Genomic DNA, 72,089 nt, shown 5'->3' with positions numbered 1-72,089 from the left:
CAGATCTGGGGGCCTCTGCCCAAGGCCCGGTCCCCCGCAGGAAGGAGCTCTCCTGGAGAATACCAACCTGTCCAGGTCGCAGTTCCCTCCAGGCCACCGGGGATGACAGCAGTACCGCCCCCCCCTACACACACACCCCACCCCACCGGGCCAGGACGCTCAGTGAAGACGAGGCCAGCATCGTAAGGCATCTGTGTTAAGGGCGATGGACTCGTCCTCTAAAGGACTATAAAGGCAGCAGGGCCACGTGACGCTGAGGACTCGGGGCGATCCCAAGAAGCGGGGAGTCACTAAGTGGATTTCAGCAGAGGGTGGTCACAGAGCAGATCCCAGTGGTGCAGCGCGGAGGCCACATTGGGAGGGACACAGCCGCGAGCAACTCCAGGAGCCACAGCATTAGCCAGCGGCTGCAGCTCTGCAGGAGCCAAGGCCTTTACGCATTTTTCCTGGGCTATTTCATTTAACCTCCCAAATGAGTCTATTCTGCTGTTCTCCCCTTTAACTGATGACAGGACTGCTCCCAGGCGGCATGGCCTTAGCGGAGCTCACGTTTGCGCCCAAGCACACTTAGCTGCTGCTGCTTTCCTTCCGTTTCTATTATTTCAGTTAACTGAACTCCATCTACGTACATGGCCGACAACAGAACGCAGCCGTGCAGTGGAGGGACCACCTGCAACCCAGCACAGTCTGCAGGTATCTGCTGGGGTTCCAGGCTTAGCGCAGGAGACCCTGCGCCTGCACTCAAACCCAGGGGCGCAGGCATCCATGCTGAGGAGGCAGTGAAGAAGACGGGGCACCTGCACATTTGAGAGCTGCTCCCCGATTTCACTTCTCCAGTGTGGGCCCGCTGGATCCAGGGGTGTCACTGTCATGACAGCTCACGTGCACCCCACCAAAAACAATGGCCGTTAAAAATAATGCTGAACTCACATAAACCCAACTGTTTTCTTTATGTCTGTTTAAAATTCTGTATGGATTGGGCCAGCCAAGTGGCTCGGTAGTTAAGAGTTGGCTTCAGATGCCAGCTCTGAGCAGCAGGACCCCAGTTCGGTTCCCACATGCGGGCCAGTGACGCTGCACCCTCTACAGCTAAGATGCTGCACCCTCTACAGCCCTCGACCTGGAGCTGGGCTGCTGTGAGTCGCAGGCAATGGGGTAGGCTGCAGGGGGGCTGGCGGGCAGTGGACATGAGCGTCCATGAGCTGCCATGAGCCACGTGAGTGGTCATCCAATGGTGGGTGAGCTAATGCCTCACCCGGGAAGGGCACAATAATACCAACATGGGCCAGTGAAGTGACATCCTCCACAACTGGACTGAGGAACAAAAGGACAGCAACTTGTCTGTTTCCCCTCCCCCAATTCCCTCATAAAATCTTAAAAAAAAAATCTGCATGGATAACTGATACAAAGTGCATAGAAATGTCCCTTTAGAAACTTGGTGTGAGAAAAATTCAGTAGATGTTTTTTCCTTTAATATGTGATATATCAGAAAAATAGTCAATAAGTTTCCTCAGCGTTCATTTTAAACTGAGACCTCACTGGGTTATACTTAATCCCCATGTGAAAAACCACTGCTTTTATTATTATTTCAGCAAAATTTTCTGGACTTGGGGTTGGGGCTGATTTAACAAAGATCCCCAATCTTTGGCTGATATGTCAGGATGTACTGGCTGGAAATGACACTTTCAAAGGCTGACCCACCTCTCACCTGCTGGTGACACTTGGAGAGACCGCTCCTCGGCCATTTGTAAGCACTGCAGACAGCTGACTTTGTCTATTTCATTGTTCACGTGAATGCAATGCAAATAATGGAAACATTGACACATGGATACTTCAGGGAGTGATCGATTGCGTCTGTCTACTGAGTATTAATCAAATCATTCTTTTACAAAACCAACAGGGTGACTAAACCTGAAACATGTCTCCTCCAGGAGCAACATTTTAGTGATTTAAAAGAAATGAAAGTAGCTATAATGTTTATATTTCTAATTTGCAAACCACTCAACTCTTTTAGAACAACAAAACATCAGCAATATACGAGGTCAGACAACTAAGTTCGTGAACTCATCCTAGAAAAAGTGCTACATGCCTAATTGCTGAATGTCACTATGGTCACCTTTGAAGTCCTCCCCTTGGGAAGCTATGCTCTGACGCCAGCACCCAGTCCACCCTTCAAAGCAATTTTGGAACTCTTTTTCTGGAATGGCCATCAGAGCTGTCATTGTATTACCCTTGATGCCCTGAATGTCATCAAAGTGTCTTCCTTTCAATATTTCCTTGATCTTTGGGTAAAGAAATAAGTCATTGGGGTCCAGATCAGGTGAGTAGGGAGGGTGTTCCAATACAGTTATTTGTTTACTGGCTAAAATCTCCCTCACAGACAGTGCCGTGTGAGCTGGTGCATTGTCGTGATGCAAGAGCCATGAATTGTTGGTGAAAAGTTCAGGTCGTTTTCATCTAACTTTTTCACGCAGCCTTTTCAGCACTTCCAAATAGTAAGCTTGGTGAACTGTTTGTCCAGTTGGTACAAATCCATAATGAATCATCCCTCTGATATCAAAAAAGGTTAGCAACATCGGTGCAATGAGTTCATGAGCTTAATTGTCCGGCCTGGTATATACCATCCACAGAACTTGTCAGCACTTAGATTAACCTTGATCACCTGGCTGGATGGTGGTTGTCAGCACACTCCACTGGCACCAGGTTACACAGTAACCAAAGTGACTGAGCCCCGTAACAACCCACAGGTAAGCACTGAGGAACCATGGGCCACCCCCTGGGCGTCTTTAAGATACCTCCATTTTTAGAAATCTGTATGGGAGACCTGTCTCTTCTCTCCATGTACTTACTTATTCAAGTATTTCATTATGTCAGCATGTTCTCATGGATATTTAATGGATGCTCTGCATTATTATCCAATAGTATGTTATTTATTTTGTCTGTGAATCATCCCAGTTGGCCACTGGGAGGTCCGTCAGTTGTCTTTGTATATTGTTGACCTAGCCCCCTCATAGCTGTCTTTGCTGTTGCTTTTTGAACACTCCCTTAGTTTCTGGCACTCTATGCTCCAGGCTCATCTTGTATTCTTAAAGATCCAGTTTTGGAATGAGCCACTTCTCCAAGGAGCCCTGGTCCCTTATATTGGAGAATGGGCCAGAACAGAAGGCCTGGGTGCTGGCGGGGCTTGTGACTGCTGGGACAGAATCTGTGTTCACTTTGTTTTTGAGTATATTGCTTAACCTCTCTAAGTTCCATTGTATTCATTTTTAAAAATGAGGGTTTATTCCAATACAAATACCTCTCCTCACCAATTCTGACTTAACCAACTAGCCAAATGAACCTGTCTTCTCCTCCTTTCTTCCTTGAAATCAACTGACTAATGACCCACAGAGGAAAACTTTGATTAAGACATGTTATGCTTTAAAAATCCTATAAAACAAAGTACTCAGACAACTCACTTAAAAGACAAAGCAAGAAAATTGGACGTTTTCTATATTCCACTTACTTCACAATGTATTTGTAAGTTTTCACTCCCTTATAAACACACACACACACAAATTAGAGACTAAGCTATGTATGAAAAAATTTCAAGAAGAATTGGGAATTCAATTCCAACAGACCATAATCAAATAAATGATCTCTTCCTTTTTCTAAACATTGACAAATAAATGGACATTAATAATTTTCATTATATGTGTGTGTGTGTGTATATATATGTGTGTGTGTATATATATATGCATATATATGTTTCCTAAGTGTGGCGTTGAGAATATTTAACATCTGGTGGTAGGGAGTGGCCATACCATTCAGATGGCTTCTGTGAGAGCACTTTGGGGAGAGGAACCAGGGTCTGGGGGTGTTATGTACAGTGAGTGCAAGGCCAGGTGTTAACCCTTTCCTTGCTGTAACAGGTAGTTCCAGGGATCCACAGGCGAGGGCAGCAGCGACGGACCTGAGAGAGTATGGGGGTGTCAGGCAGTGGCTGGCTACCAGCCAGCACAGGCGTACTTAGTATCTAGTCCTCTAAGAGCCATCCTGCTGTGCGCTGACCGGCTCTCCACTGAGCGGAGGCTCGCTGACGAGTCCAGGCCTTAACTGACCCTTTGAGTAATGGATGAGTTAACTGGCCAAGGGGACTTTACTGGTTGTATTTCACAGGGCTGGTGTGAGGACAGTACCTGGCAGGTAGAAAGGGCCTCCCCACACATGCTCTGGTGATACCCTCACTGTCATTGTCCCCTGGCCATCGTCATTTGCCTTGTCTTCTGGACACCCCACCAGAGCCTGTGCTCTGTAGTTTGTCTACTGTGTGTGTGTACATTGAATGCACACAGATCTTGGGGAGGCTTTACAAACATCATACCACCTCGCTAATTCTCGGCTTCTTTACGTGTAGTTTCCTCTTGTATATAAAGGGAAGCAGAATGAAGAATTTATATGGCAAGGATCAACTTCAGGATGAAATGCTATAAAATGTTTGTAAGGAGCACTCAGTCAGTAACTATAGCCAGTGCAGTTTTATGGAGATAAATAAAGATGCAAATAGTGGGCGAGGTAGGCTAGTGGAGACTGAAGTGCAGCGTGGTGAGCATTTTAACTAAAGGGTGCGAATGGTGCTCTGGGAGCAAAATGCAAACGTTATGTAATTAATCACTTTCCACTGGCCAAAAATGGGTCTAAACGCTTTGCAGGTGGACCTCAGCACAGCTCAGTACAGCAGTCTCATTCGTGGTAAAAACTGCAGCACAAAACGGAACGCCCTGTGCCCCGGGCCCATCAACTCCTTACAAATGGCTGAAATCAGAGCCCAGGCACAGACTCCAGGCCCACAGTTTGTCCGGCCAGTTTGTGTCAGGGGGTTAAATGTGAAAACAGCGCTCTTTGACACACAGGTAACAGCTGACTTTGTGGGGAGAGGAGAGAATCGGTCAGTGGATGGAAGGAGAACCCCCAGGAGGACCGAGTAGCCCCTGCAACGGCTGGTGCCTCACGTGGCCACACCGCCCTCCAGCCAGGCCAACTGCCTCTGAGGGTTGGTTTGTTTGTTTGTTTATGTGCCCGAGGGAAACAAACAGTGTCAGGTTTCTGGTTATGAAACATTAACAAATCAATGTATATGTTATAAAATATCTTCCTCTTGGGTAAAAATAAACTCACCAGGGACTGCAAATCATGGTTCTCCTGAAGACCTGAGAGAGTAGAGGGAGAAGGATTAATGGGCATATAATTGAGCACCTAATTATTTATTGTAGAAAACACGAAAAGAGCACAAACCAAAGATAACATGGATGCGCTAAAGGAGGTGAAACGGACAGTTGATGCACGATGGTGACAGTGAGGGTCTTCTTCTTCTAAGGCTCCGGCAGCAAGATACCGCAGACTTGGTGGCTTAATTAGCAGAAATGTATTCTCTTGTGGTTCTGGAGGCCGGAAGCCAAGAGCAAGGTGGCATCAAGGTTGGTTCCTTCTGAGGGTGTGAGGAGAACCTGCTGCATACCTGTTCCTTGGCTTCTGGGGGTTTGCTGGCAACCGTTGGCTTTCATTGGCTTGTAGAAGCATCACGCCAACCTCTGCCTTCGTGTTCACATGGCATTCTCCCCGTGTTGGCCTGTGTACACTAAAAATATCTTCTTTTTACAAAGACACCAGTCTTACTGGGTTAGGGCCCATCCCAGTGATCCCATTTAACTTGATGACATTTATAAAGACCCTATCTCCAAATACAGTCACATTCTGAGATACTGGGGGTTAGGAATTCAACATAGGAATTTCAGGGGACACAATTCAACCCATAACATTGGGAATAGTTAATATCATATAGTGTGTATAAATTAAAGCAGTAAAATAGTTCTTATCTTTTTATTTAAAACACGTGAAAGTTATCTACAAAAATAAATCTAAGGCGAGTAGTCCAAGCTTCAAATACTTACATTCTTTTAAATGTTATTTCTCTCTTACAGGCTGTCATAAACATCACCTGAGTAAATTTTTATATTAATCAGAGAATAACAGCATTTAAATCTGTCCTCATCATCCAGAGTGTGCACACAGCATGTTAGAGTTGTTTCATATGATCTTTTTATTCAGGGGCTGGTGAATACAGTTTTGGTATGATATGATCAATGTATGCAAGAAATAAGGTCATATCTAAAAATATATTTCCCTTTTGTTGGCAATGTTAGGAATGAAGTTCATTCTTATGTTAAAACAATTTTTGCACAGCTCTTCACTGTAGGGTTCTGAGTAAAATTATGTTTATTTTGGATAACTTAAAAATCATGATTTTTATTTAACACATTTGTGATGAAAAAGTTCTATTTCATAGGCCAGAAGAACAAAGAAATGTTGTTAAAATAAACTTTTAAAAATGGATATATTTGCCTCCAAATAGAAACTATTCTAAATCCACCAGTGGGTGTCATATCGAGCAACTGTTCACAAATTGTTCTGGGACGTGTGTTGGTCCCCGAGGTCCCTCCAGGTGACCCCCAGGCTAATCTCATGTAGTATTGATGCTTATAATATGAAAATGTCTATATTTTAGTTTCTAGAATGGATGGCTTATGAATAATGTATAATATTTAATAAAAGCAGACATTGCCTCATTAATGTCTCATCAAAAGTAGGCTGGATTGCTCCCTTAAATCTGGCATTTTTGGGTCATGTACTGGATACGATTGGGGAGGTGACATACATCTTTTTATCCTGCTAAACACATTTATAATTCAGCAAATCTGGGGATTATTTTATTGAAGGTTTTAATCACTAACCATATTAAACTCAAAAATTTAAAAAATCTTATGTGTTTGTTAATTTATTCTTTTTGTAATGAGTATTTTTACTTATTTGTTACATAAAATGCTTATATGGAAAACAAAGCCTAGACATATGAAAGGACTTTGGCAGAAAGCACTGTCCTTAAATCAGATAAAGATCACAGATCTGTCATTTAATACATATTTGTTAAATTGCGCTGTTTAAGGCTCATCCCAACATTTGTTTGGGGACAGTGACCAATGAAGAAAACCACTGTTCGCCTGTGATACTGAGCTGCCAGCCTACACTCAAACTTCAAATTGCCTAAGAAATGAATGACTCCCATTAGTCACCCAGTATATGACCTGGTGAATTATTTCTAGTCTCAACAATTACAAAAAAAAAAAAAGGGAATTTATAACTTTTCTAACTGATGGTAGTAAATCATAGTTTTGTCTAGTCTTGGTATTGTATTCCTGCAGAATTCACATCGACCTTAAAATTTTATCACTGACTTTTAAAAACGATAATGACTTGTTCTTTTCACAAGCTCGTATACCTACCTTTCTAGACCTGAATATGTCTTGCGTTTCTCATATACGCATGATATGCTTTTCGTCACTCCCCACTCCTCTCCTCTTTCTTCCTTCTGCATTTATTGTAGGATATGATGGGATTGGGGTGGGAAGAATGGAAGCACCTGGGTAGAGCGGGCATGCAGAGGACAGGGGGCGGGGGCTTGTCCTAGATATGTGGACTGCTTCAGGGAGGCTGATGAAGCACCCCTTCAGACCATGTCTCCGCAAAATGGGGACAGCAGGCCACCTGAGTCAAATGAACTGACCCCAGGAATTATGGTAACTGAAGCCTTGGCTCTCTGCAAAGTAATGGTCTGGAGGCTGCAAGGGCCCCCCGATGATTTTGCAGCCTCCCACCATTCACAGTCTCATGGGACAATTGGTTGCATTCAGTTGAGATAAACAAGAGACCATGATGCCGGCTCCCTCTCCACCACAGCGATCCTAACTCTGACCTGCAACCCCCTTTCATGGTCTGACCTGCCGATCTGTGCAACGTTAACCCTCGCCATCCCCCAGCTCCCGACTCAGACTCCCCCTTGAGGTTCCCTGACGAGTCCTGGCTCTCAAGGCCACCCACGCTTTGCACACACTACCCTCTCTGTCCTCTGTGCTAAGGCCAGTTCAGCCTTCCTTCCACTCCAGGATAAAGGCTCCCGCATCGTCTGTGGATTTTTTCAGGACAGCCCAGGTGAACCCCTTCCCACCTGGCACTTATCACACTCTCCCATAGTTGTCTTGGGGTTTGTCCCATTAGCTGGGGAGCTCCTTGAGGTCAGAGGATTCATGATCAATTTCATCTAAATTTCTGTTGCCTGGAATGGTGCACAGTGTATGGCAGATGCTGTAGGAGAAACCAATGACTGGATGAATGAGAGAAGGCAGGAAGAAAGGAGAGCAGTTAGCACTGATCAGGCAAAGGCGGTGAAGGCCCGAGTGCCCTGCTAGAAGTTCACTCATTCAGGAAGTATTTATTTTCTGGGCATGATGCTTCAAAGACAAAAAAAAGCATATTACTTACTTTCAAGGGACACACCGCGTTGTAAAGGAGATTATGAGCCTTATAGTCATCATAGAATTCTTGGTGATATTTATATTTATGTAGTTTTTTTAAATCAGGGTAATGGCATCATTTAATCTTTTATTAAGGAGATAACTCTGATAACAAGGTGGAGAAAAATGGGCTGGGGTGGATATCTGTGATGAAGAGGGTGAGGAACGTTATAAATTGTCTTCAGCAGTCCTGGCTGGTGATAGCTAACAGGATGGTAGAGAGGCCAATGACAGATGTGAGCATTTTCAGGAAAAATCCTAACTAAGCCCCTTACTGCATGTCATAAGGACCCCGCTGCTCCCAATGCATCTTTGTTTTATAATAAAAATCATGAAGGACTCTTGTATACACACCTAGAAGACATCGACTCCCTTAATTAAGGTGTACCGATACCAGAGTTATTTTTGACTCTCTCCTAATTTGCTGATTCTCTTTTCCCCGACTCTGATTTCCCTCTGGCTCATTTTCTCCTACTGCATATTTCCACCAAATTCTATTTGTGAATCAATTTGTCCCCAAGAATAGAGCAGCCCTTGCAAAAATGTTTTTAGTACACAAAGAACGGAGAGTACAAGCAAGTAAATCAAAGGTGATCCAATTAGTGATTTTTTTTCTAGGACAGAGCTATTGAGTCTTCACTTATTGTGGGAAAAAAATAGCACCAAAATAAAATAAAAATAAAAAAGTTCAGTATCTGTTTTAAATAAAGAAAAGTGCAAATGCACTTAGAAAGTTATTTTTTAATCAGCTAGCAGTGAGGAGCATGGCACCAGGTGTCTACTGAGGAAGGTATTTACTGCAGGCCTAATGCTGAGGACTCTGCAGTGCTTTCTCTGTAACCGAGTCCATGGAGCAGAGCATGGCTGAACACTACCAGAGCCATGAAAACACCACCATTGGCCTGGAGGCCATGTGAATAACGGGGTGGTTTGATCCTGCTCTGTGGTCTACCACCCTTCAAGTCCCTATCAGTAAGATCCCTTTAGTTATAAAGAGCAAGGGGATCGCTGCCCCATTCTCCCACCGTGCGGACTTCCCCATCACTCAGCATTTATCCTTGATGCACAATGCAGAGCGCAGAGCTTTAGAGACATGAAGCGATGGAGGCTCTTCCTTTTCATTTCCATTGATCATCGTGTCTCACTGAGGCGATTCCACCCCCTCCTCTCCTGGTAACCCATCCGGAAGCCACCACAGCCCCACCCATCCTCACAGTCAGCCTGCACCAAGTGTACTCAGCTTTGGGTGGAAGATGTTCAATTTCGTTTTGAAATGGACCCTAGACATTGGTGGATTAAATGATTAATGTGTCAGTAAGTCTCAAAAGACACAAAAAGACATTTGCTCATTGATTAAATAAAACCATCTTTGAGTTGAAGCAGAATAGACCCTGAAATGGGGTTCTTCCAGTACCGTGTTATGTGGCATGAGTGAGTCCCTTTGGGGAAATAACTTGAGCCACTGCTATGATTCACACAATAGGACAGGATGTGACTTCTCCTGGCTTGCCACCCAATACAGGTTTTTCCAGATAAATGGGCAATTTTTTTTGGTTTAGCATAGTGATTTACATGATTTCTGTGAAAGATTCTGGGGTACCAGGTAGCACCTAGGACAGAAGAAATTGATTTATTGTCCCTTCTGTGTCATGAGGATGGTTGAGCCCTTGAAGTCTGTGGTGATGAGGAAGGCAGAGGTTCACACAGAGAATCCAAAGAAAAATCAACAGTGATTATATGGTCCTCGAAAATACTTTTACAAAGCTATAAATGAGTATACATATCTAGGATCATTGATGCTTTTATAGCAATATTCAGAAAGAAAAAAGGAAATGTATAATCAGTCCTCCATTACAGTTGAGTTTATATTTTTGTTACAGTTAAAAAAAACAACTTACTGAGTGAGTAAATTTTGTCATGTGTCATGAATATAGTGCAAGGCAATAGCAAAATATCTATTGAACTCCAAAACTTTATTGCAACATGTATAGATTAAGATTATAAAATAATTAAAATTAAAATTGATACTTTGATCATGAATTTGGTCTTAATTCTATATTTTCTTCTTCACACATCCAACAAGGAAATTGCCAGTGAGTAAAGGAAAATAGGTGATAAATATTCACTTGCCTGTTTTATTCGCATCGTCCTTCCTAAATTTTTGTTTATTTATTTATTTTCTGTATCCCAAGCAGCCCCAGTGCTATGAGTAGGTGTGGAAATACTAACTTGCTATGTACCAGAGTGGTTATCTAGAAGTAAAACAAGTTGGTACTGATATGTATGTGAAAACAAGAGAGTCACATGAAACAATAGTTGGAGAAGAGAGAAATGAGATTAAGTTTGAAATATGATGTTGATGTCCAGAGAATAGTTAAGACAAATAACAAAAAGCAAGCCATTTGGGGATGGAGAACAGTGGGGTGACTGTGGAAGACTGAAAGGGGATAGGCACTCTATGGGGTTGGCATAGGGAGAAGGATCAGTTACCCACATTGATCAATGCCACCATCAAAGTGCCTGGTTTCCCCATTGGTAGAAACAAAACCACTACTTTCAGCATGAAGAAAATTGCATGATGGGAATTCTATACCTTTAACACTGCTGTGAATTTAAAGACACAAAATCATAATGATATTTTTAGAATCCCTTTAGTTAAATATGACTTTAAAAACATTAGCAGAATTGCAATTTACTGATCCCTGTAAACATGGAGATTACGACAAAGTAATTTTGGCCATTTTTATGCAAGTTTATGTTCCATGTAGGATATTCAGCATTTCATAGTGTGTGGTTTCCAATATTTGAAAACCACAGTCTGTAAGAACCACATGTCTCATGTCTGAAACCCTCATTAGAGCACATCTATATCACCGAGTACAATAATTATTATTTAGATGGAAGTTTAAAGAAAAAAGAGAGACATTGTGATGACAATGAAAATTATGAATCTGACATTTCTCTAACTCTGTGATTTATACACTGAGATTCCTGTCTATGTAGCAAGAGTGATTTTGTGAAAGCGATTTATTGAGTATGATTCTTAATCGAGTGATTCCACAAAAATAAAGTAACAAAAAATCATGGAAAGATAATAGAGGGACTGAGTGTATTCTTTATTGCTGCATAAGACATTACACCAACATGTTAGAAGTGAAAACATAATCACCATGTATTGTCTCACATAGTTTCTGTGTATCGAGACTTCGGGTGGTTCTGATTCAGATCTATGATCTGCAGTCAAGACGTTGGGTGGGTTACCGCCATCTGAAGGCTTGATGGGGCTAAGAATCCACTTTGGACACGGTTGCCCCCTCATGGCTGGCAAACTGCACTGTCTTCGGGCAGGGATCCTCAACTCCTCACCACACAGGTCTCTTGAGTGTCCTCACGCCATGTCAGCTGACTTCCCCAAAACTATCTGACTCAAGAGAGAGCAAGGCCAAAGCCACAATGTCTCATATGACCTGTCCTCAAAAGGTACACTCTGTCATACCTTCCATTTACCGGTGAATACAGACATCAGGCCTTTGTGCTAAAAGTGACCCACTGTGACCCTACAATCTGACACAGAGGTCCTCTAACCAACAGCAGACCACTAAAATATTTCATACAACAGTGTAGAACCATTCAAACAGAACTGCCCACGCTCCCCATGTTCTCTTCTCAAGCCCACTGAAGTCTGCTTCCTGTCACCACTGCTTTCTGGGAGTGGAGGTAACATTCTCACAAAGGGTTTTTGTGACTTTGATGCAAAGTCAGTCTCCTGACTTTCCAATGACCGTCCAAATGCAGGATCCACAGACTCTGGACCTCCTACCATAATACCTGGGTGGGCTGCACATCTGTTAGCTTCCCTCAATGTCTCCTGTCTCTTTCTCAGGACTTTTAGGGGTCTCTATTATTCTGCCTTTCCTTGAGATGCCCTTGAATTTCCCTTCAAGAGCTGTTAAACCCACACTGATCCTCAGTGATTTTCTCTGGCAATAGGGTCTGTGTGAGCGATCACCTCTGTTCTTGTGGAGTCACCAGTGGCTCCTACTGAAATAAACTCAGGGTCTTCACCTCTCGCGTAGAGCTCTGGGGCCAGGCGGCGCTCCAGGCCCACATCTCCGAGTGCTTATGGCACACCTCCATTTACTCGTCTCCCAACTCCTCCAAGTCACAGTGTCCTCAGGGGACCTCAGTTTCTCCCCCGTCACCCCCATGAACTCCTTTCCCCCTCCGCTTGAACCTGACATCTAGGCGTCTGTGACTTCTAGATGGCTTGGCTTCAGGTATTCCCCTCAGAAATCCAGTTTGTAGTTTGTTTTAATTCAAAACCCACTTGAAATCTGTCTCCTCTTTTCAGTTCCATTGATCAAAATGTCTTTCCAAGATAATGCCAGTAGCCCCGTAGCGACAACCAACCTAGGGATCCTCCACATGTGAATTCATCTTTTAAAGTGCTACCAGAAGTCTTCTTTCCTCCAAAAATGTTTCATGGGCATTACCTCCATAAAATTTGTCAACATTTCACACTGCAATTGGGATAATATTCCAACCTATTGCCAGGACTCCTATTTTCCATTATCAAGGTCCTGATTACCAAATTACCTTTCCAAACTTACATTCTTACCTGCCTTCACAGCATTCACATCTCCTAAACTCAAACACAGGTGCGCGCGTGCGCGGTCCACACACACACACACACACACATACACACACACACACACACCCTATAATATAGATAGAGATATGGATAAATGATAGATAGATAGATAGATAGATAGATAGATAGATAGATAAATAGATGTGTATGGGGGAGAGAGAGAGAGAGAGAGAGAGAGAGAGAGAGAGAAACCAGCTAAAGCTAAAGCCACTGGAGCCCAGGAGAGGTCTGGTCCTGCCCTGAACACCTAGAGACCCCAGCTCAGATGGGATGGGTCACAGAAACAGGCGTCAAGGAAGATGACGGGATCCTGTCCCTGATAAAAGGGTGATGGCATGTCTTTCGTTTATGATTCTAAAGCAACTCCTCCGATCTTGGGGACTTTTTGTTTTAAAGAGTGCCTACACTGTGTCATAATTGAAACAGTCTGGCCATTTTGCTTTCAAATACGCGCGTGTTCTGCTCCACTCTGCGCCTTTCCTTCAGTTCTCCTTGTGTGTGTGTTAGACGGCTTGACGCTGCCCAAGGAGCACTGAGCCTCTCTCCTTATTTCCTTTTCCCAATTTGCTTATGCTGTGCTCTTTAAATGGAATAATTTCTGTTTATCTAACTTCAGTTTTACTATTTTTTCTGATATTTTTATGCTGCTGTAAGATATCTAGTGATTTTTAAAATTTTTTCAAGTGCTCTATTATTCAATTTATGCATTTGTATTTGATTTGATTTGTTTGGTTCTATTTCTCTGCTGACATAGGGTGGCTTTCTATTCATTCTGACCTAGTTTCTTTTACATCTTTGAGGATAGTTATAGCCGATGCATTACAATGATCTTTCTGCTAATTCTCACGTCTAAGTTGTCTTGAGTTATTACGCACTGATTGAGTTTTGTGTGTGTGTGTGTGTGTGTGTGTGTGTGTGTGTGTGTGTGTGTGTGGAAATGGGTCACATTTCCACACACCCAGTCCATAGTTTCCGAACAGGGAAGAGCCAGGAGAGAGGGGGTAGGAAAGGTCCCAGGATGTGACAAGGACACAGAAGACTCACTCTGAGACCGACTAGGACCCCGGGATGCCGTTCTAGCAACCTGCACCCAGGAGTGCAGAGCTCTTGTTGTCACTGGTTCTGCTCCCCAGGCTTGTCCATCACATCGAAGTCTGAGGAAAATCCCAGCTTACACGGAATTTCCTTCTAGGGCCACGCAAAAGACACGAGCTCAGCACTGCTTCATGTTACATAAGGAGACACCTTTAAGGCTATTTTGTCTGAATTATGTCAACCAGGACGAAAGTATTTTTATTCATAACAAAATTTGTACTAAAAAGGTATATGCTCTCCCTCCAGACAGCATTATTTATAATGGCCGTGTTTGTCTTTTTCCCCCAAAGACTTAAATCAACCACAGAGGGAATTTCTACCCATGTGAAAACACGCTTCGTCTTTTTCATATCGCATCCTCTCTGTCTCACTCGTTGCCCCAAAGCCAAGCCCTTCTCAGCCTCACCATTACCAAGAGGCCTGCAAACCTTGTTGAATTTTTTCCTCTTAGAGGAAAACATAAAACTCACTCAGTCCACTTATTTTCTATTTTATTTTGGCATGTGAAGAGTTAAGCATCAGATAGCTTCAGAAAGTCAATTAAAAAGGGATAGTGTAGCTTAATCACGGGGCTTTTCCTATCTATTTTTTCCAGTAGTTGCTTTAAAACTGCTAACTTGAAATCACAGTCCTGTGCTGTCTTCAGAAGTTCACTCAATCAAAAGCCAAGTGCTGAGTAATCAAAGATCTTAAATGACTGGAAGCTCCAACCCTAACCACAAGAGGATTAAAAATCCAGTAGCCAGGACTCAGTTCTTCGATCCCGCCAGCGCCCGTGCATAATGAGACGCCCCCAAAGCCGCAGATCACAGCCCTGTCCTTGCCCACCTTAGAACTAAGTGGAAAACCTCTTTAATTCCTTAAGAGATCCTATCTGCCTGATGAAAATAGATATTGGCTTCTGTGTAGCTTGATTAGAAGAATGGGAGAGGATTAGCTCAGATGCAGGGAGAAGGCCCAGGCGGGCTCATTTACATGGCGTCTCTGCTGACAGGTGATGTTCGCAAGAGGGAGGAACCGAACGGCGCACTGCTGGGAATTAAAGCCTCCTTTATTTACTCACGTGAGAGACGGATTCAAACGCATTTATTTTGCCATATCCAATTTTTTAAATCCATTAAGCACTTTGATGCTTATTTATCTTATGCTCTGTACAGACAGCCACGTTGTTTGAAGAAGTGTTTATTTTCATTCAAAGTAACCTGCCAACTGATTGTAACTGAAATGTAAGCGGTTGTAGCAATATTCTCTTCCTACATGTTGGGATGAATGAAAATGATTCCTCTTTATTTAGAGTGTAAATATTTAAAAGCCACACATTCTTTAACAGTAAGTCATTGCTTACTTATTGTCCCATAATGTGTATATACAGTATAACATAGGATACACACATGTGATTTATGTTTGCTACATGTATGTGCTATGTGTCTTGTAACATAGCAATAGTTGATAACAGACTCTATTGAAATGCTTGCCTCATTTGGGCATATCATGTCTTGAGTAAGTCTAAAAACTTTCTGTAATATAAGTACTAAATGTATGTTTATTTATATGCTTAGCATTCAAATCGAAGATAAAATTTTCCAGAGATAATATACCTTCAGAAAGACCTTAGGTTGTCTTCTGCAGAACTTAGAATTTTATAGTATTTTGCCACCTCCAGTCCTCTCAAAGTTTGCTCTTTTTGAAAAAGTAAAAAAATATATATAAACAATAAAAACTCAATGGCAACTATGTGAGTGATTGTAAAATGCAAAATCAATTTAGACAATCATATCTCCTAGCTGAAATATTGCTTAATTGCTGAACATTACTATACAAGCAACATGCATATAGATTTGGAATTTCATTTTCAATTCTATTATTTTCAAACAAAATTAATTTTTCTACTCGTACTGTTTCCTTTAAATTCAGAGTGTTTCGATATAGTATAAGAATATCACTCTATAGAAAGGTTTTAAGGTATAGTGTATTCGGGACCACTACTTTAAAAAAACCTTTGCTAAAGCATGATCACAAAGATTTTCTCCTGTGTTTTCTGCTGTACATTTGATAGTTTTACATTTTGCATTTAAATCTGTGATTCAACTTGAATTAATTTTTGTGTATGGTTTGAGGTATGAATTGAAGGATGTTTGCTTGTTTTCTGTTTTGATTTCTGCCTATTAATCTCTGTAGTAGTTTGTTAGGGCTACCATAGCAAAATCCCACAGACTGATTTATTTTCTCATGGTTCTGGAGGCCAGAATTCCAAGGTCAAGGTGCCGTCAGGGCTGGTTCCTCCTGAGGCCCCTCTCCTGGGCATGTAGATGGCCGCCTCCTCCCCGTGTCCGCATCCAGTCGCCCCTTGGTCTGTGCGGTCTGTGTCCTGTCTCCTCTTATAATGACCTCAGTCACAGGATTTAAGACCCCCTAGGGGCCGGCCGAGTGGCTCAGTTGGTTAAGAGCTCACTCAAGAGTTTGAGCTCTGAGCAACAGTGGTTCGAGTCCAGCCCAAGCTGAGCAGCCACTGAGCTGCCAACAGGTAGCAGGATGGCTCAGCTAGAAAAAAAAAAAAAAAGACCCCCTCATAGGAGCACATCTTACCTCAAATGTCTATTTAGACCCCTGTCTCCAAATGTAGTCGCATTCTGAGGTACTGGGAGTTATGACTTCAAAACCTGAATTTTGGGGAGGATATAATATGTCCCATAATAATAGTTAATATTTTCAGCATCATTTGCTGAGACTGTCTTTCTTTATTGAATTAACTATACACGTTTCTGAAAATCAGCTGTCTGTATATGCGTGGTCTTATTTCTGAGTTCTCCAGTCTGCTCCTTTAAAATATGGTCTATAATTACACCAATACAACGTTGTCTTAATTACTGTCACTCTACCATGGGCTATGAAACAAGGTGGTATGTGTTCTGACACTTTTCTTTTTCAAAGTTTCTTTGACTAATTTGTATATGAATTTTAGAAGACACTTGCCAATGTATACAAAAGTGCATGCTGGATTGTAAACTGGATTTCATTCAGTCGACACATGACTGTGGAGAAAACTGACGTTTCCATTAGACCCATGACATTTTAACAATATTAAATATGGATCTCCCAAATCCATGAGCAAGGCAGTCCTTGCATCTATTTAGGTCTTCTATAATTCCTCTCAGTATAGTTTTATAGTTTTTAGTATACAGGACTTACACATCCTCGGTCACTTTTAGCCCTAAGTATTTCATATTTTTGTGATGTCATAAAAACTATTTAATTTTTAAAATTTCTGACTAGAAATTTGTGACTAGAATACAGAAATATAATCTGCATTTGTATATTGGTCTTGTGTGCTATTACCTTGATAAGTTCACCAAATATTTCTATTAATTTTTGTAGACTCCATCAGATTTCTATATTGACAATCATTACACCTGAGAATAAAGATGATTTACTTTTTCTTTCCAATCTGGATGCCTTTCGTTTATTGATTCTTTTTTTTTTTTAATTGCACTGGCTAAAACTTTCAGTACAACTTTCAATAGAGGGAGTGAGAGCAGGCATCTTATTCCTGATATTAGAAAGAGCGTGTGAATGGTTTTTGTTTTGTTTTGTTTTGTTTTGTTTTCAATAAATACACAGTCGGCCATTGTATCTCCAGGTTTCACAAGCAAAGATTCAGAGGGCTGACTACATATTGACCCACGCCATTTAAATAAGGGACTTGAGCATCTATGGATTTTGGTATCTGCAGGGTCCTGGAAAAAATCCCCCACGGATACCAAAGGATAAATGTAAAGGATAAATGTAAAAAGTTCAGTTTGGGGTGAGTCAAAAGTTATATACATGGATTTTCAACTGCCTGGGTGTCAGCGCCCCTGACCCCAGGTGGTTCAAGGGTCAACTGTATTGTTGATTTGAGTTACAATAATATATTGATTTTTGTGTCAGACTTCATGAGAGATACTGGTCTGTAATTTTTCATTCTTTTTTTTTTTAAGATTTTTTTTTTAATTGGGGAATTGGGGAAGGGGAACAGACAAGTTGCTGTCATTTTGTTCGTCAGGTCTAGTTGTGGAGGACGTTGCTTCACTGGCCCAAGTTGGCACCATCATTGCACTCTTCCCGGGTGAGGCAGATCAGCCTCCAGCTTCTGGACAGCTGCTCACTGTGGCTGCTGGCCGCTCACGCTGGCTGCTGGCTACACACGGTAGCCCATGGCAACCCACTGCCACAGGGGCTGCAGCCTACGCCGTCGCCAGCGACTCTCGGCAGCCCAGCTCCAGGTTGAGCTGTTGTTCAGCATCTTAGCTGTGGAGGGCAGTGTCACTGGCCCTCATATGTGGGATCCGAACCCGGGCCCTCTGGCCTCCCAAGCCAGTTCTTAACCATCGCGCCACTCGGCCGGCCCTGTAATTTTCCATTCTTAAGCTGATGCTGTTTTTGTCTACTTTTATAACCAGAGTAATACTGGCTCTATGGAATAAATTGAGAAATATTTACTCATCTTCATTTTAGGGAAGACTTTGCATTAAATTAATATTATTTCTTCCTTAAATATGTGGTACTTAAAGAAGACTAATACTCACCAATGAAGCCATCTGGTTCTGTAATATTCTTCATAGAAAGTTTTTTAAGTGTAAATTCAATTTCTTCAATAGGGATATTTGGGTTATCTATTATATTACACCTGGAGTGAGGTTTGGTGGTTTGTGTCTTTCAAGAAATGTTTTCACTCCATCTATTTTGTGATATTTAATGGCATAAAGTTGTTTCTGCTATATTTTTATCCTGTAGATATTTGTGATATCTATTTATTATCTACAGATACTTTAAATATCTACAGACATTAAATATATCTGTAGATATTTTCAATATGTGTTGAAGCTATAATGATGTCCTCTCATTCTGATAATGGTATTGCATGTCTTTTTCTTTTAAAATAAAAGTCTGGCTAGATATTGATTTATTTCATTGATCTTCTCAAAGAACTAGCTTTCAGTTTCATAGATCTATTTGACCATATATCTGTTTTTTGTTTCATTGTTTGCCATTCTGATATTTAGTATTTCTATTCACCTGCTAACTTTGGGTTTATCTGTATTTCTAGAGTCATAAAGTAGAATTGGAAGTCACTTTTTTGAAAACACTTCTTTTTTCATACAGATGTTCGCTGCCTTAAAGTTCTTCATGGGCATTGTTTCTACAGAAACAAGTTTTGATATATTTTTCATTTTGATAGTTTTCATTTGATATTTTTTTTCATTTTGATACAATTTAAAGTGCAGTCTCATCCCCATTTAAAATTAAATTTAATTTTCAATTACAATTGACTTACAATGTTATATTAGTTTCAGGTGATTGGACAGTTATATAACTTATACCCCAACAATTCTAGTTCCCATCTAACACCATACATAGTTATCACAACATGTAATAGCCTATAGGTCCATCAACGTTGTCGCAAATGGCAAGATTTCATCCTTTTTATGCTTGCAGTATGTCTGCACATACCTCATTCTGTGATGCAGTGGAATAACCCAACCCCATACTCAGTGAGATCTGAAATACAAAAAGCTGGGTCATGTCTGTGGGCCATGGACATAGCTAAACAGTTCCAAGAATTGTGTACCTGCCCAGTGCAGAGGGAGCAGCGAGGTGCTGGCTGTGCTCTGAGCTCTCTGCATGTGATGTGATCTGTGAGCTTTCAGCACATCCTGTACCCAACACAAGGTTCTCCCTGGGAAACAGAGGAGGAGTCAGCTGCACGTGGACCTGGTCCGCACACTTCATGTTTTAGGATGCTATTAGCTGACTAAACATTTAAAATTATATGTCTCCTTAAGAAATTGACCCCTTTGAACTTTTAAAATGTTATTTCATTATATATATATATATATATATATATATATATATATGCAAAATTAACATTGTTTCAGATTAATATAGTCAAATCATCATTTTTAGAAGAGTGTTAACCTGGAATATATTTTTTTCTTTTCTTACTTTTTACATATTTGTGTCTTTATATTTAAAGTCCTTGTTGTGCAGGCTGCAAATACTTGAATCTTAACATTTCAAATCCAATATCACAATCTCTGCCTTTCAATAGGAGATTTAGACCATTTATATTTAATGTGATTATTGATATGCTTTGGATTAAGTCTACAATCTACTGTTTGCTTTCTATGTACCCCATTTTTTTTTGTTATTTTTTTTTCTTGGACTATGGTGTATGATTATGAGTCCACTTATCTTTTTGTTCTCTTAATAGTAATAACACTTTATTTTGTTATTTTAGTGGTTATTTTTAGTGGTATATAGTTTATATCTTAGACTTATCACAGTCAATCTTCAAGTAATACCATATGACTCTGTGAAGAATGCAACAATGTTACTTACAGTATGTTTCAATTTCTCCTCTACTGGCCTTCATGTTATTTGGTCACACATTTAATTTTACATATGTTAGAAACACTTTCAACATCATTATTACTTTTATTTAAACAATCAATTAAGTTAAATGAAAAAAAATCTCATGGATTTACTCATGTAGTTATAATTTCCAGAACTCACCTTCCTCGGTGAAATTTGTATTTCACCAGATGTCACTTTTTTTCTGCCTGAAGGACTTCTTTTAATATATTTTTATAGTGCACTTTTACAGGTGATTAATTCTTTCATACGTATATGTCTGAAACATCTGTATTTATTATTTTATATAATATCTCCTTAACTATATTTGTTTCGTTTTTGTACTTTAAAGTTCTAGCTTTGTTGTCTTCTTGCTGGCATTGTGTCTGATCAGCAAATTGCCCTAATATTTCTTTGTGCCTATGAATGTAACATTTCCCCTGGCTGTTATAAGATTTTTCTCTTTATCACTGGTTTGGTTTATGCAATTTGATTATGATGTGACTTGGTATAGCTTTTCTCATGTTTCTTGCACTTAATATTCACTGAGATTCTTGAATCTGTTGGTTTATAGTTTGCGTCAAATTTCAAAAAAAAATAGCCATTAGAGTTAGAATCTTTTGTTCTGTCTTCCATTTCTCCTCTGCCTTTTGAGGATGCAAATTACAAAGCCACCTGGTGTTGTCACACACATCACTGATTCTCTTCATATTTTATGATTCTCTTTATCTCTGTGCTTAAGTTTTTATTGCTCTTTCTTTGAGTTTATTTATCCCTTATTCTGCAATGTTAAATCTTCTATTCATTCCACTCTCAGTATTTTTGTCTCACCTAATGCAGTTTGGATCTTCAGAAGTTTGATTAAGATCCTTATTATGTCTTCCATTAAACAGGATCATAGGATCATTTAAAAATATATATCATTGTGAAAATAGTACAGTGAAGTTCCGTACATACACACAAATTTCCCCTTTTGTTATATTATGTTAGTATAATGTGGTTTTTACAATTAATGAACACATATTGATGCATTATTATTAACTAGAATCCATGCTGTATTCAGATTTCCTTGGTTTTAGTGTCCGTTTTCTGTTCCAGGATGTCATGCAGGACCCCACATTACACTTAACCATCATGTTCTCATGTCATCATAGGTTCCTTGTGACTCTGACAGTTTGTTAGCATTCTTGTTTCTCTATGTTCTTGACAGCTTTGAGGAATACAGGTCAAGTATTGTGTGTAATATCCCTCAAATAGAATTTATCTGATGTGTTCTTCATGGTTATACTTGGGTTATGCATTTTAGGAGGAAAACCACAGGGGTGAAGTGCCATTTACCATCACATCATACCAAAGGTATGCACTATCAATGTGACTTATAACTGTTGGCATTAATAATGACCTTCTTATGGTGTCAGCACTTGTCAGGTCTCTCCACTGTAAAGTTACTCTCACAGCCCATACCTAGGAGTGTCGGGAGAGTAAATATATAAATTATTTGGAATTCTATCCCAATTACATATATATATATATATATGTGTGTGTGTGTGTGTGTGTGTGTGTGTGTGTGTGTGTGTGTGTGTGTGCAGGCACACACACAAGGCCATGTGGTTCTTTTCCCATCTCTGTGCAGAGTCCTCACACACAAGCACTGATAACTGACCTCCTGAATACCTGAGGGCACCATTTGCAGATCACCAACATTCTTGTTCTGGAAGCTGCCACGTCTCCTAGAGTCTGAAATGCAAATTCTATCTGTCTTGGCTTTCTTAGATTTTTAGGTCCATCATCTCAGGGAGTCCACCAGGTTCCTGCTCAGTCCCCCTTCCCTGCACTATCATCTGCAAAGTATTTTGGGGCCGTCACTGAGCCAATTTATAAGACTCATTTTGTTTGTTTCCCGGCTCTCAGGAGTCATTATTTTTTGTTGCCTCTTGTTCAATATCTTTAAAAAATCATTGTTTTATAAACTTTGTCCACTTTTTGTTTTTATTTTGGGAGAAGGTAAATCCAATTTCTATTGCTCCATCTTGAATAGAAGCATAAGTCTCCATTTATATAAATTTTGATCTAATTTTGGATGCTTTATAAAAGTCCCCTTTACTTATAATTTAACAATAAGTACTAAGGGAGAAATAAGTGTTGTTTGTTCTGCTTCAGAGTTTTAGCATTAAGTTCAGTGGTGTTCAGGAAAGATTTGCTGAATAGTTTAGCATTTGAAGTTGGTGATGGTTTAATAATACCCCAATATTTCTCATTAAGGCCGTCACAAGGTATGATCAATTTTATGCATCTTAACATGATGGTGAAGAGGCTACTTTCACTAGGCATGTAGTTAAGGAAAATTTGAGTAATTTAATAGAAACAATTTCATAACCCAGCTTCAGCACTTACTCTCTGTTAGGCCTGACATGGAAAGAAACAGAGAAAGAAAGAGAGAACAAATAGGAAAGAGAGGGGACATCACTAACCCTGGCTTACTGTACTTGTGTCACAGCCACATTTTTAAGGCAGGTGACATTTTTCTTCAACTTTTCCTTCTTACTATAAGCCATAATAGTTTATATGGTCCATAAAAACTCTACATAGCAAAATACCTAAATGTTATTTTTTTTCTCCATGAATCTTATCTTTAAATGTGATCAGCTGTCAGAGATGCCAGCCTGGGTACCTATTGATGTTGGAGTTAAAGTTAATTACTTTTTGCTATGGATTGAATTTTGTCCCCTCAAAATTCATATGTTGAAGCTTTAACCCTCAACGTGATGGTATTTGGAGATGGGGCCTGTGGAAGGTAATGAAGATTAGATGACATCATGAAAATGGGGTCATCAAGATGGGATTAGCCCTCATGAGAAATAAACCAGAGACCTTGACCTCTCAGCTACGTGAGGGCTCAGTGAGAAAGGGGGCCTTCTACAAGCTGGGAAGAGAGTTCTCACCAGAACCTGACAATGCTGGCACCAGGATCTGGCATTTTCAGAAGTAAATGTCTGTTGCTTAAGCATCCCAGTCTACGATAGTTAATCTTGGCAGCTCAAGCTGACTCATGCACTTCACAACCCTGCGTGCTTCCACTATGAAAAGAATTAGACAGCCTCTTAAGTGATCTGTAACCTGTTAGAGGATGCTATCCTGCGCCAGGCTGAGGAAAGGAGCACCAGCAAAGGTGAATTTTGATACTCCTGAGAGTAGCCCCTGTGCGATGTTCTCAGGGCAGAAAACGTTAGAGGGAAATAGTGGTGGAAAGGGAGGCACCATCTTTAGACTTGCTTCGGAAAGGATGGGAGGAGCACCATGTGCTATGTGGACCGGGGGCCTGGGGGGCAGCAGGCTGGATGAAGCAGCTGCTTTTCAGTCCCATCTCCCATGGCACAAATGATTTTAGATGAAGCATGAATGTGTGGACGGGAGAAGGTGGAATCGTCCATTCTGTAGTGAACCTCGTCTGCATGGACCACAGTGACCTTGAGACTACCACGTCCTCAGCATCCATCATGTCCTTCCTCCTACACCTGGGAACACGGACTTCTATTCAACCAGGTCTGACCGCATGTTGCTTCTCCTTGCCATCCTGGCCATTCTCTGTCTTCTAACAATGTCTGCACTGTTCTCTGCTTCACCTTGCCACAACTCAAGGTTTAATGTGCTGAGAAGTACTCACAGCTGTGGTGTTTTAATTTCCAGGTTACAAACTTTCCAACATTATCATAGACAAATATTGCTTCTAAAAATGCTGTTAAATATTCATTTACGTGACTGAAAAAATCTTCCTGCCCACATATGAATTATAGAGAGAATTTTTGTTGTTTTTTTTTCCCCACAAAGCCTAATGTTAACAAACAAATAAACAAACCGACATCTCAGCTGTCTGGGAAAAGAGACTGCAGGAGTCACCATCCCCCTTCCCCCCACCCCTAGTCTGAGGCCCGTCTCTGGTTGGGGCACAAGGCCTGGGTATCTTCCCTGTAATTAAGGTGGCATGAGAGTTCTGGGGTGCTGCAGTGTCTCAGCATTTGTGAGTCGGGGTGGGGAGGAAGGTGTTAGGGGGCTTCCCTTGCAAACAAAACCCACATTGATATCTAGTACATCACTCCTCTGAGGGGGGCGTGAGCCATCTGTTGATAACAGAGCACGAGAACTGGATTGATAGCCTTGGGGGAGAAGCCATGACTTTTGAGTATCTGGGCTTCTATTTATATTATTCTTTTCCTTATACAGTTTTCAGTAGTATGGTAGTGTTTTTATTATTCTTTTACTGAGATACAGGCATGACTGAGACACACTTCCTACCTGACGGCATTAACTTGGTGTGTGCAGGTAGGCAGATGGACCCAAATCCTTGTATGTGCTCTACAAGCATACCGTTTGCCTGCTGGTATAATGACTGTGCAGCAGACAGGTGGGAAGATCAGAAACGCCTTCCCTAGAGAGAGGTGTGGGCAGGGTCTCAAAGCAGGCTCCAGGGAGATAGGGGGAGAGTCTTCAATGCAGAGGGGCAGCAGATGCAAGCAAACCGCTGTCTGAAATATAACTTCCGGTAAGGCCTGTGGTCAGACCCTAGATTCTGTTTGGGGCGGTGGTGGAAAAGGGGTCTAAAGAGAGAGTTCATAAACTCAGTGACTGTTATAGTAGATTTTATTTAGTGATTCATTGGGTTTCCAAACATTCCTTATTTTCCTTATTTTGTTAAGCAATGGAACTTTATAAAAGATTTATTTTTTTTAATTTTAAAGCAGTTTGAGGTTCACAGAAAAATTAAGAAGATACAGATATTTCTTCTATACCCCCAGATGTGCACAGCCTGCCCCGCCAGCAACGTCCCCACCAGACGGCACATTTGTTACAACTGTTGAACCTACACTCAGACGTGATCATCACCCACGTCCATAGTTTACATTTCGCTCTTGGTGTTGCATATTATCAGGGTTTGGGAAAATGTATAATGAGATATATCTAACATGGTATCCTGCAGGGTCTTTTCACTGCCATCAACATCTTCTGCTCTGCCTATTTCTCTCCCATTACCCTACCCTGAGAGCGACTGATCTTACTGTCTCCATAGTATTGCATTTTCCAGAAGGTCCTGTAGTTGGAATCATACAGTGTGTAGCCTCTTCAGATTGGCTTCTTTCACTTCATAACATGCATGTAAGTTTCCTCCATGTCTTTCCATGGCTTGATAGCTCATTACTTCTAGCACTGAATAACATTCCACTGTCTGGATGGACCACAGTTTATTTATCCATCACCTACGGAAGGGCACCTTGGTTGCTTCCGAGTTGTGGCAATTATGAATAAAACTGCTCTAACCCTCTATGTTCAGGTTTCTGTTTGCACATAAGTTTTCAGCTCCTCTGGGTAAACACCAAGGAGTATGATTGCTGGAGCATGTGTAAGAAGCCACTCTACTGTCTTTCGAAGTGACTGCCCCAGTTTGCATTCCCACCAGCAAGGAGCTAGAGGCCCAGCACCTCCACACCTCCGTCAGCATGTGGCGGCATTGCTGTTCCGGAGTTTGGTCATTCTGATACTTGTGTAATAGCATCTCATTGTTGCTTTAATTTTCACTTCCCTGATGACACCTGATATGGGGTATCTTTTCATATGCTTATCTGCCTTCTGTATGTTTTCTTTGGTGAGTCTATTAAGATATTTGGTCCATTTTTTAATCAAGTGTTTATGTTCTTATTGAAGAGATTTAACAGATTTTTTTTGTATATTATGGATAGCCGTGCTTTTTCAGATGTGTCTTCTGCAAACATTTTCTTCCAGTTTCTGGCTTGTCTTTTCATTCTCTTGACATTGTCATTTGCAAAGCAAAAGTGCTGTGATCTATAATGGTTCTGAATGATGTTAGCTTAAAATTGCTATCTTTGCTTCATCAAGAGGGCCTTTGCATAAGTAAGCTCCACAAGATCACACTTCAAACCATGTGGCAGATTTGAAGTTGGGGCACTTTCTGTCAGGCACTAGATGTTTCCTGAGACTCTTCTCCCTCCAGGACAGCTCGGGGCAGTGGATGGAAGGACAAATACTTCCGGGCCCTCATTGGAACATTACTGATTCAGGTGGTAGAGAGCCCTTAAAGAGTTTTAAACAAGGTCTGGAGAAGATAATAATGCTTTCCAGGTCAAAAAATTAAGATCAAGGGGAGACTCATAAGACTGCCAGGAGGAAATGGTGAAGTGATAAGGGGAAGCCAAGGACAGGAGCTGCGGGACAGTTCAGAGGCCTCACAGACTCAAACAATTGAAACCTGTAATTTCTAGCTTTGGGACGAAATGCCACTAACTAATAAAAACTCACGAGGATGAACAGGCTGGGTTTAGAGAGGTGGGGCCTGCCATGCTGGTGGGTGGCCCAGGATGGGTGCCCAGTGAGGAATAGCGCTCTGCATGCCAGCCAAGGAGGGGGCCGCAGTCAGGACCACTACCCACAGCTCATGCAGACCCCAGAAAGGGAAGGAAGAAAGCCCTTCTCTCTGGAGTGTAGCTCACTGAATAGCAAGCCTCCAGCACCAATGCTGCTCACCAGAGGAGACGGACAACATATTTGAACTAGTCAAAGGTCCATGACGACTCACTGTTTCCAGGCCTTCTTCATCCTCAGTCCAGGGCACTCCTATATGACAGGTGGGCTTGAGGAAACAAGCCAGAACCTCCCTGACCTGACAAGAAGACTGGTTGCCGCACCCTCACCCGATGCAGGCAGCAGCTACTCTGTAAGGTGACCTTGACATGTGCACCTCAGGTTTTAAATTTAGGTGCCGTAAAAAGCAGCGATAGCATTACATTTTCAAAACCAAAGTACGGGTTTTATTCTCGTTCCTATTAACCAGATCCCAGGGTTGTCAGTTTGCACTATCTGCTTGTAGGTACTGCTGTCTGTGTATTTTCATTCTCCAAATGACGTTCATGACCCACAGACTCCCCGTGTCACAAGCTTCCACTGGGCACCCTCACATATAAATCTCTTCATTGAGCAAAATTCTGTGCTTAGTTATTTGTCAGTTACAGGAAAAGAAAACAATAGTTTCACTACCTGCAGTGGGGCTCACAGTGGAGCAGAGCAGGTGTTTCATACCTGATCCAGGTGTCTAGGCTCACCTGGGACACCTGAGCTACTAATTGCTTCAGTGAATTAGCAAATTAAGGCCAAACACGATCTCCTACTTGTCTGAACTTCAAGAAGTTTAATGTTTAAAAACAGGTGTGGAAAAAACAAACTTTTCATAAAGGAAAAGTCAATTGTATTTGATTCTTTCAATTCAAGGCATCAAAACAATCAGATTCTTCCAACGGAAAAAGAGTAAAGGTGCTGTGATCTCTAACAGTTCTGAATGATGTTAGTTTAAAATTGCTATAAGAAATATAAACAAATGAATACACTACAGGAAAATATGCAAATATGATGAGATACTAAAGCCAGTCCTTTGCCTTTTCCATATCCCATAACCTGTGGCAACCTCTCCACCCCTCCCTTTTTGACTGCCAAATGAAGGCGCCAAGAGTGAGACACAAAGTCTTTGCTTTATCAACTGGAGGAAGTGCTGTGCTGGAAACGCAATGGTCACCAAACAGCCAGAGACCACAGTTTGCTTCCACTGGAGATTCAAACAGAGATGATCTGTGAGTTTCATCATTCTTAAAATCAGCCCACCATGTTTTGTTTATCATGTTGTTCTTTCTTCTTTTTAAGCATTGAAAAAACTAATTATAAAAAAGACCTGGCTTCCACAGCTGAAGACCCACCTTTTTCCAAGAGCAAAACCCAACAGTTGAACAGCACCACAAATCCAAGCCTTGGAAACCATTTTCCTTAACTTTGCTCCCAGAAGGAAGTGGTCACAGCCTGACCTTCTGGCCACTTCCACCTACAGTCATTTTACCCTCGTGATAAACAGCCTCACTTTTAGCACAAACCCCATTCCTCTACCCCATCTCCCCCACATGTGAACTCTCTTCACCAAGTACCTCAAAAAGTATGTGTTAAGTGACACCATCTGAATAATCCACATTTTAAAATTACTTATCTCTAGGATAATAATATACTTTATCATCAAAGCTGTACACTTGAGAGTGCATGGCCATGACATTAATATTTTTCCAGGACAACAGGCGCAATCCAAATTTTGGGTCACAAAATCTGTGACCCAACTGGGAGTGCTCTACACATAAGGACGTTAAGTAGAACATCCGGGAGCATATTTCTGTTCGTGCTGCATTATGCGCTTGTATGAATGTAGCACCGAGTAGATACTTAATATTAGTTCATTACTGTGGTGACGTTGCACACCAAGAAATGCAAACAGGCGGGACGATACAGATGAGTTACGGTCAGCTGACAGGACCCACAAACAGCACTTGCACGAATGGCTCCGTAGCAAATAGCAAGTGGATCATTCACATTTAATTCTTTACTTGATTCCAGGGTAATCTCCCCATCATCAGTAGAAGGTGTAGAAGAAAAACCTCTCGCTCAACAGTTCATGCTCCTCTTGTCTTCGTATTGATATTAATGCCAACAAAATTAGTAATTTGACAATTAGTTCCCCACTTACCTGAGAAGACATGAGAGGGAGAAAGAAAGTATTTTAACTAGATTATAATGTGGCTCTGACAAGTCAGGATCCTGTCATGTTATAGCCTTCCAACTTTAACATTTTCATGTCTGCCTGGCAGGTTATTAAAATAAATGAGGGTGCATTGGACTGCTGCTGTGCTTTTCTCTAATGGGAGTTGAGGAATTTGCAAGCCACCAATGTAAATTGACCGATCTCAGAGACTGAAAGGATTTAGCTAAAGTGGACAATTAGGATCATTTCTGCACAGCTGAGTGAAATATTCCTTGTTATTTTAATAATTCAGGCTCAGGGTAATTTTTGGAGGCTGAGTTTGTCAAGATAATGTGCCTGTGCTTGTCTGCTTGTCATTTCTAACTCAATCCCACATGTTACAGGTGCAGTCTAGCTTACAAAACAGGAAAATCATTCACTGGAGAATTTGCATATGGAATACAGATACACTGCATTGAGGAAACGCAGAGCGGGAGATTGACAGGAAGCCACGGTGAGAATGCCTCACGGTGGTGAAATTCTGGATGGCTGATAGATGCTGCGTTGCTTTGTTGGTATGATTCCGAGTGTTATTGGACAATATGCATATGCAACTGGACCACGTACAGCGCCATTAGCTCATGTAACCTACACTGTTTCGGTTAAGAAGCGTGTGGAGACTGTTTAATCCCCTTGTGGTAGAAGTAAATGCCCACTTTTGGCTTGGTTTTATCACATGAATTGATGGAATAATATCTTTAACTTTCAGTTGCAAGACACATGTAGAGAATTATACATGAGTTTACGATAAATTCTGATGCTGGCAAGTTCATTGGTACATTTCTATAAGTAGAAGCTTGCTCAGCCACATGATGTGGTCCCAACAGGTTGAAACATCACTTGTGATTACAATGATTGGTAGAGAACTAGAAGGAACCCCTTCTATCTATAGGTCTGGTACTAGGTGGAAACAGTTGCATTAATTTGACATTAAGAAGAATTAGAATTAAATACTGATTGCAGGTTTAGCTCCTGCCAGCCATGCTTGGGGACCCTACACTCAGGACCTCGACAGGTGATGGGTAGCCTTGGTCAGGAGTAGCCACACTGCCATCTTCCCAGCCTCTCCACACAACTTCACTGGGGCAGCTCAGCTCCTAGCTGGTTTATTTTTCAGGCTTCCATGCAATAACTAATTGGAAGCTAGGACTTACAATAAAATAGCAACAACAAGAGAAGTATTAAAACCATTGTTCTTGGAAAAAGAGGGATTTTGCAATGTTAGTTAGCCTAAGAATGAAAACACAGCCAGTATTATTAGCTAAATATCCTTTAGCATGAATTATTTTATCATAATAACGTGTCTCTACATCTACCTAAAATAATTTATCAATAAAGTTGTAAAAGGATGTAGGAATAAGACGTACCCCAGTATAACATAAGGTGGGGAGGTCTAAAACCAGTGGGCACTGCCAAATACATGAGCACTGCACAGGCATACAAAATGCCAACCATTCAATGTTGTTACAACATCAATAGTCTTTGCCCCCAAACATTCATAAGAGATGGTTTTGTGCATAAGAATTACAATTGATTAGCAAGAGTTTAGCACAAGTGCCTCCGTAAGCTTAATAATTAAAACTTGTAACTCAACTTTACACTTCGCCAACTAGGACACAGATGACGGAGCCATAGACTACTTTTCCTCGCCATCAAATATCCTTTTCACCTAAACAAATTTTAATCCCTCAGGTTGCATTTGCATTGTCCCCCCAGCATGAAGGGCTCGTATGTTGTGGTGCTGAACCATATGGCTCAAAAGGGAAGAGGAACCTTCCACTTGGGGCTCACCGCCCAGCACAGGTCAGCTGGGGAGCTGGAGCTGGAAGAGAAACCATGTCCCCAAACAGTGGTAGCACTTAAGTGATCTCCAATATGGCTTTTCCAACCAAGTGAGTGAAATATTGGAGAGGCCATTGTTCTTTGGAATTCTGGGCCAACAATGGAGGAATGACACACCCTGAACCATGAACAAACAAGCAGCCAACAAAGACAACCCTGAGCATACTTGACATTGCTGTATGTCCCCCACCACCCAGAGATGAGCTGCCCTGGCTCCGAGCCTCCGGCCGCTGCTTCCCCTCCTATGACCCACTACTGCGTAGTTGTACACCTTGCTACGGCACATGCCGATTTCTGTGCGAGTCAGGTAACAGCCATAACTTAACCAATCAGCCTAACGAAGCAAAGGCTTGCTTCTCGTCCAGAAGCTGGGCATATGGGGCGGCGCTCTGGGCAGTCTCTTTCCTGCATTGGTTCTGCCTTCAGGATCCCTCTCATTGTGCAGCCCTGTTGTCTCAGACTCTTATAATCTGGGACAGGAGCCAGAGAGTGAGCTGAGAGGCACATACACAATCACGGGCCGGACTCAAGAGCAGCGCAGGCCACCACAGCCCATTGGCACAGCGACAGCCCCATGGCCCCAGAGTGGCAGGAAGGATGCCTGGAAAACAACGGCATGTGCGGGTCCAGGAGGATGGTGAACACCTAGCTCGTGTCTGTCACACAGGCCGACATGGCGGCAACAATGACATTTCAGAAATGAACACAGGTCACCGCGGTAAAGAGCAGAATAACAAGACCACGGGTGTATGTAATAAAAAGCACATGATACATATAGACAGTACACATGGAGACTTCTGCCACCTCTCCCATGCACACCTTCACCAGGTGGCCCAATAGGTATCTCTGTGGACAGTTTGGAGGCAGGTCACGTAAAAACTGGAACACTTAAGAAAGACCTTTGGAATTTTAAGAGTCTGATTGATCTTTTCAGTTGTTTCCTTGCCAGCCAGACCACCATATCCTCCTTGTCCTGACTTTATTGTTACGTGTTTTTCCACTTCATTGTTCTCTACCTACACTGGGCATGCCAGCTGCCTCGTGTATATCATGTCTTTGGGTCACACACAAATCCTAGTGTCTGGGTGAGACTATTAGTGTCATAGATGCTCAATATTAGAGTGTATTAGCTTGGGGTATTAGGCGGTAGTAGAAGATCGATAGTGAGCAAAAGTGAATTACTATTGATTAGCAAGACTTTTGCACAAGTGCTTCCATAAGCTTAATAGTCAAAACTTGCGACTCAACTTTACACTTAGCCAACTAGGACACAGATGACGGAGCCTGTGGAACTACATAGGTTTGGCAGGCATTCCAGGACTGAATAAAATGACCACAATTGCAGTTAATCAATTTTGTGATTATTTATGTTACGACTCTCTCTTCGATTAACCAGATCCCCAGTGGGAGACTCTTCTCTTCTTAATTTGATTGAGAGGACAAAATATTATATTTGATTTGAAAATCCATAACATACTGTAGACATCAGCTGTCGAGGCCAGCCTATCTAGGAAGGCAGTCTGGAATTCCGATGAGAAGAAGGAAGTTAAAGAAGCAGCCCATGATCACGAACCATTTTAGAACTTAATCATCTCACATTGGTCCCATTTTGTCTCTGGTGGCCAAAAAACACAGCAGCTCTGACTGAGAAATGCAGTGTCTCACACAAAAGAAGCCCTTTGTATGCTCCAATATGCTCAAGTCAGGGCATGGTTTGCTTTCTTTCGGGGTCCACTGCTTCCGTCCCCTGGCCTTCACTGAAGTCTGGGCCACTCACAAACTCGGGATGGCGCATGTCCTTGTCTTACCATATATTGCTGAAATATATTTTATATTGGCAAGTAAAAGTCTAACCACCTTACAGAAACTGCAAAACTAATTCTGAAATATGTTTTGACTTTTCTTAGGTTAAAATTCTAATCTAGTCTATAATAGCACCTTCAGATATATTAGACTACCCAAGCCCTGTGTATTTTACAAGCTGAATTTGACATTTTTTTAGACTTCTTCACCATTCAGTCAGCCTTTTCCTTTTCACACTGAGCTGACATGAAGGTAGAAAACATATCATAAACAATAAGATGGCTTAGGGATGGGGTTCCATGTTAATCAGCTTTCTTATTTGAGTTTCCGGTCTTCACTTTGTGTTGATTTAAGGCAGGAAACTTGGTATTCAAGGCAAATACTTATCAGAACAAAATTTATTCAGAATGGCTTTCAAATGCAGGTTCGGAATATTTGCCTGAATAATCACTCAAGCTAAAATATGGGGGAGCTCAAAATTTTTCTCTACTGATTATTAACTCAGTTCTGGCAATTTCATGTAAATTTTAACTAAAATTGTATCTGATATGGTTTCGTTGTGAATCTAGATGCTCATGTACTCTAGATCTTATTTAACACTTAGCCTGTGAGGATGTAAAAGGGAATTGCTCACCCATCTGGCACGCACGGTCAGCCTCGCAGCATCACAGCAGCCTTTCAGCCACTTTCCATACCGGAGCTGCTCAAATGCGCTCGCTATAAACATCGGTGTTCAAGTTAACCCTCTGTAGCCAAAACAGAGATCTAAAAATGAAGTGATGGCATCGGATCCCTGAGTTACATCAGGCTAAACTGGATAAAAGTACATTTCTTGGTCGTGCAGTAGACAGTTTCCTCCTGTAACCTTCCATAGCTCAGAAGTAACAATCGTTCAAATTGACTCATCCTTTTGTTCAGGAAGTGCTGCGTGGTGAGCCATAGGGGTTTAAAGACATCATCCCAGCACTCGGTCAGTTTATGAGAAATTAGGACGTTTACAAATACAGGCATTTCCACTCCTGAGCAAGAGCAGAGGTGCTTCATGAAGAAGACGGCCTGTGACTCAGGTTTTGCAGCACGTGTGGGATTTGGACAGAAAAAGCTAGAGGCAGCAGAATGCAGATGGGGAGCTGTCAGCCATGTTTGGGGAGTCACAGACAATATGACTCAATGTGGAGTGTGGAGCTAATACAGCAGAGTGGTGGGTGTCATTTATGAAAAACTCAGGCTGAGGAATGACCATGGAGTGCCGTGAGTAGCAGGCTAAGAGTTTAAATTTATGTGGTAGGTCATAGGATGCTAAAAACATAAAGATGGACACGTTTTTAGAAATTTCATTGCTCAAAAATCCCCTGGGCTGTAAGCTGAAGAGACGGAGGGGATTTGTGCAATGTGGGAAGCGGCCCTGTTACCAGCGTCATCACTATTCTAAGTAATAGAATCAGGGATTCCAGCAGTTTGGGGGAAATGACAACATGTGACAGTGAATTAACCATGGAAACACACTCATCAGGCCATGGGCATGAAAAGCTGCAGCACAGAGGAGGGGTCAGAAACAGGAGTGGGGTGGTGGGCGGGGGGTGGCCACTCTACCCCTGACCTAAGCTGTGCCTGTCCCTCCAAGCAAAGGGGTCATTGTCTACTTTCACTCACCTCAGCAGATAGTGTATGTGTAAAATACAGGGCACAGAAAACCAGGAACAAAGATGTAAGGAAGCTAACAGATGGATTGCTGCTGTGAGTGAGTGAAGGGAGATGAAATCTATGCCTGCCCTGTCCAGAACGCACTCCTTTGTGTGTGTGCTGTGGAGATACTGTGCTGTGAGTGTGACATCTGCTATTCAAGCTCCCTAAGGATAAAACAAGCCTCTTTCTCTTTCTGGGAAGAAATGACCAAGACATATGATCTTTTCCAGAAGTACAACAATGTTATTCTTTCTGCTTTCATCATTGCCCTTCCCCACAGAGCCCAAGAGTAACCCAGAAACAGATGCAACACCCTGGGTCATGTTTTCTAGTGCGTAGGTAGTGATCACGAAAAGGGGTGTCACTGTGTGGCTCCGAGAATTTTCGGGTTGGACAGTGGTCTCCAAGTGGGCAATGCATTGTCGCCCTTCTGTAGCCTGACATATAGTAGAGACATCGTCACAATGACCTCTGCTTCCACTAGCCCAACTCATGAATGCTAGTTTTGGAATAGGTAATTGGGTAACAGAATAATTTTGAAGTAAAAAGTATAGGGAAACAACAAAAAAGGTACCTTTTTTATTATTTTTAAAATACTGACAAGAGTGTCTGTATCACTAGCCATCCGGGGAAAGATCAACTAATACATCAAAACCTCAGAGATGCAGATGCCTCGGAAATGTCACCTTCTTCATGGGAATCCTGTCTTGTCAACTGGTCAGACGGTTTCAGTGTTTAAACAGCAGCGAAGCTAATCTGACATTGATATAAAACTTGCCATTTACATGAAAATGCCAGCCCTCGCCCAGGACCTGATGTGGCTTCTTTGTAAGGGGAGCAGCCTGCCGGGGTCTTGTAGATATGGGAAGAGCAGCGTGTGGTGCGATTCATGTCAAGTGGCTAGAAAATACCAAGGAAGTTGGTGGAGGAGTTGAGATACTAACACGTGACTAAAATAACAAGGCTGAGAATAAAGCCAATAAGCCGGTGACCACTGAGTGCCCGATAAGGGCCCCGGAGCAGCGAGTACGTGCTCTCCCGTGACCGCTACTGGCCACCAAGCACGCTAAGCCGGCTGGCAGGCGGGCGCCTGGTTAGAGCCCGGGTGGCTGCCCCAGCGGCAGCCGGATGTGAGTGACAGGCTTTTCTCTCCCCCACGTTAAGTGTTTGTTCTTAAAGCCCAAGTGCGACGAGGCTGTGGTCTTCATTAAAGTGAGAGACAAGATTTTAAAAGGATGGGCAATAAACAAAACAGGGGAAACCAAGTCCCAGAGTCACAGGATGTGTACTGGGTGTCAGAGAGTCAGAGGCTGGGAACAGGCTCCGAGAAGGTATTTTACCAAACAAGGACCCAGGATGGGCCTGATTTGGGCAGACGAGGTTACTCTCACGGTCATCTTCATCATGGGTGTGGTTTGGGAACATCGTGAGCTTTTATAATCGTAGTCTTCCAGCTTTCTTTTCCGTAACCCCTGACCCTTCCTCAATTCATTGAGAAGCATTCTTATGGCGTCCAGAGGAGTTAGACTGAGGGCAGAAATGCAAAGACATTATATAAGTTAATACTGCTTTCTCTCTCTCTCTCTCTCTCTCTCTCTCTCTCTCTCTCCAAACATGGCTCTGGAGAGCCCAGACATGAACTTCAGGAGAGCAGGGTAGGGTGAATGGAGGGTATATCCAGTCAGAGTCACAGCAGGAGGGTAAGGGGTCAGCATGGAGGAGAGCCAGGTGGAGTTGGAGGGCAGAGCGAGTGTGGCATGACCTTGAGCAAGGGTCTGACTCTGGGCTCCAGAGAGAGAGGGAGAGGTTGAAGCTGAGTGACACCAGCACCAAGGTGGCTTTGACAGGTGGTCTGAGGAGGGCAGTGGCACTAAAGCCAGCCTGCCACTCCTTGACATCCAGGCGCCTGGGGGCTTGCTGGGCTGAGGAGCTGACTCGACTCCTCATCACCTTCCCATCAGCCAGGGCCTCACCCATCCACGGTGGCCCGTCACCCGTCACCCATCAGGGGCCTCCACTGTGCTGCATGGACACTGCTGCGTGAACACACCCCGATCTGTAAGTGGCCCTGTTCCCCTTTCACACCCACAATAACACTTGAACAATAAACAGAGAATAATGAGGATGGGTTGGATGTAGCAAAACCAGCAGTCCTTGTGTTTCCTGGTAGAAGAGTCGATTATTCTCTCCTACTGATAATGCCAGCCAGCATTTCAGAGCTTCCAGGTCATAACATATGTCCAAGCTCATCTAATTACTCTAATAATATGATTATAATTCCCACTCCACAGGTGTGGAAACTGAGGTTCAGAGACTGAGAGACACAGTCAGCTGTGAGTGTCTTTGATTCCTCTGAGCGTAAGAAAACATTATTGAAAAAAGGCAGGAAAGTGGTGAGAGTCAGAGTGTGCCTGCGGGTCCACAAAGTGTACCCGGGAGTCAGAACGGAGCACAGCCCTGAGAGAAAGGTCTGCTGGCCTGAGGAAGTGGCTCCTTGAACCCTGAGAGCAGGGGTCCCTACGGGATCTTGGATCTCCCACAGACCCAGGTGAGAGCATGCACAGGCACTGAGGGCAGGAAATCCCAGGGTCTTTTCTGCCCAACTCAAAGCTCTCATTCCATCGATTGCCTCCGAGGACAGCCTCTAGGCAGACAGTCAACGTGACAGAGAGGAAGGGCAGGGAGGAGGGGGGTGACATGGGGGTGGGGGACGGATGGGCCATCACTGCAGATGTGGGGCTCAGCACAAGGATTTTTCTAGTAATTTTATTCATAATCTTCAAAAACTTGAAGCAACCAAAATATTCGTCAATAGCTGAATGGATAAACAACCTGGGGCACATCCATGCAATGTAATATTATTCAGCAATAAGACAAAATGAGCTATCAAACCACGAAAAGTCATGTAGGTACCTTAAGTGCATATTGTGAAGTGAAAGAAGCCAAGCTAAAAAGATTACATACTGTACGAATCCAACTATATGATGTTCTGGAAAAGGCAAAACTCTAGAAACAATGAAAAGGTCAGAGGCTGACACAGGTTAGGGTTGCAGGCGGGACTGATAGGTGAAGGCATGGCGGCTCCCGGAGCACGGAACCTCTCCTGCGTGACCCTCTAATGCTGGGGGCAGCCCCGTTGGCCCTTGCACGGCTCTTTTCTTGTCCATTTCCTGTCCATGGCCATCGCCCACACTTCCACTGGGTATTTAAACATCACATTACAGGAATGCTACCTATTACGGATGCTCATCTTTGTCCATCAGGTGCGTTGGCATGGTCTTTCCTTAGTCTGTGGCTAATCAGTGACTTGTCCATTTACTCAGATTAGGGAGTTTTGGTTATACAGAAATTTTTGTCTTATTTTAATATAGTGAAACTTAGAGCTTCTCCCCCCCGCCCCCGCCTTTTCTTTCTTTATACCTTATAGAATAAATCCTGACAAACATGGAGAGCATACCTTCTACGCACTTTGAAGTTATGTTTCACTCATTTGGTTCTTTAATACACTGGTAATTCAATACATTATGGTTTTTTGTATGGATAGTCAGTTATCCCATTGGCTTGCAGAGCCAAACCTGTCATATATTCACCTTGTGCATGAATACATGAGTGTGTGTTTGTGTACCTTCGGCTCGGTCCCGTCAGCTCATTTGTTCATCTCAAGTCCTAATGACAGTGAAGACCACAGCCTTCAAGTGCTGCTTGCTGTTTGATAAGGTGAGGGCCTCCCTTCATGATTCTTCAAAGTCATCGGTTACTGTTAGACTTTTACTAATTTTTAAGATGACATTTGTAGTTTTGTGGAAAAATGAGAAATTTAATATAAATTTCATTCCATATATTGAATAAATTGGAGAAAAATTATGAGCCAATCCCACCTGTTAATTTGGGAGATTTATTTGTCTTCTTTTATGTCTTTGAATAAAGTTTTGTAGTTTATAAAATGAAACTCTTACATATTTAGGTTAAATTTATTCATATATTTATTTGTTTGCTGCTATTTTGAGTGGGGTGTCTTAAATTATATTTTATTGTACAATTGGTCACTACTTGTATTTTAAGAGCACAATTGATTTTTTTCTATATTGATATATTATCCATCAATTGGAACTCTCCAATGACTCTTATAGTTATCTTTAGATTCCTCTGTTTTTCCATGAAGATAACCATATTATCTGAGAACATAGATCTCACCTTTCAACTGTTTTACCTCATATGTAAAATAATAAAACTTATTACTGTAACTCACTTTATTAACAGATGAAAGAGAAAAAAAATCCCTTGATACATGCAATAGATAAATAAATAAACTCCATCAATCCAAAAAGCTCCCTAGATCTCACATCTTGTCAGTAGCTATTGACACTTGGCAGCTTGGAGCTAAAGGGCCTCAGAAGCAGTGGCCACGTCTGCAAACAAATTTACCATTTGGACAAATATGCAGACAAAGAATTTAAGTACTGACATGCTCTTTGCCCAAAGGTGCTGCTAGCTGTTATGGAAACACACTGATATTTGAATATGAGTGGAGGCAACTTGCCATCCCATGGACTCCCAAATAAGCCCATTCTATGATTGATGGCCCTGGTATGCCACGTAACATGGGTATGCCGCTGCTGTCTGGCCCGAACCATCCCTGGCTGTCTTTATCTGGCCCATTTTCAGTTGAGAGCATTACTTATGGTTTCTCACTGTGGCTATTTGAAGAGCGCGTGATGTACTATTTGGAAATGTCCTATTTGAAAATTCTGGTGATGACATTGACCCCTGTGCAAAGCTTACTTCATGACCTGCAACCAGATTCAACGACACACACTTGGCCTCCAACCTCAGGGCCGGCTCTATATGTGGCCGAGGGGCAGCCTGGGGGACACTCATCACAGACCAGGGGGCTGTCCTGGGGCTTCGCTCAATGCCGCTGTGTTATTTTAGTATCAGAAGATTAATGTACATATTATATTTTAGCTTTTTGAGAGCTTCCTGGTTTCTTTCAAAACATCTATCTACTAAATTATTTGATATTTTAGCATAAAGGAATAAAAGGGAATGTCCTCAGGAGATTCCTGGTTTTTCCCTTGTACCCATTCTCCCCCTTTTTCTTCAACAGACATTGCAGGTTGTAGCTGTGCACATGGTACACATATAAGAAATAAACTTATTTCAATCACTGTCACATTGTGTTTTCTGCCACGTACAGCCACGCTTGATTCTAACTGCTACGTAATGCAAGCCAACACCCCTTGCAATGGCAAAACGTTGAAAGTGTTCTTTTAAAAGTGGGGAAAACGTTTGTAAGAATGAGCTCTGCTTGTCTCTGAAACTGAATATAACTGTGGGGCGTTTTGAGGTCAGCCTGATATTTTTGTCCCATGTACTCGTGTGAGGGTGATTTTTCTAATTAGATGAATACATATAGTTTAAGATGCACCAAACTTCCAAACTTCTTCCTCCTTTTACAATCCCTCTTTTGGTGAATAGCATCAAATTCCCTAAACCTCATCATTAGGATACTTGCTTCCTGGTCTGACTGACGCTGGTCTCAAGTCCTTCCATCTCTCCAGTGTGAGCTATACAACTTGGTCATACAACCAACATAACCCCCACACTCCCAATACCCCACTCTGAATTCTCCTTGGGTCTTCATCATCTTCAGGAAAAAATGGCAACCCCCTTTAATGATAATAAAGATCAGCCTCATGCATGAGAGCTCCTCTAATGAATTTTTTATCTTATAGAACTAAGCTGGAAGGCATTTATCATATATAATAAGGAACTGTCATTCTTCCATGGCTTTGCACAAACTACTTTATCTGCATGAAATAATCCACCTCACTTTACCTCTTTCTAAGGCACAAGGCTCAGAAAACGTCTAACAAGGATCAAACCAAGCGTGGGTGGTGCTGCGACTTATTTACAGACTCAGCCAAAGCCTCTTCCAGCTTCCTGCAAATTCCCAGCGCAGGAGTCATACTTTCTTTCTCTCCCAAGTTTCTGCATCTAGGCAGAATGCTATTGTTCTGTCAGTGTCAATAAAAATATAATAACAGGACCCTCCATCTTCCTCTTCTCCAGTGCGTAGTGAATTCAATACCTCTGCTGAAGACCTGGTGTCTGATGCTTAGTGGGTGGTCACAGGGAGGGATCACTTGGAGGACACAACCTTCCATCTCCTTAACTGGAACCGCTTTCTTGTCCTATTATCTCATGTAATTTGTTTGCCTGATCACTCACAGCACTTTGCTGTTGAAAGTCACGTCTCTCTTGAATTCTTTAAATGCTTCTTCCAAAGAAATTTCTTTGCAAAAGACAAGTTGCAATGAATACCATGTCCTCTATCTCTCCATGCGTGGTCATCTCCTCTAACAGAGTAAAGCTCCTGGAGGAAATTGGGTGTGGCTTGGGTCTTGCACAGAGTGTAGTGCCTGGCATTCAGTAGGCCATCAATCAATATTTATTGACTGAATATATAAAAAGCTCCTTTCTGTGGGTCCATTTTGACTTGCCCTCTTATATAGCGTAAATCTTAATTTGGTTTGCATTATTTCATAATTGTCTTTTGCATATCTTTGACTCAATAGAAATGTACATACTTGAAGGTATCTTCTACTGTGCCTAACACATAGATAGGTAGACAGTGAATATTCAATAAATACACTATTTTTACCAAATGGTAATTACTATAGTTCTCTGCGTAATTAGTAAATCTTTTATGTAAGCTAAGATCCATTATAGCTGACTCTCATTATAAAAAAAACTGGAACTAGAATCATTTTATAAGGAGAGAAAGAGAACAGAGAGAGAGAGAGAGAGAGAGAGAGAGAGAGAGAGAGAGAGAAGAAAAATAAGGAACGAGAGAGGAGGAGGGGGTATGTCTGCAGCTCCTAATTTTAATTCCAGTTTTCTATCGGCAAAATGTCCTTTCCTTGGGTTTTTTAAAGATGAATGGGACACCTAACATGAGCAATGCAATATGTTAGATGTTATTCTTTAAAAATATGGGGCTAGTGGATAATCTTTCTTCTAACATTTTCAAGTTATTTTATAGGACAGATTTCATAAATATCCAAATCCCAGTGTATCTCAATCTTAAATTATTTGACACATGCTAAAGTGTCCTAGTGAAGGACCTACTTTCCGTTTCTCCTTGTCTTTGTTGAAGAATAACTTTCAAATATCCACATGAGTTATAGACTAGTACTGAGCTGAAGGTTGGATGGTGGTCTACTTAAAAAATAGACTGAAAATGGTTTTGTGTGTCCTGTGAGGATGGATATGATAAAGGAAAACCCTGATTGGATGATGGTAGGACTAGAGAAAGAAAAGACATTTGCTCAGGAATACAGAGATTTCTTTATTTGTTTTCACTTATGTTCAAACCCACTGTGTATATTAAGGTTTGCCTTGGAGACCCTTAACCTGTCAAGATTATAAATGATTATTGAGTTTGCCTATCAAATATCCAGCGCTGATTGGCTCTTCTGAATAACTACACAGATTTGGAGTTGTGGTAAGAACCTACTATAAACTGATGCCTCCCAAATTGCCCTCCCCGGAGTATTCGGGCTTCACATCTCATCGCAATCTGTTCTGATGTGGGCAGCATGGTCTCCAAGGGGAAGAAGGCACATCCACTCTGCATGGAGGCCAGAGCAGGCAGCATTTTATGGGTCAGTCCTCTGCATTCTCTAACAGCTCGTGTAATTTGATGCATCACATCAGGCTAAGTCATCCAGGACACCAAGTGACAGTTTGGGTAGCGCCGGGATGGGGTGTCAAAAATGCACCATTCTCTTCTTTCAGGGTGCTAGCTGCTAATAAATCTAACAAGTTAAGAAAGGGACTCGTGATGCTCACCAGCTTCCAATGCTCCTTTCTTGTTTGTCCTAACACAAAGTCATTCTGTTTCATTTGGAAGCTCTCCATGCATATAACATTTCCGTGCTTAATGAGCACCAACATTAATTATGTCTTTAAGTGTATGGCTGTCTATAAGGGTATCTATATCAGTATCACCTATGGCTACATCTCTACATGTCTCTATCCCTGTCTCTGTCTTTCTAGCTATATCATCATCTATGCCTGTCTAGCTAGATGTACTAATTGTACTGAATTGCATGAGATTTTATCGTAAATTTGAAAGGAAGAAAATTGCCTACCAGAATACTGAGTTAAAAAAAAATGAAAAGAAAAAACAAGAACATATAGGATACTTGTTCACATTACAGTAGGCTTGAATTGAACAATTTAACCACACTTTTATCCTTCACCGTTTTCTCAGAGTAACCCCCTACCTCACTTCACATCTTTGGTAATCAGCATCTGTTTTCACTGTCTTATCTTTCTTACATCTATCCTCGGGTTCTTTTTGGATTCTATTTTTACTGGTTTGTTTAAACCCCACATTTAAGTCCATTTAAATAGAAACCAGGCAGCCTCCCTAGTGCTCACATGGCATGAAGTTACAAGCAGGTGAGAGCCGAACAATTAATACTTCTTTTTTCTCAGTGGTGGTATGAGCACTGCCAATTTAATGCTGTTTAAGCTTATTATCTAATTGCATGCTTGTGCTAACTTCAGAAACGGCATGAGATGAAGGCAGACTTGTGCTCTGTTCCCTCCACAGTGGAATATTCAATTATTTGTTCTGACTCATGTAATTCCCTGTATTCCAAGCTTGTTAATGTCATTACGGAGCTGAAATAAAGTGATTACTCTGAATGAGTATTTATCCAATAGGTAAGGCGCTGCCTGCACCCTCTAGCTGACAGTGGACGATTATAGGTTCTGCTCCCTCGTCCTCCCAGCCCTCCCCTCCCCCCCAAAGGTGCCATCCACCATCTCCTGACTTCCCTGTCAGCGAGGCAACATTGCAGCGCGGTGTTCTATGAAATACTGTCAGATGATGGGGAAAAAATAAAAATCTTTTTTAGAAAAGGGAAAAGAAGGATTGCAACGTCCCCCGGCAGAGTTCCAGCTAATGACCACTGCTTCCCCTGGCTGGCAGTGATGACAGCTTGCGCTAAATGATAATGGCATGCCTGCTGTTGAGTTTGCCCACTTACGTTATTTCTCTTGACATGGTTCTGGGGAAGGCCTAATTTTTTTGACATTTGACCATGCAAATTTGAGTCCTGATACATTATTCTGCATTTACATCCTCCCACTGTTGCTGTTTAAAATGTGCTACAAGCTGCAGGAGCTCAGCTAATAAAGGCCACCGAATGAAAGAAAGTTAAATCTGAATGCAAGCGGAGAGCTAATGAAAGGCTGGCTTGTACATCTCAAAGATGACCTTCTAGAGATGAACGACTGGAAAATCCTTTTTAAAGCAAATGGTAAAGAATGTAACATCCATTTTTTTTTCTAGGATATTTTTAAAGATTTTCAAATATATACTAATGGGAGAGAAAAAAGACTCCATTATATTTTACATGGAAGGTTTTCTACTCAGCTTATGAGTTGGTATGTTATTAACCCATTTCAAGGAGGTGTTGGCGTCTCAAACTCTAAAGTGCGTGATTTTGCAGGAAGCATCTTTGATTGCTGGACCCAGGGGTATAGACAGTCCCTAAACTTCCTAAATACTTCACACCCTCACATGTGATGTTGCATGTGAGGAAACCCTCCCATGTCACAGATTTCTGTGGGTTCTGGAGCAAGTTCATGCTCCATTGTTCTTGGCTCCAGACCAAAACTGGATCTGACACCAAAACTGAGGAAAAATTTTTTAAATTGCCAATAATAATATTAACTACTTAATGAACTTAAGAATGACTAGAAGCAAATGCCTAATCCTAGTAATGAGAAAAGGTGAGTATTCCCAGATTTTGTTACGTACATTAACTTTAATGTAGGGATTTCATAAAAGTGCTCTTTTATTCTTCCTTGTTAGTAAAAATTAAAACGTTGTTACTCACTATTTGCCTATCTTTATGTTTTTAGTTAATGATTGTTCCATTCACTAAACTGGTCTTTCTTTACACATTTTGAAGCGCTTTATTGTGCAGAGGCTCCCGTGGGGTTGAATGGCTTCCAGGTGTCTCCCACTATCGGAAAGCAGATCACCCTGTGGACTGGCCTACGCCGAACTGGCAAAAAGTGAAGGAGTAGCCGCCTTCGGACGTATCTTGCTAACGGACATATGAACATCGAGGTCGAGCCCAGATGGTCGCAGACACAGGTCAGAGCTCTGTGTGAGGCGGAGATGCTGAGTGTGGTTCCCGGGAAGGAGCTTGGCGGGGTCACTCCCCTGTTCCTTTGGGGGCACACTGCCTCTATAACTAATGGCTCCTGAAAAAAAACCTGAAGGCTGTTTTCATTTTTTTACCTTTTTTTATAAAAATCAAAAAACCCTCTTCAGATCGTTTTTTTATCAGTTAGTGAAAATAGGTACCAATGTACCCGAAAGCAGACTGGTATAAAGCAAACTTTTCTAAAGTGAAGGATACCTGAAAAAGAAAGCATTTACTATAGAGCAGTACTGTAATCTGGCTTTCAGTTTGATAAGTGTTAAGAATGTTCCAGAAAACCCTGTTTGTAATTACTGTTTCTCTCCTCCTTTCTCCCTCCCTTTAACCTTCCTGTCTGTCCCCCTTCTTTTTTCTTCCTTTCTCCCTTGTTTTCTACAATTTTCAGCATGTACTCTGTCTGTCTATCTGTCTGTCTATCTATCTATCTATCTAGTCACAAATTGGATCCTGAAGAGTTTACAAAATAAATAAGACAAAGTCTCTGAAAGAAGACTCATGCAATAAGAAAGATGATTAGGTGAATGTGGTAAGATACAAATATATACATGTATTTGGCTTTTTAAAAAGCATTCATATTACCAGGAGGGTAAATCATCCCCAGAAGTCAGGTTCAGAAAAGGTAACTGTCAATCTGCCATGTACGAAGGGCCATTTTCCTCAGAGGTTTCAGAAATGAGTATTTTCTCACATCCAGCTCTGCGCCTAGGCTGTTCCTGTTGATGGGACAACAGAGTCCCCAACCCCCGACTTTCTCCTGCTTTAGTCTGGGGGAAGCTTCAGCACCGAGACTAGACCTGAAGTCATGGCAGCAGCCGTGTGATTCATTTTCTCTCTTCCTCGGGAGACAGTCAAATCCTAAACATGACATCCCACCCAGGTAATGCCTGTGCATCACATCCACAACAGTTGCCAAAGATGTTCAAAACCCCAGTAGGACCTGAGATGTGGAGTTGCATGTGCTCAAAGGTAGAATCCTGACTCAAGGAAGAACTGACTGAAGTGCTTCTAAGAGGTCCTCCCATCGTTTTGGAGTTATGGGCACATAGCAGAGTCCATGAATGTGTCAGCATACATTTTGTTTTTTCACAAAAATTGTGAGACAGAATTTAGTGTTAAGTGTGGCTCATGTATTTAATTTTTTTTTTCTTTTAGATGAGCCATCCTGCCACCTGTTGGCAGCTCAGCGGCAGCTCAGCTCGGGCCGGGCATCGAACCGCTGTCGCTCAGAGCTCGAACTCTTGCGCGAGCTCTTAACCGACTGAGCCACTCGGCCGGCCCCCTCGTGTATTTAATTTGATGTTTTTTTAATTCATAGTAAATAAATAAATGACAATTTAATAACAAAAGTTGTTTATTTCAATAACATAAATAAGAACAGGTTAAAACACCTGATTTTCCATCCTGGTGCAGGAGACGGTCTTGCTCACACAGGAGTCAGTAGGAGATCATTCAGGAGATCAGTCAGGGAGACATATATTACAACCTCCCTCCTGTCTCTAAGCGCCATTTCTCCAAATTCTCCTGAAGCTGAATGAGCCATGTTTGTACTTCATCAAGCAAGCCCTTCTTGTGGGAAGGGTGGAGGGGGTTACACTGGATAGCAAGTCAGCCTGTTAGCAGTGACACCCACACACAGACTGCAGAGGGCACTGCAAACACCTCATCGACCTCTCCAGGGGGTCCATGAATTGGTCACTTATTGCTGCATAACAAATATACCTCAACCACAGTGGCTTCAAGAAACAGACATTGATCATCTCACAGTTTCTGTGGATCAGGATTCTAGGTGTAGAATACTGGATCTCCTGGTTCAGGAGATCACAAGACCTGCAGTTCAGGTGTGGGCCAAGTCTAAGACCTCATCGAAGGCTGAAACGCCGAAATCCACTTTCAGGCTGCCTCTGGGTGTTGTAAGAATTGGTTCTTTGTCTGTAGCACTGAAGACCTCAGGCTCTTTGCTGCCTGGAGGTCGTCCTGAGCTCTTATACTACCCTCAGTGCCTTGTCAAGTGGGCCTTTCCATGGCAGCTCGCTTCCTCACAGCCAGCAAGGGAGAGACACGGGGACTCAAGCAAGGCGGCACTAAAATATCATGTGATCTAATCATGGGATCGTGTACATATTCACGCATCTCCTCACCTTTGTCCTAGCCCATTAGTTAAGAGTAATTCCTGTTAAATTACTCTGCCCACACTCGAGGGAAGCAAATCACACAAATGCATGAAACCAGGAGGGTGGTCATAGGCCCCTCTCGGGCTCAGCACGGCACGTACTCACTTATCCATTGAGTGTCAGGGAGCAGCTGTCAGGTGACAGGCAGGCAACATTCCAGGTAAGGAGGACATGGCAAGGAACAGAGCTGTCATGGGGCTCACATCACCACGGGCAGAAAAGATAATCAAGGAATAGACAAAAAAAGATTTGCGATACTGATAACAAGTTGAAGAAGATGAAAGAGGAGGAAATGGAAGAGGGATAAAGGAGAAGAAAGAGGGAAGAAAGGATCTGAAGGAGAGAGAGAGAGAAAGGGGGGGGGAGAGAGAGGGAGAGAGAGGGAGAAAGGAAAGGAGGAAGGGAGGGTGGGAGGGAGGGAGGAAAGAAGGGAAAGGAAGGAAACATAATGTGAGAGGAAAGATAATATATGTGCGAGAAAGCCCCAGGACAGCTAATTATACTTGGGTTGTTAGGAGAGGCCTCTCTGAGGTGGTGATGTTTACACTATGTCTTGCATGAGCTATGAGGAAAGCAGCCTTGCAAGGACCTGTGGGTAGAGCTTTCCAGCGGCAGAAACAGTGAGCACAAAGACCCTCCAGCAAGAAGAGACACAATGTGAACATGACACAGGCTGGTGAGCAAGAGCGTGAGAGAGATGGGAGCTGGTCGGGCCCTGAGGCCGTGGCGAGGAGTTTGGATTTCACTCTCGGGGCAACAGAAAGCCGCTGGAGGGATCGGTCTCTGATGGTCAGAGACACTTCACCCATCACAGAAGGTTTGACGATGGAGTGACGACTAGATGGGGGTCAGCTGGAACGTTCGATGGTGGGACTCTAACAAACCAATGTGGTTTCACCTATGTTCTCAAAGACAAATATAGAAAGGTAATCAGCTGAGAATATTTTAGAAAACTAGAAGGTGGGGAAATATCATTCAGGAAAATAGGGCAGCAAACAAACTAAAGTGTAACCAAAGTTAGGATTGATCTGAGGGTCCATTTGAAAACTGTGGTCGTGAATTTCAGATAGCACCAGCGATCACAGTTATGCGATTTTCTTCTCCCGCCACGTGCACTTGTTTCTGAATATGAGGGGTAGGTGAAGAGTTGGGTTTCCAGGCTTAGGTTTTCTATAAATGAGTTGGGGGAGAGGCGGAGAAGTAGCAAGAAAGAAAAATAAAGATGTTTTCAAGAGGGTAGTTGCAATGATATGCTAGGGAATCTCAACTAATGAAGAGAGGACTGAGGATATGATGGAGGATGAAGATTTGAAAAGCAGGCCAAGTCGATGAAAGACCACAATCACAGGGAATCTTATTGGGCCTGGGGACTTGCATGGGGAGATATTGAAATCAGAATGGAACACGGATCGGAATTTCCGAGGTGGTGTTTTTATTAGGAATGACAAAGTCAAGAACACTACCCTTAGCGAGTGTGGCTACAGTGAGATGGGTGAAGAGAGACGATTACGGAATTGAGGGGCCTCAGTTTTTTAAGGGCCATTCTTCCAAATGTTGAATTCATAAAAGAATATGCCAGAAGCAAGGGTCAAGAGAAACACAGTCATTTAGGGATTGTATTCTTTCATAAATTAAAGGGAGGCCAATAACTGACAGCTAGTGATAGAGGACATGTCTTAAAGGAGCTAATTTTCTAACGCTATTTATCATTACCGAAGCTGTATGTGTATATTGTAGAATGCTAGAATATACAGACAAGCAAAAGTTAAATACATTAATAAGTCATCACCACACCATCCAGAGATTACCACTAGCCTTTTAGTATTTTTTTGTTGTAAATAATTGTCTAGTGGTTTTTCTATGTACACACACACAGGTATTTTAATCAAAATGAGATCTTACAGTGCATGCTATTGTTACAGCTCTTGTTTTATTCTTTCATGAATAATCTTTTAGATTCCGAAACACAGATTATATGTAAATTCTCTTAATTGAGTCGAAAAGTGCTCTTTCAATCTAATTTGTCAAAATCTAAGATGAGCTTTACATTTATTATTTTCCTTTCGTCTTTTTTTTAATGTGGCAGAGCCAATAAAATGAAATAAAACAAAACAGATTGTTATAAAGAGGCTCAGCCTGATGTCCTGTAAAAAGAGCCACCATTTTAATTTGTCTCTGCTTCCTCTTGGGGCTGATTAACTTGTTCTTTATTCTATGTATTTCCATAAACTGTAAATTATATCTAAATGCTTAATGGTAACTTGTTTTCACAGGACAAAACACAGATGAGATGAATCCTTGAGGCTGACTCACCTTAGGAGACTCAGAATATGCATGTCAGCCACCAAGTTAGTATGTTGATTGGTCAGTCCCTTCATTGTATCCCCTTATTTGGAGGAGGGAGCATTACACGGATACCCAGTGTAGGAGTCTGCTCAGGCTGCCATGGCAAAATACCATAGATCAAATTACTTAAACAACAGACATCTATTTCTCACAGTTCCGAAGGCTGGACGTCCAAGGTCAAGGTACTGGCCGATTTGACTTCTGGTGGGAGCCCTCTTCCTGGTTTGCAGATGGCTGCCTTCATGCTGTGTCCTCACGTGGCCTTTGCTTGGTGGGTGCACACACACACATGCACACACATGCACATGCAGGGAAAGAGAGAGAGAGAGAGGGAGAGAGAGGAGAGAGAGAGAGTTTGAGAGCGAGCTCTCTGGTGTCCTTTCTTATAGACACTAATCGTACCAGATCAAAGCCCCACTTGTACAATTTCATTTAACCTTAATTACATCCTTAGAGGATCCTTCTCCAAATATAGCCACACTGGTGGTTAGGGCTTCAGCATATGGATTTGGAAGGAAGACATTGGAGTCTATAGCACTGTTACCCATCGTCCATTCACCTAAAGCTTTTATCGACAATTCATAACCATTGTCTCCAGTCAATATTTTGATGAGTTCTTATGAAATGTTTTCTTTCTTAGTTCTATCATTTGGTTCATGTTTATTAGCTGAAGATTTTTAAAGAACACTTATTTTTAAAATATTATTGGCTTCAATGAGATGAAGAAGTTGCACTTCCTGTAGAAACTGTGTGTAAACAGGAGGAACCAATGTCATATTTTTCTATCTCTATCACGCCACCTTCGTCATCAGCACTCACGTTTCACAACCAAGTCAGCTGAGCCCACGAGCCTCATCATGTCTGTGATGCCCAAGTAACCTCTGTGTTCTAACCTGGGGACATTTGCTTTCAGCATGAAGAACCTCCTTTAGTGTTCCTAACAGTGCAGGTATACTGGCAGATTTGTTTATTGGAGACATTTAGAGTGCAGTTTTATTTTTTGAAGGAAATCTGCTGAATACGCAATTATGGGTTCGCATTCAGTATTTTAAAAGTGTCATTGTGCTGTGTTCTGTATTCCATTACTTCTGCTCAGAAATCAGCTCTCATTCTTATTACTGCTGTGTCTAAGAATATGTATCATATTTTTTCTACTTGCTTTAAGATGTCTCTTTATCTATGAGGTTTCTTCCTTTCAAAATTTTGTTTATTGAAATACAGCTAATATGCAATGTTATAATGTTGTAATATGCAGATGGGTGAAAAGGGTGAAGAGATTAAGAAGTACAAATTGGTACTTATGAACTAGTCATAGGGATGTAAAGTACTGCACAGGGAAGAGAGTCAATAATATTGTAATAACTATGCTTAGTGCCAGGTGGGTAATAGACTCATTGGGGTGGGAGGAATCACTTCATAAATTGTACACATGTCCAGCCACTATGCTGTGCACCTGAAGCTAATATAAAATAATATTGAATATCAACTGTAATTGAAAATAAGCTTTTTTTAAATGGGGAAAAATGGTGAAGGGGAATAAGAAGTTCTTTATGAGTTTGATGTTTCATTTTTATATGCCTAGATGAGATTTACTTTGTATTTATTCAAATTTGGGTTTACAGGATTTCTTGAATCTGTAGGTTGATATCTTTCAGCTGATTTGGGAAGTTTTTAGGAATCCTTGTTTTCAAATATTTCTTCCTTTTCATTCTTTTTATTCTCTTATTCTGGAATCCTGACTACACATTTGCTAGGCTTGTTGTTCATATGCCACATTCTTTTATGTTCTGTACTTTTTAAATTCATTTTTATTTCTATGGTTCAGTTAGAATATTTTCTATTGAACTGTCTCCAAGTATACTAATCTGTCATTGGCTGAGTCTCATGTGCTTTCTACCCATCAATGAATTATTAATTACATTATGCATTTTGTACTACAAAAATGTTTGTTAAAATTTTATACAGTCTTATTACTGTGAAAATACGCCAATTTACATATTCATTGTATACAGTTTTTCTTTAGCATACCAATTGTTTTCAAAGTATTATCTGTCAACTACAATGTCTGAACAATCTCCTCATCTGCTTAGGTTGACCATATTACTTCTTGATTAGTCACTTTTTAAAAACTTCTCTGACAATATAGAAATTCTTAACTGTGACAAAATGTGGTAGACATTTTATGTGTTCTATTGTAGAGAATTTGCATTGTATTACTTTCCATTATAAAGTTGTTTGAAGTTAAAATTAACTTAAATTGTTAACGAATCACCTTGATCCAGCAGAAGCCTAGTTTTAAGTCCCTTTCAGGAAGCTCTATTTTAGTTTTATTCTTATTACCAGAATATAGTCTGCTTTCCTGAAGTATGTGCTTTCTAATTTCTAAACAAAACACCCAGGATATGCAACAAAGTCACTCCACTTTAGGTGGCCTGAATATCAATATCTCCCTGTCACAATGAATGCTCTGGAATATCTGCTCAGCCCTCACCCTCCTAAAAGCCAAACCAGAGGCCCTTATCATCCAGAGTTTGGCCAAGAATCAAAGGGACTGGTTTTAGACAGTCTTCCAGGATTTTCTTTCCATAGTTTACCCATCCTCATTGCCTTTTCAGACACCTAAAATTTGCTCAATTACCAACTCATCGCCTTAGCTCAGCTTGGCTGCCATCTCCAGCTTTGACTGCACTTCTCTGAAATTTAGCCTGAAAAGTATCCCCAGAAAGAAATCCAGTATATGAGGATTACCTCTCATGAGCACCCTCTCATGGACCATGGCCCTGAGTTGACTGCAGTTCTAAATCTGTAATCAATTCCCATATAAATTTTGTCTAGGTTTTATAGTTATGTATGAATGAATAATCAATAGAATACTAGCTACTCTATCAGGCACAGAACCAGAAGGCTCCCTGAATTTCATCTTTATCTTAAGATTTATTGGATTATGATCAACTATTATATCATGCACAGGACCAGAATCCTCTTTGAATTTTTGTTAAAATGTTTACATTTATTGGATTATTATGAGAAAGTGTAGCCTATAAAATCTCTACTATAGAATTTACTAAAGATTTCTGCAAACATACATATATATTTCTATCATATTACTAGTATGTAGGCTATAATGTTCTTATATATGCATTTTTTTATTATTGGATATATTTGTTAACATCCTCATATATAATTATATTTTTCTTAATTCATCTTTGCATATCTTTTAACTGTTATGTATATGATAAGAATAGTTCATAAAAGATTATATATTTTGTGTCTTTATTATATATTTATAGCTGTATAAACTTCTTTTTTCTTACTCAAAGATTATTGACTTAGAATTGTGATTTAATTGTTATTAATACGATTTGTTTTTCTGTTTCACTTTTTTCAACTTCTTCTAAATACTTTTATCTTCTCTTCGTTTTTATTTCTGCTAATGTAGTTAGAATTTTAAAATATAAAATGACAATTTACTTAATTGTATAAGGATGTAACATTTGCATATTTATTGTGTTTACTTAGTTTAATTTTTAAAAACTATTATTTATTTATAATGTTTTTTCTTTTAAAAATCTTTTCCTATTTTCCCTTGTCAATTTTTTTCTGGCATGTTTTAGGCTCTTTTTCATTTTCCTATCCCATTCCTTACACATTAATTGGAAAATCCAACTATGTTTTTTTCCTCTGGTAATGAATACTCCACTTTTCTAAGAGTAATCACTGAAATTATATTTCTTTCATAAAGTATAAAAATAATAACGATACCCTCACACTGAGATATTTTTCTTGTCTGCTTACTCTTTATTCTTAGATGAAATATTTAGAATATTTGTGCTTTACCCTTCTTTCAGTATCTCAGATATAGCACCTTTGGTTTTCTGATAGTTCAGAATTTAGAATTCTGGGAATTTCTCCCTTAATTTTAAAAAAACCTTTATTTATTATTCAAATTATTATTCCCAGTTACATTTTCATTATGGATTATAATTATGGGTTATAATTATGGGTTAATTATGGGTTATGATTTATACAGCATAAAGATTTTCTTGTTGCTGTTTCTTTCACTTCCACTTCTGCCCAATCTTAATCTTTCTCCTGATATAATGATTTGGGTTAGACTACTTCTGAAAGAATTTGTTCAGATAACTAACATGAATATAGTACTTTCTGAAATTTTGCATATTATAAAATATCAAAATTCTTTTCTCAACAGAAAAGAATTCTCTGCTCTCAACAGAAGGCGGCATGATGGCATCACCTGCTAAAGCATTGCTGAAAAAACAACCATTTACTCAGAAAAACTGCATATAATTCAAACTATTCCTAGTTTCCTTTACAATACATAAAATGTTTGACAATGTTTGGGTCCTCTTCATTCTGAAAATAAATGATTTACTTAAAAAATACCAATAAAAAAAGCTTTGAGTTTTTATTTTTTCTATTGGAGTGTAGGAATCACCGTAGGATATATTTGTGTTGTATTTCTTCATCAATATTTCATCTTAATTACAATGGCTTCTTAATAAGAGGAGAAATAATGGTTTTTTTTATCAACTCAGATATTTAGTATCATTATTATTATTATTTCTGTATTTATTGTGTTTTTCTCTATTTCTCTCTCTGGGATTCTTAGACTAGTTTAAATTTTCATCACTTAAACTGCCGTTGTTTTAATTTTATACTCATTATTCCAATTTTGCTTCATTTCATTGATAAATATTTGCCATTTACTATTACAAAAACTTAATTCAGTTATTTCTAGAAAATTGCATGGCTATCTCCCAGATGTCAAGCAGCCTTGGCTAATGCAGGTACAGGATAGTACCCACAGATGGCAGCCCAGGCAGGGGTCAGAGTGTAAGTGACAGGTGGGATGGATAAAAAATATAACTGGCCAGGACTTATATAATAAAAAAGCAAGGCAAGCTTAGCACAACTTTCAAATCTCCTTGTAAGTGACATTTCCTCCAAGAGGCCATCTTAAGCCTGAAATTTCCCTTGGGGATGCTGTTAAACAATTTCACAACACAGCCTATATTCTTCTATAGCACTTGCCATAACTGCTGCTGAAGCACTGTGTGTGCGCGTGTGTGTGTGTGTGTGTGTGTGCGTGTGTGTGCGTGTGTGTGTGCGTGTGTGCATGTGTGCGTGTGTGTGTGTGAGTGAGTGTGTGTGTGTGAGTGTGTGTGTGTGTGTGCGTGTGTGTGCGTGTGTGTGCAATACCTCCCCAGTGGACCACACACGTCATGAAATCAGGATTAGTGTGTACCGTGTGACATTGTGTCTTCTGCCCCAAGCCTAACCGACTTCACATAAATATTTAGAGAATGAATAGATTGATTAGTGAAAGAACAGATAGATTAATAGCTGGATGACTATATTCAACATAAGCAACATTAAGGGAAGCTCTGTGTTTGGCTAGGAATTGAAGTATGTCTGGAACTTACTTCTCCCCTGATACAGATCCTCTTTTGCTGTTGGCTGGGGCCCCGATAAAGTCCTCTGAAATCAGAGGCACCTCAGGCCAATACCTTGGCCTGGGGAGGCTCTTTAGCACAGGTGAGCCTGAGCACTCATAATTCTTCCTTCAGGGAAATTCTTCCTTCAGACCCAGGTGGGTCTGTGATGGGGCGGTGGGGTGTCACTGGATCACTAACCTGCTCTTCTGATGCCCTCATCCCACAATATGAAGACTGTTAGGATGTACCAGTCACTCTGGTGACATTCTATGTGTTCAGAAAGAACTGGAAACAGCATCGTCCAGGCTTCGGGGGGCCGCTCAGGAACGTGCCCCCACATCCTTGCTGGAGAAAGGCCAGGAATTAATCAGCCATTCCACCAAAGTGTACATAACCACTGATAGGATGGCTGGCCTTTCTCTGCCCAGATGCCATGAAGTGCAACAGAGCCATAACAAACCAAGTTTAAGTCACATCATTTTTGCATTCATTACGCAAAAATGGAGGTGGAAACGCTAATAATGTGGCATTCAGGAGACACATGCATGAGAAGTTATGTGAGAAAGAATATTCTGTGTACCTAGCAGAGGAAACGGGAAGGCAGCAAGCTAGGACCATTCTGGGCATGTTAGAGGAGGACCCACAGGAAGACAAGGGGTGTGTGTGTGGGGGTGTAACTTGTAAAACAGCTTTTTAATTGTTGGTTCTTTTCTCTACACTTTGCTAAACTCCTAGACTTAAGAGATAGAGCTCCTTAGAGGAGATTTAGTACTCTCCAGGGATTTGTTACTTTTCCACCGAAGCTTGAAGGAAGAAAGGTAGGATGAACTACCTTTCTAAAAAGTCAATATTACTAAAAAGTCAATATTCAATGAGGAATGTGTTTATGGCCCTCAACCAGAGAGCTCAGGATCCCCAAACTTGCCAGGGGGAAATGAATACTGACAGGAAGACCTAGAGTGCCTGAGCTACTTCTAAACATAACAAGGGATAAAACTGTATTTTAATAGCCACTGATCCATATTCAACCTTTGCTTAGTCCAAGCGGGTCATCAAGTTGCTTGCACTCTCAAATCACTGTTTGCATAAAACTGAGAACACAGAAGCTCAAGTATACCAAGAGGAGAGGATTTCTAATAATTCCATAAAGAAACTTTTATAAGGGGACACACCATCCATCATGTTGTCACCAATTGCATGGTTAACACCAGCTTTGAAAAGATCTTCTATAAAATTTGAAATCTAAAATGTGCTTCTCAAAACATATTTCAATACATCAACATTCTTCAGGATTTCATCAGTGGTTATTACAACTGTGTCTGCAGTAGGGAAATCTGTTTAAGAATATGTCACCACATGTGACTTTTTAGAAGTTCTGAAGGTATGTACAGTAGAGACCTGGTTTGATGAAAGATTTTAGGGATGTATTTATGATAAAGGAGTGATTTGCAAAAAATAAAATAAATACATAATTATAAAATCAATTACTTTATATAATAGTAGTGTAAATTATACTATAAATTATATTAAATAATAATAGGGAGAACTATGATGCCCAGATGGTCAGCAGCCACTGTACATGGAAACATTTTGATAAGAAAATTTTCACATGAAAAAATCTGAAAAAAAATATGTCTAAGTCAGTAAGGGATTTAAATTAAAAAGTAGAAAAATAATCACTGAAAAATACATAATTCTAGAAAAGAACTATGGGACTGAACTGAAAAACTTAACAATTGGATTGTCTTTGATAGTCAGTATTTCTAGATTGATGAGAATGGACACAACAGCTTTTATATCACATGCTCATTAAAGCCTCAACACACACCTTTCCCCCAGCATCTTGCCCATATATCCAGTGATACTGGTTCCAAAGGTCTTGGAAGGTGGGGTGTCATAGATCCACTGCTTTGTGCTTGAGATCTCTGTCCCTAAAATGCTTCTGTGGATCAGAACATGCCCACTGATTCACGTGACACATGCTCAAGGGGTCCAACCAGAAACTACCAGAGAGGAGACACGAGTGTGAATTGGGTCATGCTCATGGCTCATTACAGAGCAGTGCTGTGCTGTAGCCTGGGGAATGGGGTGCAGGGGAAACCTGCTGACAAACTGAGCTGTGATAAAACCATAGAGCCAGTGATTATAAGTCTGGTTGGCATGGCAGTCAATGAGACAAACTTCACCTTGGGCAACAGGTCATCTTGGATTCATTGGCTTATACATGAATTGGACAGTGTCAACATGCACTATATCTTCATTGAGAGAATCCACAGCACAGGAGAAAGAGTCCAGAGCCGGTAAATCTCACTCTGGGTAAGTTTGCTAATAGGCCACACTTGAGCGCCATCACTAGGGAAATGCAGGTGGACCAGAACAATCCTGACACATTGCATGGTGGGAAGGTTCAACAGAATCGACACCAAGGGCCGGCCGAGTGGGTGAGTTGGTTAAGAGCTCGCTCAAGAGTTTGAGCTCTAAGCAACAGCGGTTCGACGCCTGGCCCGAGCTGAGCAGCCGCTGAGCTGCCAACAGGTGGCAGGATGGCTCAGTTTAAAAATAAACAAACAAACAAACAAATAAATAGAAATAGAATCGACACCAGAACAACTGGAAGATACACAGGGAAATAAATATCTCAGAAAAGGTAGAACAGATCGAACCCGTGAGGGTGACTGTGGACCCACCCCTGTAAAGTGCTCAATCACAGGACACAGCTTGGGGGTTTGGTACCTCAGCTGTTCACTGGCCTGATTCACACAGCATGTCTTTCAACATTTTACAAGACCCCAGGTATTTTGTAATAGTTACGTTGAGATATAATTTGCATACCATACAAAACACTCATGTAATGTATACAATTCAGTGTTTTTTAGTATAGTCACAAAGTTATGAGACCATCACCTGAATCTGACTTCTTTCATTTAACCATTATATTGTCAAGGTTTATCAATATTGTAGCATGGATCAGAACTTTATTCGTTTTACTGCCAAATGAAATTTCAGTGTATGCACATCCCACTTTTGTTTATCCACTCACCAACTGATGGACACTTGGTTTGTTTCTCCTTACAGTGTACAATAAACAATATTGCTATGAATACTTGAGTGCAAGGTTTTTGTGTGTGTACTTATGTTTTTATTTATCTTGGATAAATAGTTAGAAGTAGAATTCCTGGGTCGTATGTTAATGCTATAAGTACTATTTTGAGGCAAACTGTTTTACTAAGTGGCTTCACTATTTTGCAATCCCACAATCAAATTATGACAGTTAGTATGTCTTCATATCCTCACCAACATGTTATTGGCTGTCTTTTTTATTACACCCATCAAAGTAAGTGTGAAGTGGTATTGCATAGTGATTGTGTTTTATATGACTTTATTTAATGAGGCAGCAACATAACATTCTTAAATGTTAATTATTGAAACATCATTTTCGTTCGTTACTTGAACATATGGATGATACCTTCACTGCAGTGTGTCTCCTAAGTCCAACACCTGGGCCCTCTCAAAGGCAGCCTCTGCTGTCTATTATTGCCCTCTGTGTAAAGATCACAATGGACTGTTTCTTTGCATGTCTTGTCACTTTTGTTGTTGAAAATCGGACCGCTTATGTAATCTATCGTAGCAACTCTGTAGAAGGATTCCTCCCTGGGGCTTGTTGTTGTTGTTTTCGCCTGCTCTCAGTGATGGCTGGACTCACTCAGTGACATCTTTCTCCCAGTCTGCGGCTTCTGCCGCTGCTCCTCAGCGCACGCCCCTTTGGGCACACGTGGAGTCTTCCTCACCACTGATACCTGTGCTTTCCGCTGAGCTCCTCAACACGGCTCTTTCCCTGATCTCATTAAGCTTATGGCTTAACTGCCTCTATTAATATCATGTTAAGCTATTAGCCTCCACTACTTGTTAAGAGTCTGCCAGCTGTTTTCAACAATGCCCTGTGACATAAATTGTTCCACAGCTCAAACCAATTAAGTCTGAAGTCCATTAAAAGGCAGAGTGTTACCCATCCTTGATGCTCTCTCAGACCCTCAGGGAGGTTTTCTTGGCTCTATTTCTTTGTTATCTCTATCAAACTTCTAGCTTGTCTACTGTTTGTCCTGCTGCTACTGGTGTCTTACTAGGTCACCACCAAGATCTGCATTGTTTTTAACAAAACCCTTAGGCACGAACCTCCCCACAATCTCTTCCAAATAAAGTCATTTCACTTGAAGAGAACAGAGTTCTCTTTTCTTCTGACCGCCTTACTCCCTGCACAGGATGTTCGCATCACTTCAGGGCTCAAGGCAGGGACACAGGTGAGCCTCTCTAACTGGGTAGAGCGATATCCTTCAGTCGCTGAGGAGTTCTCCATCTTTTCTTGTTTATACCATGTTCTGCTTGCCAAACAGCTTTGACTGCTGCATGTGCAAAAGCGAACTGCCACCTGAAACCATTGTCATGCACAGAGAGCACACCTTCACTCCATGTGTGACTTCCTGCAGCTGGAGATCTCCGCCCTTTTGTGCGCTTGACCTTCTGAAGGGAGACTTTGCCTCTAGGTCTGTATCCTGTTGGGTTTATGGAAATATAAAGGCTCTCACACCTATGAGTTCTGAAACAAATCACAACATTTAAAAGCTACCATCTTCTGTGACTTATCTGAAACCTTTCTGTTAAGAAGAATGTCTGCTCACCCAGAGGTGTGCTGCACTGTTACTTCTGAAGATCACTGCTCATCTGTGACTCACCAGAGCAACCAATGCCCAGGGGACCTTGTTTGCTAAGGGGGTAGCTGGTCAGGTCTTGTGTCGAAAATCCATGAAAGAGGGATGTGGTTTTATGCTTCGGGCGATGGTGGAAATCTCATCCTACGATTGCTTAGAGATTCAGGATTAGATGACCAACAGTGGTTCAGTTTCACACTGAAATTATAAATGGGATGGAGGGAACTGGTGGTAAGCACCCTTCAAGCTCTATATTCTTATTTGTTTTGAAAATTAGCATCATCCTTACTTTACGTTGGAAGAAACTGTAGCACAGAAAGGTGAATGAACTTGTCCATAATAATACAGACAATACCAGAGCTGGAATCTGAAGTCAATCTCCTGGCTTCCCACCTCATGTTTGAATGCGATAATACCTCCCTATTGCTTTCTGTTAGTTAGCGTCCTAGTTAGTTAATTCCAGGCTACGTTTCCTGAGGACACGAGCTCACTACTGTTATAACAAGAGCTCTCAAATCAAGTTGCATCTCAAACCAAATCCTTATTTGTCTAAACTCACTGTACATACTGCCAACCTCTCCATCCAGAAAGAAATGTCCTCCCTCAAGTCTCTTCCTTCCTCCCTTCTTTCTTCCTTCCTTCTTTCCTTCCTCCTTCCTTCCTTTCTTTCTTTCCCTACCTCCCTGCCTCCTCCTTCCTTCCATTTACAGTAATCATAATTTTCCCTGACAGGACCATAACAAGAGTAAAAACTAGAGAAAAAAAAATAGCTAACCAAAATTTCTAGATGTAGAAAAAAATAAAAGCTTAATTCCCAAATTTTTTCATCCTTGTTAGATAATATTTATACTTCTTCCTTTATCAACTCAAATAGGATCATTTCACTCCCTCACAGGAACAGAAACTTCTCAAATACATTTTCCTGAAGAATGGGGCTTTCACTCAGCAGGCATAGGTCTCTTAAGCAGCTTTATGACAAGCATGGTGACAGCAGTGCACTGACGTGAAGCTTGATGTGTGTGTGTACAGGTACATGCATGAGTGTGAATGCATGTGTGCAAGTGCACATTTGTGTGTGCACGTGCGTGTGTGTGTGGAAGTGTGTGTGTACAGGTACGTGCATGAGTGTGAATGCATGTGTGCAAGTGCATGTGTGTGTGGAAGTGTGTGTACAGGCATGTGCATGAGTGTGAATGCATGTGTGCATGTGTGCATGTGTGTGTGTGGAAGTGTGTGTACAGGTATGTGCATAAGTGTGAATGCATGTGTGCAAGTGCATGTGTGTGTGTGCACGTGTGTGTGTGTGGAAGTGCGTGTGTACAGGTATGTGCATGAGTGTGAATGCATGTGCGCATGTGTGCATGTGTGTGTGTGTGTGTGTTTAGACGATGAGAAAATATCCCTTGATGTGATGTTTTCTAATAATTCCAAAGGCCAAGGAAAGGAACTTCCTTGCCATTTTTGGTCTGTGGGTTTAAGAATGAAGATCAGGTGTGAAGGCAGGACCGTGCAACTATCTCCTAGGAGTCCCAGTTGCAGTGTGAAAGTTCTTTTAAAATAAGTAGAGTAGAAAACCCTGTGATCAGGGCTCCATTGGGAAAATCTCTCTCTGGTATTGCCCTGTCCTCTGAGACAAGACCTCCCCGGCCGGGGATGCCTGCCTCTCTGTGAAGCCATCGGTAGGACCAGACGAAGATAGATTGTGTCAGGCATCACTCGCCTCTTCTAAGGGGATCCTAGTAAAAGGGTGTGAGTGTGGAATTTCCAGCCTTTTATAAGCAGTATACATTAGTATTTTCCTTTAAGTAAGGACATTTAGCTCTATTTGTTTTTGTTTGTTTTACACTGGAAAATAGTTCAGAGACTTCAACAAAACTTGTTTACAAAAAATGAGCTCATAGGGAAGGCCATTTTATACTATAAAAGAATTTAGTTTTAGATTTTGTTTGTTTGTTTGTTTCCATTTACAGTAAAAGCAGAAACCAGGGAGGTGTAAGATTTTTCTTTGTTTTAAATTACTTTTTCCATTCTTTTCCCTCATGGGTTTTTAGAAACATTTTATGGACATCTTCTTTAAGATAAAATGAATAAATATAAACAGATATTTAGATATGTATCTATACATAATAAATATATAGTAAAATAAATGTATAATAAGTAAACGTGTAAATTTGCTTATTTAGGCTGTATTTAGGCTGTGGATGTATTTCTGAAATAAAAGCAGACATACCTGTGGGATTTGGGTGGGTGATGTTTGGTGGTAGGGTTCTCCTTGGGGTAGGAGGCGGGTGTTGTTAGGCTTAAGTCTGTAGGTGACATTGGTGCTAAGGTCTCAGTCTGCAGTCAGGGCTTGCGGGTAGGGGTCAGGCCACCAGGACGTGGTGGGGCTGGGGTAGGAGTCATTAGCTTAGGTGTGGATTTGGAAATAGAATGACAATTGGGAGCCGACTGGTTGGGTTGGAGGCCAGGCCTCCTGCAAAATGGTGCTGTTTCCCCACCGCCTTCCTTGGAATGCTCCTCTCCTGGGAATTCCCTGTACAATGCCAGCTACTGTCTGGACCAGGAATTTGGTTCAGTTTAGTGGCCCATGTCTGCTCTAAAGAAAAATCTCCCTTTTCCCCTGACTGCTGGGTGGTCACCATCACCCATGTTCTTAGACAAGGTCCAACTTAATCTACCGGGGGGTGCCAAAAAAATGTACACAAGTGGACACTTTGGTCAACGTTGCTCAAGCAGTAGTTCAGAAGTGTCTGGACGCTGATGGGAACCACTTTGAGCACCTCTTGTAATTGCAGAAGTCAAACGTGACTTCTGTTCATCTTTTGTTGTCAGTATACACTGAGTATTACAATTTTTAAATAGTTTTTTCCTTTCTTAAAATGTGTATACATTTTTTGGTACCCTCTGTATTTCATAAATGAGTTTCCTCTTTACTGAGGATAACAAACATATTTGCTTAGTGTTTTTGCTTCTCATGTTCTCTTTGATCCTTTCTAAACACTTGTGAGTGAGATATTGCATTTCTCCTTTAACAGAAGTAGAAATTAAGGTTTAGATAACCCAAGGTCATAGAACAGATAAAGGGCATATAGTTGGCAATTTGCAAATAAATAGATATGTAGATATGTATCTATAACTGACAGTCACAAGGAGGAAGGAATTCTAAATCATGCCAGCTCTTCTGAGACCAGTGGCTGTCATTGTTCAGTGCTACCTGCAGCCTAACGCTTTCCCACGTCACCTTGCCAGCTACTGCTCAGTGAGAATTGAAGCAGATTGGTCCCTGTTATCTAAAATATCACCATCTATAATGCACACATTTATAAATACATATAGGAAATACACAGATGTAAATGCAATATATTAGAAACATTAAACCAATGTATGGAGAGTGGGAACGTAAGATTTAACTTTAACAGAAAATTTTAAACCTTGCTATGTTATTATCTACTTTGGGGCTCTTTAAAAACATGTTGGCAGGAGCCCTGAGAAGTCTACCCACATTACCGTAAATTCCACTTAGATCGTGATGGGGATTAGCGTGAATCACACACCGAACCCCCATCCCGGGTGGAGTGCAAACACTCCCTGTAGCCTCCTTCCCACTGATCTGGGGCCGCTGAGTGATCTTTGATCACACCAAGTATTACAGATGGAAAAGTACTCTTTTCAAATCCCCAACGTGTTTCCAACTGTCAATAAAATCCTTTTTAAGTGTCAGAAGCAATTGCTCTGGTTTGCATGTATAGCAGCACATTTCAGTACTTCTAAAGCAAACAACAACCAAATGACCTAACTTAGGGCCAAAATTGTGACAGGTGCAGTCACCTTCAGCTGTAAAGGCATTAGGAATCCATTTTTAAAAATCGCCATGTATGTTAACTACACTTTAAAGATTAGGTATTTCACTCAGAAAGACCTTATTCAGGAGGCAAAACGCTCCCCACTCCAACCCGGAATTAAACAGACAAATCACACAGCTTACATGCCTCACCAGATGTTTAAATCCACGCAAACAGTGAAGCATTCCTAGTCTCTAGAACACGCAAATAAAAATTTTAATATTTGGAAACATATAAACAAAGGATGTCTTACACTGGAAAGACGATCTCAGTGAAATTGGGTTCTTCCCCATAAATTATGAAGATGAGGATTTGCAGTAATTGATGTAATAAAGGAGCTGGTAGGAAGAGACACAGCTCCCTAAACGAGATGACATAAGCAATTACCCTTGCTATCAGGGAGCCCATCAGTGGGAAAGCAGTCCGTGCCACCACACAACCTACAAACCCTGTTGCACGTAAGCACCAGGGTCTTTGGTCTTAATATGTGTCCTTCCAGGACGTGCATGTGTACTAATAAGCTTCTCCAACAAATGAAAGGGGGATGTTTCTGGCAAAACGAAAACCACTGGTAAACTATGTGAGGGTGATTAATTCACAGAAACTCTCCATCACACGGCGGCGACATATGCCCATCTCTGTTGTCCCCGTGGAGGTTTGCCTACTAAACGTATGTGCATATTTTTCATGGCCACTGATATTTGAATTGCAGCCTGAGCTCATGCAGACCATGAAACACCTCCAGCTGCATAATGCTGACTAAATTATCAAGTCCCCAGGGGCCCGAGGGAGCAATGGCCGTAATAATGAGTGTGCTCAAGTGGCTTGTGCGGACCTCCCGCCCCCGTGACTTTAATGCCCCCGCTTATCACATTGCGTTTTCCCCCTTCACTCCCTGCTGAAGAGTGAGTGCCTCACATACATTACTGGGCGTTTTGTGTCGGGAGATGCGATGGTCTGTCACTGTGCATGAACGTGAAGCAGGAGGAAAGTAGCGGTGGCCAGTTTATAATCATGGTTTAAGCGAATGAAACAGTCGCTTGGCACGTTTTCCTTTGTTGTAATGCGGCCTGCCTTAACTGCCGGTAACACAATGATTTGTGCCCATTAACGTTTGGAGTTTAGGTTGCTTTAAGTGGTATCTTCCACCTTTACATCTCAAATCGGTGCATCACCCGTCAATGATTTCTTGTAAATGCAGGTGTTTTGCCTTAATCATTGTTTGGAGAAAATGAAAAATTACAAACAAACAAACAAAAAAATGACCACATGCATTTACTAATTTAGTAATTCAAAGGGCATTTAAAAAACCTGATGGCGTCTACTCTTGTTGCATGGCTGTGCCCCTTAAGGCGCGCTTTCCAGCGTGAGATGAAGAAGTGGTAGATCAGTGTTGTGAGGGCGATGGCTTGTGTGCCGTTCACCACACCTTTATGCAACCACTCACGGGCCTCGCTTTGCTGAAAGAACTGGCTTACCGTTATCAGAATACTTTTACTAGTTTGGCAACAATGCCGACACCGTGTGGCCAGGATCTGAATGAAGAGGACCCGCCCACCCTGAGGAGCAGACCTGGACCTCAGGAAGGCCAGCTGCAGACTGGCCTGGGAAGTGTTGTGCTAACCTCCCATCCGGTGGGTTTCTATTCTTGTTGTTGTTGTCATTTCATTTCTCTGCCTAATGCTCTCTTGGGAGCCACAGTGCCCTCTCTCAGTCTGGGGATGATAAACCCAGCCAACATCTCAGGGGCCAGTTATATTGACGTCCCTCCCTGGCCCAGTCACAGTGACTCTGTCAGAAGCCACGTGACAGCCCTGGGTCAGTGGCGCTCCAACCTGGGAACCTTGTTTGGGAAGGAGGTGCCCACCCATCCCCTGGAACCCTCTACAGAAGTATCGATGGTTACCAGTGTCAAGTATGAGAACATTTTTAAGGTAGATTCCTGGAAGAGCATCTGCTAGATAAAAGCGCACGTACACTTTATAGTTATTAACAAATTGCCTTCCGTAAATTGTATTACTTGATACTTCAAATAAATGTGAAAGTAACTGCTTCTCCATATTCACCAAGAAAATGTGTTTCCAAACTCTTAAATCTTTCCCTATCTGATCACGCAAGAAAAAAGATTTTCATTTCAATTTCCATTTAATTTTAATAAAAATTTGACTCTTTGTTTCACTTATTATTAAAAAAAAGCATTCATTTTTTTGCCCCCTAAAACTCTGTGTGCTTAATCGTTTTTACATTGTGTTGGTTTTTCTAGTATTGTTTTTTTTTTTTAATTAGTATTTGGTATCCATTATGAACACTTTCCTATATTTGCCATTTGGCTTTTGACTTTTTTATAGTGTTTGTTAACTATGCATATTTTACTTAATATAGTAAATCTATCAGTTTTGTTTGTTATGGTTATTGGGTTTTCTTTCACATTTAGATATGTCTCTGTTATTTTGAAACATTAAAAAAATCTACCTATGTTGTCTTCTAACATTATTATTGCTTCAGATTATTTTTAAAATAAGAATATGTTTTACATATCTGGACTTCATGTTGGTAAGTGAAGGATCCCGCTTCATTTCTTCAGATGCTATCCAGACAACACGACAGTTACTGAATAATCTGTATTTCCTCCCAATAACATATGAGGCCACCTTTAGCAGTTCTAACAAAACCCATTTTACAGATGAGTGCACTGAGGCCCAGTGTTTGGAAGTATCTTGCTGATGGTTTATCAGAGTCAGATTTGAACACAGGCAGTTCTGGCTGCAGGGTAAGCTTTTATCCTTATCTCCTCCTTTCCACTACCTATCCTCCCCTGCACTGTCCTTACACTTATTATTTTTTTCCACCTTACTAATTAATTTCTTTTTAAGATTTTATGGGGGAATTGGGGGAGGAGAACAGCACTGGGAAATGGGGGGGGGGAGGGGAACAGACAAGTTGCTGTCCTTTTGTGCTTCAGTCTAGTTGTGGAGGATGTCGCTTCACTGGCCCATGTTGGTATTATCATTGCGCTCTTCCTGGCTGAGGCAAATTGTTCGCCGGCCTCTGGACAGCCGCTCACGGCAGCTCACACCAGCTGCTGGCCGCTCACGGTAGCTTATGGGAGCCCACTGCAGCTCGACTGAAGTCTACGCTGGCGACTCACAGCAGCCCAGCTCCAGGTCGAGCTGTTTTCACCATCTTAGCTGTAGAGGGTGCAGCATCACTGGCCCTCATGTGGGATCTGAATTGGGAATCTGCTGCTCAGAGCTGGCGTCCCAAGCCAGCTCTTAACCAACGCACCACTAGGCTGGCCCACTAATTAGTTTTTTAAACTTTTGTGTATATTTTCTATTGAGGACTGATAAAACTATGATAATATCTCCCATAATCATTGAATTTTACTGGATTATTTCAATTGCACATTGCACAAAACATAAAGATTTCCAACCCTCTAACTTATTTTATAGAATATATGCTTAGTAAGCAATGATCACATTGTCAGACAAAGCTTGTTGCTTTAAATTTGACTTTAGCATTGACAATGAAAACCTTTACCATATTACCAATATTTTTACTGCAACTTTTTTCTCACATACTTTGAGTTGTACTCCTTGGAGATATATTTTTGTCTGACTTTGTTTCTATTCCCAATCTTTAGTTTTTCCTGTTTCTGAATCTATAGCATGTAGATGGAAGATGCAAAGTCATTTTGTGTAAAAAATTATTTGTCACACCTTGTTTTAATTTGAAGCCTAGGCTTGCAAGCTTCCAACACTGAGAGGAGCTTACGTTTGTTAAGCACAGAATGTTTGTGTCTCCCCAAATTTGTATTTTGAAGCCCTAATCCCCCATGTTTTGGCATTAGGAGGTGGGGACTTGGGGAGGTGGTTAGGTTTAGATGATGCCATTAGTATGGGAGTCTCATGATGGGATTATAAGAAGAGGATTATGAAAAAGGTGTCTTTATAAGAAGAGAAAGACAGACCCCTCTCTCCATGCAGCTCAAAGAAGAGATGCTCTGAGGACACAACAAGATGGCGGTGATGGGCAAGCCAGGAAGACAGCTCTCACAAAGCCCCAGACCGGCCAGCACCCTGATCTTTGACATTCCAGACTCCAGAACTGTGAGAAAGTAAATGTCTTATTTAAGCCGTACTGACTGTGGTATTTCACTAGAGCTGATTAAGACACATACAACATTTAACATGTTTTAAAATATGATGCAAATCACATTTTTGAGAATTCCGCCATATCCACTGAGGTCATTAGAAATAATTTGAAGTTTGGAGTACATTTATTGTTATTTATTTATCTTTTTGGGAGGGTGGGAAGGTGAGAAAAAAATATTGAAACAAAAATAACATTTGGATATCCTGTACTTAATCCTAAGAACCCAGAATCATGAGCTCTTGATATTATTTACAGCCTGAAATATTATTAAAAAATTAAAGTTTTATGCATACCCACAAACTAAAGGAATAGTAATCCAGCCTTCAGTAGAATACACTCAAAGATGAATTATCATTTTTAAAGAACATTAAGTACTCCTGTAACTCTCCACATTAGCCAGATCACTGCATATCTCATCAAATACAAGACTATAAATTACTTGAGAGACTAAAAAAAAGTCATCCTGACCCACAGCCAAACAAAAGTCCAGCCCATGTTTGGGAAAAGAACAAAATATGATTCTCATGACTAAAAGTGATGATGGAGCTAACAAAACATTTTTTAGCTTTTCTAAAATTAAGTGAGAGAAAGAGAGAGAGAGAGAGAGAGAGAGAGAGAGAGAGAGAGAGAGAAGAAAGAATGAAAGAAAAGAAACAAACAAACAAACAACAAACTAAAAATCTTTAAAATGGTATGAATTTGAGTATAGATCTAAAAACTAGACTTGCTTGGCATATTCAGACAAAGAAAAATAATTTGAACTGAAATTTAAGATCCTTGCGTCAGAAAGATCTGCATGTTTGGCCCCAATGTTGCATAATACCAAGCCAACAGGAACCCAGAAACGTAACTCGTAGGAGGGATTTCTCTTGAGGCTTACCTCCTTTTTCATGCCAAGTGCCTGACCCTGACCGACTGAAGTACGGTTTAGAGAATTAAGCTGGAACTTGAGAGAGTCCACTCAGCCAGGCAGGTGGGAGAGTGCCGAGGAAGACTACTTCCTCCTTTTGACCATGAGCACAGAATCTCTTCTTCTAGAGATGGCAAAAGGTAAAGTCCCGTAGAATATAGGTGATCAAGAAAGATAATGGGAGGAGGAGATTGATCCAAGTAGAAAGGCCCAGAAACAAGATTACAGAGTGTGCCTCATGGGAAGTGTAAGTAAAAAGGCAACAGTGAAAATAAAATTAAACTACTCAATTCCCAAAAAAAGGGGGGGGAGAGTGGCTGAAAAAGAGGAAGAAAAGCCAAGTTCCAAGAAAAACATAGCAAAATTATAGATTTAAATCTAACCATATTAATAAGTACATAAAATGTAAATAATCTAGACAAATAAAAGTCAGAAAGGTGTGGAAAACAAACCTACATTAAAGTTTTTTAAAAAGGTAGGTTAAAGGAGATGAGGAAATATACAACATGCAAACAGTAAGTGAAAGAGAGCTGGAGTGCCAACTTTAATGTCAAACAAAGTGACCTTCAAAATGCCAGGAATAAATGAAGGCATTTTATAATTATAAAGGAGTATATTGATTAAGATGGCACAGCAATCCTAATGTGCATTAATCTAATATCATTGCTTAAAAATAATACAGAAAAATGGATAGGACTGAAAAAAACAGAAAACTTCATAACCATAGTTGTGAATTTCAACACTCCTGCCTCAATAGTCAATAAATGCATCATGTCGACAGAAAATCAGTAAAGATTCAGAAATGATGTAAAACACTGTCAATCACTTTGACCTAGGTGATGTTTATAAAACACTTAGAACACCCACAACTGCAAAAGACATTCTGCTAAAGTACATGGGGGACATTTCTCAAAATGGACAACATTCCAGATTATAAAACAAATCTAAACAAATTTAAAATAACTGAAATCAAACAAAGCCACTGTCATCACAGTGGAATTAAATTTGAAATAAATTACAGAATACCACATGTAAAATCCCCATATACTTGGGAATTAAAATAACGCACACTTCTTTATATCCCATGGGTCAAAGAAGCAATCAGAAATAAAATCAGTACATATTTCAAATTGAATGACAATGTAAAAAATAAAGAAGAAAGAATAGTCTTGTATCAAAATGTGTGACATGCAGCTAAAGCAGTTGTTGAGAGGAAAATTTATAGTGTTATGATTCTTATATTAAAAACAAGAAACTTTTAAAATCAATAATGTACACATATAACCTTAGAACACAGAAAAGGAAGAGCATATTGAATCCAAAACAAACTCAAGTAATTGAAAAGTAAAGATAGATGCAAGAATCAACAAAATTCATAACAGAAAAGCAATAGAAAAAATAAATGAAACTAAAAAGCTCCTTCTTTGGGAGAATAGAAAGAGGTTTGAGTTCCAAAGGAGCTGGCCTGGTGGGAAAAGGTCTTCCTGTGGATGGGGAAAGACAGTTTGGCTGTGGTCTGATCTGTGACAACCAGATGCACGGTGATGAAGAGACCCCCACAAATTCTGCAGTTCAGCATGTGTGAATGGTGGAGATGACCTTTTGGGTGTGTAGCTTAAATGTTTTGTTTTAAAACTAAATTCTCTCGGTATTGGCTAGTCCTGTCTGTGTTAGGTTCTCCAATTAAATCAAACCAAATCAATGAGGAAGTACCGTACCTGAATTCCTTCAAAGTTAGGGAAGATTTAGAACGAGAGCATTACCTGGGGAAGAGACAGCACGTGTGCAGAAAGCAATTTGTTAACGTGTATTAAAAGAATTCAGACTAGTTCAGGTCCTTTGAACCTGTAAGCCTTGTCTCTTCTGTGTAGTCTCCTCAGAAATAATCAGGAATACAATAGCTAAGCAGAGTTTTAACCACGATGACGTTTATCAAAACATCATTTACAACAGAGCAGAGTTCACACTCACAGTAGTCGACTATTGGAGACTAGCTATTATGTTGGACCCATGCAATTAAAATAATCTAATAAAATAAAAGGTATCTATGTTACAATTTCAATGGAAAGTAATGGAAGAAAATGACATGTTGTATGAGTTTAAGACGTATAAACCATATATATACAAAGAGGACCTACAAGAAATCCCTCCAAATGTTCATTGATGAACTATGTAGTATGTTTAGAGCTGTTTTAATTTCACCTTCAATCTTGCTTTGTTTTGAATGGTTTACACATTTACATGAGAAGGCTATTTTTTAAATTCAATCCCACTAAAATAATATCAAAGAAAATGAGGAGGCCAAAAGGAAAAAGTTACCCATTCATCAACCATTCGTTCATTACTTAGTGATTGCTGGGTGTTCATTTATAGATTTATTACCCAGAGTACTTTTTCCCAACTATAAAATGAGTAAATCAAAATTAGAAGGGAGAGCTAAGAACCTGAGTGTGTATCCCATCATCTCTAATGCACAATCGTGTGATTTTGTTGTACACACAATATTTTAAAGTGCTGAAGGGTCTGGGGACATGGGCACACCCATCCTCTCTGCAGTTTATCAAGTATTTGCAGGTGTGTGAGGATACGCTGACCAACTTCGGGTAGGTCATTTTGCACATTGAACCTCTCTTTCCACATCTGCAAAACGGAGATAACTTTGAAACCATTGGTCTAATTATGTCCATGTTAAATCTAAAACCTGAAGCCTTAGACTTTTAGTCCCTATAGTGAAACAGTTGCCACACCCATGAGCTATGGCCTGGAAATTCCAGAATAAATAGGAACCAACAGCGAGGCATTCTCATATTAGGTACGGCAGGGACATCACACTCCCTCACTTGAAGAAGATTGGGGCGCTTTTTTATTCAGTGTTTTGTAAATTATAATAGTCCCATCGAAGAGGTGGCCTTTTGAATTCTTGATCTGTCAACCTCGCTTTCTTTATAAACTCGTTTGGAAACACAGGTTTTATTTATCCTCTTGTTTTCCCGTTAACACATCCCTGAATCTGAACTGCAAATTACGATTGCCAGGCTTGGGATGGTAAAGAAAACAAGGGCTATTTCTAAACCTTTTTTTTAAAAAATACAACTTTATTAGAAGATAAAAGAACCAAGAGGAAAACTCAGTTGGTGTACTAGTTGCCTACAGTTAAGCATGCGAATAAAATGACAACCAACATACTGGTGAAGGAAAAGTCTCAGCAGGGTCAAATCCATGCGACTCTCATTACCACCAGACCAAGCTGTCCTCCAGAGACAGGCAGCTTAGCTCAGCTTGCTGTGGTTTATGCACTTCATAAACTGAGCAAGACAAATAGTGTGTTAAGGCTTTATGGACTTGTTATGACAGCTAATTTCATATTGCCTGACATAGTATCTGAACAAACGTACAGATGTTCATTCATTTTCACTCCACTCTCGATACTGTAAATTGAGTACCTCTGGAAGTCCAGCCATAATAGCTGACAAACATCCCCACGACCCACCAGAATGAAAGTTGTAAGTCATTGGGCTTCGACTTGGAAAGTTAGCCGAGAACTCAGGGACCCATGCATCTTGTTAATGACTTGATGGCAGAACACAAGTGTGGGTTTACTGTGACAGTCTACCAAGGGACTCAGAGGACACCTAATGAATTAGCCATAACTTTAATTTAAGTGACACAAAACCTGAGAAATGAAGGACTTCTGACATGCCTGTGAGTTTATCACCCTCTCCACAAAACCACCCATTGTGACCCAAGCCTTGTCTTCATTTTCTCCTTTACGGTGATTTGTT

Source organism: Hipposideros armiger, unplaced genomic scaffold (genome assembly GCF_001890085.2).
Source record: "Hipposideros armiger isolate ML-2016 unplaced genomic scaffold, ASM189008v1 scaffold_193, whole genome shotgun sequence".
Lineage (NCBI taxonomy): Eukaryota > Metazoa > Chordata > Mammalia > Chiroptera > Hipposideridae > Hipposideros > Hipposideros armiger.
This window is presented reverse-complemented; position numbering follows the sequence as displayed.